Source organism: Mya arenaria, chromosome 5 (genome assembly GCF_026914265.1).
Source record: "Mya arenaria isolate MELC-2E11 chromosome 5, ASM2691426v1".
NCBI classification, from domain to species: domain Eukaryota; kingdom Metazoa; phylum Mollusca; class Bivalvia; order Myida; family Myidae; genus Mya; species Mya arenaria.
The window spans coordinates 52141738-52202685 of record NC_069126.1 but is presented as its reverse complement, the minus strand read 5'-3'; the positions used below and the strand labels follow the sequence as shown (position 1 = coordinate 52202685).

At 33.5% G+C, this 60948-nt stretch overlaps 1 protein-coding gene and 1 pseudogene across 1 annotated transcript; both read left to right on the top strand.

Moving 5' to 3' along the window:
* The first annotated feature begins 20456 nt into the window (after positions 1 to 20456).
* LOC128235782 (uncharacterized) lies at positions 20457 to 35223 on the top strand. The gene is made up of 3 exons (XM_052950579.1): positions 20457 to 20527; positions 31173 to 31520; positions 34823 to 35223. The coding sequence occupies exons 1-3, from the start codon at positions 20458 to 20460 to the stop codon at positions 35221 to 35223; spliced, it is 819 nt and encodes a 272-aa protein (XP_052806539.1). The 5' UTR covers position 20457.
* An 11950-nt stretch (positions 35224 to 47173) lies between these two features.
* On the top strand, positions 47174 to 49909 carry LOC128235781 (putative nuclease HARBI1; annotated as a pseudogene).
* The last annotated feature ends 11039 nt before the right edge of the window (positions 49910 to 60948 follow it).

The window sequence follows — 60948 nt, the reverse complement described above, 5'->3', positions numbered from 1 at the left end:
ATAAAAGGTAAACTCATCAACGTAATACCATCGATGTATTCTAAACTCCAAGCTCATGTAAAACTAGATAATTCTGGTGGTCTTTTTGATGACGTCATAACAAATGGTTACGTAAATACAAAAAACGTCTATACTACTGAGGGTTGAAAGTGTAATATTTGGACAAGGCATGCAGATTTATATTCTCCAATTTTTATTTAATCCTTTTATCAATGATCTATGTCAATATCTAAAAGATAATTGTAACCAGGGTGTTTTGATCACAGACAATATTCCTGATATACACTGTTTACTGTACGCAGATGATGTGGCAAATTGTGCTGATACTGCTTTAAACCTTCAGCGACAATTAAACGCTATTTCTGACTTCTGTAATGAATATGGGATGCAGATTAATCTGAAAAATCCCTGAAATTATTGTATTTACAAATAGAGGCCCATTACGCCAGTATGGAAATTGGACACTTAATGGAACATCGGCAGAATTACATCGATGTACAAATATATGGGTTTATTGTTTACTCCAACATTATCTTGGTCTACAGCTAAATCCAAATTAGCAGCTCAGGCAAGGAAAGTTGTCATTTGGTACGTTTAATCATAATGATTTTTTTAAAATTATTGTTACAATGGTCTCCCCGATATTGACATTTGGCTCAGAAATTTGGGGATTCAAGGAATGTAATGAGACTGAAAAAGTACAGCATTTCTTTTGTAAATATTTTCTTGGAGTTAAAAAATCCGTTAATAATTGTGTGGTTTTAGGTGAATGTGGTAGATTACCAATGTTCACTATTTATATCTCGAAATGTGTAAAATATTTGTGCAAAGTATTACAAATGCCTGAGAATAGATTCGCTAGAAATTCATATATTATTATAAAAAATCTTGATAGTTTAGGTAGGCGTACTTGGGCAACTTATATAAAAGAAATATTGTTTACATATGGCTTTGGGTATGCTTGGATTGCCCAGGATGTTGGAGCTATAAATAAATTTATGTATCATTTTGAAAAAAGAATTGCTGATTGTTGTAGACAAACTTGGCTTGGTGATGTAAATAATTCCTGATGTTGTAATACTTATAAATGCTTTACGTCTTTATTGAATGCTGAATGATACCTTGATATCAGTGTACCGATTCCTGTACGAAAATCATTGGCTAGATTTAGAACCTCTAGTCATAAACTCCATATAGAAATTGGTCAATTAGTATTGATAGAAATGATCGCTTGTTATTGAAGATGAATATCATGTGTTTTTTTTAAGTGTTCAAGATTAAATGTCATCCGGGAAAATTATTTGTTTTCTTGGTATCGTGGAAATACTGACATTGTTCATTTCTATAATATGATGGCATCGGAAAATGTTACCCGTATTAAATATCTTGCTCTTTACGTTCATGTTAGCTATAGATAACACTTAGCTTTGTTAACCAAGAGACACAACTCTTATTTAGTTACGTATATGTATTTTGTTATATTTGATTTGCATTGTAACATGTATTATAGGCTTGTTCGTTCGTTCGTTCTTGTGGTTTCTGCCATGAAAACTCATTTTTGTTTTCAAATAACTCTCTTAAAGGACTGGTAACCTCTGACAATTTTGATGCGTATCTTCAAAGATAATTACCATTCCTAAGAACGTTCGCACATCAGCTTTGTTTATCGGTGGGGGCATGTTGATTATAGCATCAATCTTGTCTGCACTTGGTTTGAGTCCATCAGAAGTGATCAAATTGACAAAGTATTGATATAAGTCATACCAACTGCAATTTCGTCATCTATATCACGCCTTTCTGTGCACATCGCACAAGGACTGCCTTAAGATGTCGCTCATGTTCTTCTTTTATGCGATCAGATACATAAAAGTCGTCAACGAATGCAACGACGTCGTTTAGACCTTCTAATCATTGGTAAATGACGCGAATAAATACGTCCCCACTTAGTCTTATTCCATAAGTTAGTATGTTATACCTATATGTACCCCATATTTTAGTGAAGGTTGTCAGATTTGATGATTCCTCACCAATGCTTATTGCCCAATAACCTTATCTTGCGTCAATCACTAAGTAATGGCAATACTTCGTCCAGTGTCCTTGTCGGATAGTGTGGTCGTAAAATTGCTACAATAACCAAGGAGAAGTCTATAGGTTCGTTGACCTTAGCTATGACACCTAGTTTTTCCATTTGATCTAATTCTGTTTTGCATCTGTCTTTCAATGCAACATGAATTTTACGTGGCGGGTGAACAAAAGGCTTTGCATTCGGATTTACCTGAAATTTGCATGCACCATGGATATTTCCTATTCCCTTAAACACTTGAGGGTACTGCTTTAAAATACTTGGCTTTGTCATACCATTTGAGTATTGGCTGTTCACAGCATATGTGAATCTGAGTAGCCCGAAATCTATTGATGCGTTTATGCTTAACAGGGTTGAATAATTTGTTTCGACTACATGCAAAATAATATTTGAGAATGACCCGTGCTTTTGCAACGACAGTGGAGGTTAATAATACCTTGTGTTTTGAATGGAGGACTATCGTATGCTTTTATATTTTGAAGTTTTGTGAACACTTTTTACACCCAGAGATTGAAATATAGAGTTAGGCAAAATGTTTACATTTGCCCCTGTGACGATTTGAATTTCACAAGCTTTTCCTTTGATCCCACACCAGTTTCTACAAATGCTTGCCCATTTGTTACTTTTGATTGAACGGTATCAACAAACACTTATTTACAATCACGTTCGTCACTTTCATTTTGCACTTCAGTGATTGATTTGTTGGCTCTGCTACACACTGCAAAAATTGTTGTATTTCTTGCAGATAATGCTTTTTCCCCCAAATGCACATTGCTCTTTTCCGTGTTGCCCGTTGCATTTTGCATCTGTTTCTCGAGGGTCCGTTTTTTGGACATGGTCCCTTTTTTGTTATCCTGTTTTTTTGCGCTTCCTGTCCATCGTCTCGATGCGAACGTACCCGTGCTGGCAATTGCCCTTTGTGATCTAGGATATACAGCATTAATTGACTTTTCTTTGCTGTCCATTGATTTGAGCAAAAAATATTTGGCAATTTTGTATTGCTTTTGTCAATGTAAGCTTTTTGCCCTCTGTCAATAACGTTTATCTTATTTTTTTAAGATTTTACACCGAAAACAATTTGATCTCTTATCATATCATCTTTTAAACCATCACCGAATGCACAGTCTATTGCCAAACTTTTTAATTTTGAAACAAACTGTTCAATTGTATGGTCTCCCTGAGATTCATATTTGAATTTGTATCTACAAAATACAGTGTTTGATTACGGCTGAACGTGAGCCTCGAAACTGTCAGCTACATACTGAAAACTCTTTCTTTGTTCTGCTGTTCACGTCAATGTGTTGCAGATTACACGGCTTTTTCCCTATCCATAAAAGCACATGTGTCACCTTTACTTCTTCACCTTTTTCTCTCAATGGTCCCGCAAGAATAAAGATCACAATGTTGACGAAACATTTTAAATGTTACCAGGAGATTGTCACTACTCCAATTCATGGACGTTAATGGAACGCCAGTTAACATTTACTTTGTGGTTTTGCATTAATTTATCAATAAAGTACTAATCATTGTCAAGTATTTCATACTTTAGACACGATGTTTTAATGTTTGGTGTTTATGGAATAACAATATAACTTAATTTTGTATTCCATTTATTCTTGACATATGTACACCAAAACCACAGCAAGACAACTGTGTGGCTAGCAGTATAACAATATGATTAAAATCTAGAGGCGGGAATATCATATTACTTAAGCTAAACATTAAATATCAGAACAGTCTACACAGTTAATAGGTGAGAATGCAACTTTATAAAAACCATTAACGAGAAGGTTTATCAAATAAAGCCTGATACTTGTATCATGAAATGTATCATGCAAGTGCGGTGATTTAAGCTGAAAATATAGGTTTGTATATTGATAAGTATTTATAATATTTATCATTCACACATTACATTTATTAATGATATAAGTATATAATAAAATGTTTGAAATGCTCCTTTTTAGGGCATCTGGGCTGCTCAACTTCATCATGTGACGGATGCGCATGAGTGGCTTCTCTCGATTCAGGATGACTATTACGAGTGTATTCGTGGACCCCTGAATCCAAAGAAGAGAAATAAACCAAGACTTAACAAGACAAATCTTTGAAGTACCCAGCCCTCACAGTCATTGTCCTTGACACGCACATTCTACAAAAGACAGCATACTATCTAGACTTAAGGTAAATAAATTTAATATTACAAGCTCCGACTCGTTCTACATCTTACATGAGTCCAAGTCTGAAGTCATACCCTAAAGTTGTTATATTCAAAATCAGGTAATTCAGGCTATTTAGACAGGACAACTTAAATAAGCGTTTCATAAAGTAGCTAAATCATTATTATACATAATCCATCATAATATTCAAATTTGGTCCCATCTTTCAGACATTAAGTCTGGGTCCTAAGCGAACTGAGTGCAGAGTGGAAATATTTGAGTTTCTATTTCATCATATGGATAAGTACGCTTAAACTATTTACTCGCAGTTGTGTTTACTCTAATCAAAGTTATTTTTGTGTGTAATTGCATGTGTATGTGTGTTATGTTTATTTGCGACTGCTTGCCATTTCCCTGCAAGGTTAGTGTTATAATTGTGTAAGTGTGTTAAATGATTCTAATTTCTAATAAAATATATATTTCTTTCAGAAGTATTTGCCTGACATGGAGGGCTTCAACCAGCACATCTTAATGTATTGTTCTGTTCGAAGCGGTTTTCCTACTCGCCACAAGTGTACCTCATGATAAACCTCATAGCAGTAATTGACCACAACAATCATTTAGAAAGGGAAATAAGCATAACAAAGATGGCCTGTCAGGTACGAATACGAGATATTTGACGTACACTATGCCCTAAAGCACCACAATGTCAGGAATTGGATTAAGATTGTTACGAATATGCATAAACATGTGACCTTGACCATAATCTACAAAGAGAAGGCGTATAAAATTGTACATCCATTGTGCTTCTGTTTTTAAGACTTCATGAAGTGTATTGATGTGATCAAATCTTTTTCGTCAGGAAAAATCATTTTTTGTTTTGTTTGTAGCTTAAACCATGTATGGAACAAAACAGTAGAGGTTGGCAATATCATCTCCCAGTATACCAAGTGAAATAGAAGAAGCCCGATCCATACATAGCATCGCTGAAGAAACAGATCTTGATGTTTCACTTGACCGACAATGTTGAAATGATTAGAACGGCTGTTATGGAAAAGCACGATCCTCGACGAATCTCTAGCCACCTTGGACCGTCATCTCAAAAACCAAGCAGGGGATTTATACAGCAAGCGAATACGAATTGTGATTTCTAGAGGCTAACTATTTGCTCCAATATTCATGAAACGTAATGACAATGGTTTCATGTATAAAATTGTTGACTGTTTTAAAATTACGTCATATGTGGTGAGAATGGAGGTCTCTTGGTTGGATTGTCAAAACACTATGGAATCAAACCTTGCTTAACGTATTCTGTGCGTTTAAATACATCCATACATTTTCTATACATTTTTCTTAAAGGTTTTAAAGCTGACCACAAAGAAAACTACTAACACCTGACCTTATAGTTGTTCTAAACCATCCGTTGTAGTTTATTTTTATAATTTCCCTTTTAAAGCTTAAACCTCAGAAGCATTTTCTGTTCATAATATCTTGTATTTAAGTAAAGCCAACTCACCTATAGCATCTTTTGTTTCCTAACATTTCTACGGAGCTTATTTAATTGGTCGTCCCGAGTACAAATCAGTTCTGTCACCTCTTGTATTCCAAATTCATTAGCCTTTACCGTTGTGTCTAAAGTACTATATTGAACATCTCACTGAGTACGATCTTAGTTTGAAATTATGTCTGAAACGCATCTTGGTTAATGAATTCGTCCATCATTTATTAAAAATGTTCCCTTATTTTTCACCTTTGATGTTATTGTTTTCTTTAAATGCTTTTAGTGGATTTGTCAGATTTTAAAGCAGCCATGTGTGCTCAACTAGCCCATCGTTTTTGTTTGCACTCTCCTGTGTTTCCTGAATAATAAATCTGTTAGACTGTTAATTTTGTTAAAGTTTTGAAATTTCATAATTTGCGTTAAAATTGCAATCATATTTGATAGCTTCCCAATGTCGTAATCGTCTATCGATTAGCGAATTTTCCTGAAAACATAGCGTTTGTTTACACAATCAGTCAGTTCCTCTGGATCCCCACGAATTTCTTTTTTTTTTATATTATGACATTTTATATAGGAGGGGACCGGGGGTATTTGCATACCCCCGGTCTGGGGGGACTGTGAAAGTATAGTTTATGTCCTAATAATAATATATCATCTTGTATTCAAATAGCATTGCATTTTTGTTCGGCTTGGAACCGTGGCGTGTCTGCATACGATTACTTTTACCAAGACAATGTATTAATACGCTCTTACATTAGACCGAAAACTATCAGGATTACTTGAAAATAACAGTTGAGACCGCTGTGGCCAGAACTTTTGATGAAAAACTGCCGGGAGGGCTTAATTAAAAAAAGCTTGAACCGCTGTAACCATCACTGTTTATGATGATGATGTTGTTGTTATTGTTGTTGATTTATGTCCCGGCATGGACCTAAGATATAATTATATAGATATATTTATATATCATAGTTAACAATTTCTGCTATTTCGTATTTTTGCCATTTCGGGTAGAAATGTACAAAGATGCAAAAATAAGAATACACGCCACGCGTGACAGAGCAAAACCAAATGATGGCGAAAAGATGCAAAACCGAAGGCGGGAACCAAAAAATAATACCGATGCAGATTTATTTTGAAGAGTTTTTTTTCGTAAGTTCTCTCTTAATGCGAGGCGAATGCCAAGTACACACACCAGAAAGAGAGAGAAGGACTCTAACACTTCGCAGAAGGGGATGCGAAGGCCAATAACGCATACATGTACGGCAAGTGATGTCTAGTAACATATCACTGCTTTAAAAGCTAGCGCCACTAAGACACAACAGTAGGGGATACGAAGGCCACTAATGAATGATGATAGAACTGACACACAACATGAAGTGAAAGAATATAAAATTCAGAATAAAAAAAACAGTTGACGCAGACATGGAACACAATTTTACATAAAAATGCACTTTTCTAAAAGTATTTCTTTGCATGCGGTTCAAACGAACGAATCTATATGTGGATGTGAATGCGATTTTTATCTTTTAAATTGTCGTAATATCCAAAAAAACAACGAAGATAAATCCTTTTATTAATTATTAAACAACTGCGTTTAAGTTAGAGTTTTTGACGGTATATACTGGTTTTAATTGTCGTAAGGTGTTTAAGGGTGAAAACCATTACAGTCGTAAAAACCGTGGAAAATTTCAAAACTTGCCATTCGATTTTTTTTTGTTTCCTATTGCAGTAAGTTTATCTGATTCATGTGTTGCATTCGATGTTGCCTATTTCTTCACAGCCACTTTAACTTTAGACCGACTTTTAGACCGATTCTCAATGGCAATAAGTAGTAAACTTATACCAATAGATTATGTAATTTAGATTACATTAAAAAGTCATGCGTCTTCCAATTAAAGAAAACAAACATATAACATGTTTCGGACTCCACACATTTTGACCAGCTTAATTGCGTTCATACCCCGATAATGACATCAATCCTGCAATTCATTCCTTAAATGAATCACGTCATACGAAACCCTCAACACTGGAAATTAAATCATACATTTAACGACAAAGACAACAATAAAAGTGTGTTGAAGAAAGGATAATTTAAATATGTTGTATCAATACCAAAGGCAAATACATATGATGGATATCAGTGACATTGAAAATTATTTGCAATTTTTCACACGTGAAAATTGCATGAAATTTAGATTGATGTGATCATTTTTACCGAGTAGTAGTTTTATTGCAATCATTGAGAATGGCATTTGAAACATCACCACTGGGAGTCTTGTTCTGCCTAATTGTTTGTCGGATGTCGTGAAATATTTATGGATGAAATATGATCCCCTTATTAGATAATCGAATGGTTAAATGAATGCATGGAGTTAATTTCTAAAAGTAGTTGCCCATGTAAGAAGGACCACCTGCAACACGGTTTAATGATACAACATTGCCACAAAAATGCATTTTAGTTTACGCTTAAACGGTGTTACGCCTAGAAGTGACGATCTTAAGCCTAACGAACTTTATTGAAGTAGGGCTTCTATACAAATATGGACTATTCCATGAATGGCATATTCATGTGACAAACCAGAACATTGTAACAAACTGAGTGTGGCTGCATGCACAATTTATGATGGATAAAAAATATATAAAATATTTTGAGGTCAGAACAGTATTTAAAATCCGCCTATAACACAGTAAAGGGAACATAACCCAGGGGAGTCATAAAGGACCGGGGAGTCAGCTACTGAATGGCTTGAGGCATAATATATGCCAAATGACCGAAAGATGTGTGTTATATTGCTTATGTTATACCGAACAGTTTGTATCGTCAACTGTTCTGCCTTTCTTACAAGTCCAGTTTTAATGCTTTATTCTTAATTATCCTAGCTCTACAGCCCAAATCAAATCTCTGAACATTCCTTGATTCATATGTTCCCGTTTAAGATTCTACCCAAAACAATATAGTCAAAAGATATGTATAGTGATTAGAAATCGAGTACACAAAACTGAGGAAAATAGTTAAAAGATTTTGTAAGTTAAAATATTTCTCTTAACTGCCATATGCCTTTCTTACTTTCCCAATATTAGTGTAAGCTTCTCCTTCAATGCTCCCAGCTCTATAGCCCATATCAATTTTCTTCACATTCAATGACGCATATGTTCCCGTTTATGATTCTGCTACAACGTTTTTATGCCCCCACAAAGTGGCGGCATATAGGGTTGCCCTTGTCCGTACGTACGTCTGTCTGTCTGTACGTACGTACGTCCCGAAGATTGTTTCCGATCTAATTCTTGAAAACCGTTTGTCCAATCCTCACCAAACTTTAAACACATGTTTGTGACCATAATATCTTGATCAAGTTCCTTAGCCATGGAAATCGCTTTTGTCATTTAGGAGTTACGGCCCTTTATTTGCAAAAAAAGACTTGAAAAAATACGTCCCGAAGATTGTTTCCGATCTAATTCTTGAAAACCGTTTGTCCAATCCTCACCAAACTTTAAACACATGTGTGTGACCATAATATCTTGATCAAGTTCGATAGTCATGGAAATCGCTTTAGTCATTTAGGAGTTACGGCCCTTTTTTGCCAAAAATACTTCAAAAATATATGTTTCCAATCTAATTCTTGAAAAGTATGTGTCCAATCCTCACCAAACTTTACATACATGATTGTGACCATAATATCTTGATCAAGTTCGATAGCCATGGAAATCGCTTTAATCATTTAGGAGTTAGGGCCCTTTATTTCCCAACAATACTTAAAAAATATCTTATCCGATTTTTATCTCGATGTAAATGAGATGTGGATCCAACAAATTTTTCCCTGCCTGAATGGCGCCATATAACCTATACAGTCTTGCGATGCCGTAAAACCCAACTCAACTCAACTTATCCTATATGTGCAGATTATCCTGAATAATCATTATGGCTTATTTTCTGTGACAAAAAATCGAAGTGGGGGCATCCGTGTCCTATGGACACATTTCTAGTTTAAAGACGGTATTTATATGGGTCAGTAGTCGAGTACCTAGAACTGACCGGTACCTAAATTCTTGAGCGGCTCTGCAACCTAAACTAATAATTTAAACAATAACATGAATACTGAATACAAACTTGGTTACATGTATATAAACACATAAACACTTGTAAGGCTATCAAAATAAATAATATACGAGTATCAAATACTACATAAATACAAAACAAATTCACGTTTTGAACAGTGTATCACATTAATATTCATGATCATAAACATAGTTCCGTACATGGGCGGTTTTAATGCAATTGGTGGTCTTTGAGAGTTTTCAGTCATGCCCAAACTAGTATGTTAACTCGCGGGAGGTGCAAGACGGTACATCTATAAGATCGCCGACAATGTATCTGTCAGGACCTGCCATATTGTCATTGGAATCCTCAATCTGGCTTGGATTGGACATATTTGCTGTTTAGCCTCAACAATGAAGGGATTGTAATGTTTGATTGCAGCACCAATACTAAGAGATTCATTTTCACAAGGCAACCACGTCAAATGGTGCTTTCTTAACTAAGCGCTGTAAGCCCTAGCTAAAGCTAGCTTATTGGCCCTTGTTACATAGCGCCAATACCATGTACAGAAACAAATCAGTCAGCAGTGACAATCCAAAGCTGGTAGCTATGTGTAGGAAGCAATATCGACTTTGACCTTATATGGCATTTTTAAAGCTAAATTTTTTTCAACTGTCCATGATATTCGGGTTTTCGAATCATTTTCAGAAACTATATTTATGCGAAAAACTACAGAAACAAGCTCAGTAGCAAAACGTTGAAACACAAACCCGGTTTAATGGCACTGGATAAACGCCAAAGAAATAGAACATATGAACAAAAAAACACAAACAAGAAACATGGAAGAACAGCTCAAAACTCCACAAACAGCACATTGCCTAAGATAATGTTAAATCTATCGTTCTCAGTCTCTGTAAAACTGGAATTTATGACAACATTGAATGTATGTGCGGGGTGACCGTTTACAGCTTCCACATGGGCACTAACAAAACTGCTGTAAATATCAATATTTATGCAGAAAAACTACAGAAACAAGCTCAGTAGCAAAACGTTTAAACATAAGCCAGGTCAATTGCACTAGGTAAACACCAAAGACGTAGAACATAAAAACAAAAAAAACACAAAAAGAAACATGTAAGAACAGCACAAAACTCCACAAACAGCACAGTGCCTAATGTCCTCAAGTGGTTATAAAGCTGTGGGAGTACCTGGAACAACACGAGTAAGAACTGTCGCATAATGCATAATGCGACTACAATGTTGAGTATTAATTGTTAAAGCAACAGGCTCTTTTCAAGTATAAAGATCAATTTATTTCATTAAACTAACATTGATTTAACAATACAAATATAGTCAATGTAACATTGAATGGTCACATTTGTACCGATGTTTATGTGTCTGTCAAAATATATACTATGGTGAAATATGTTTATGACAGTATTGATCTATATTTAGAGTAGTTATACTCATTCGTTTTGTGTATTAGCTCGTCGGGAGTCCGAAGAGTCCGGACAGTCCGGAAGAGTTAGGTTTTGGCGGAAACATAGAAAATATTATATTTTATCTAGAAATATGTTATTATGTTAAGAAGGAACATGTTAATAAGGAAATAACATTTGAACAATTTGAAGAGTTAGAGTTTATCTGGTTAGACACTTAAGAGTTCTAGAAAGTTCTGGAGAGTTCCGTGGCATTACGTCACAAGAGTGTTTTGGCGCTCGTGAATCAAGATATCAGCGACGAAATGGGTTGCACGAGAAGTTACACAACGAGCGAAAAGCTCTTACGACGATTCAGGCAACTTGACGGAAGCCTACTAACGACGATTCGAACCACAGGACGAAAGTTAGTGACGGTTTATTACTTTGTATTTCTTGCCTAAATATGTTGCTTTCTATCTTGGGAAATTTTTTATGGGGTAAAATTTTAAAGTTTCGGGTGTTAAATGCGATCTGAGCAATGCTTTGTTTTGAAGGAGACCCTAGGATTTGTTTTTGTTGACTAAACAATGTTAAAAAAATATATTTATAATTATATTATTTAAATGATGGAAAATGAAATAAAGAATAAGTGTTTTAGGTAACGAAAGTATAAAGATTGACCAATAAAATAAGATTAAATTGAAAGATTTGCGAATAAATGTGTTTAAATGTTAACAAGGTTCATGCATTCAACTTATGCATTAAAGTACATTAATTGAATAATTAACATGTATAAAAATGTAATTAAAAATAAGTCTGAGTAAACTTATTAAGCAGGTACAACGCAAATGAAAGTTGCACAAATATAAGAATAACGACTTTTATTCAGAGTGTATTGCAAACACTGAAAATTATACAAAACTGTAATATTTTTATGTCAAAAAAAGAGAAAAATTGCATGTTTTAATTTTGCAGTTGTCATGTCATTGTAAGACTTGTCAAACAAATCGCATGGAAAAATGAAGCCAATGTTTTTACCTGTACAGTAATAAACATGAAATTAATGATATAAACGCTTGTAAAAATGATTCTAAGCGAAAGAGATTATTTAAAGTCAAATAAGGTTATAGCCTTTGTAAACAATTGTAGTATTTTGTCGATATATTATTAAATATAATAATAAGTTAAACGGTATGGATTCTTATAGTTGGAATATCATATAATCATTGTTTTGATCATATTTAAGTCTGAGAGAGAAAACGAGTAATATGAAAAAGTAATTTTTAGATGTCATTGTTTAAAGTGTATAGCCTTAATACGGCGTGTAATATTCAATTTCGAAAAGGTGACTGTAGTTCATACAAATGGTATTGTATTCAAACAGGATAAGTTTGGCTGCTGAAATCACTGATGAAATTAATGATTGGGCTGTAAGTTTTCTAATTAAATTACTTAAATAACTCACAGATTAGTTTGGTAAATTTTATAAAAAAATAAAAAGTTGTAAGTTATCATATGATAAGCATGGCGTATAACCATGTTAAGCCCGTGCATTAGCTTTTTTTACAACTACTGTGTATATACATATATTGGTCTATAAGACTGGGTTTCTTCAAAGTGAATGGAGATGATTTATTCAATATAGATAATGAATTTTAACAAAATTGTTGGACTCCTGTGAAGTCACTTATGAAACTGAATATTAGGTTGTGAGTTATTTAATAAACTAACTGCATCCCTTACAGATTAGTTTTCTGAAACTAATGGTATAATTATGAGATTGTAAGTTATCAAATGATAAGCATGGCGACTCATGCTTGTTGATTCGGCCTTCTTACAAATGACATATTTTGGTCTAAATGACTGTGTTAGTTATCTGCTGATAAGCAGGACAGAAATTTATGGAATACATGCAAATATTGAATTAGAGGTTATTTTAAGTGAAATTAATGTAACATATAACCTTTGAAAAATATTTCATTAAAAAACATGTTCTGAATATTAAGATTAAAATGTAACCCCTGAAACAATACCCTATGACAAACATGGATTAAATCTTACATACAAAACCATTGGCTTGCAGACACAGTTATTAATTATGATATGAGGTCACCTTTAAATAATATGCCTGCCTGAGAACATCCACACAATATTTTATTGGTATAAGCAACACCTAGGTCAATGATAGGTGTCAGAAGTACAGGTAATATGTCACGTGATACACAAACAATCAATTTCAACATACTTTCTTCAGCAGATATCGAGATAATAAACCTTTTGGTGATATTGTGTTAAGTAGTCATCGGTGTTTTATAAAGGATCGAAGTATATTATGGTATTGCGTATGTTTGATTTGCAAATCAGTTGGTTACACTTCGTAATATCCAGAAGAGCTAAGCACACACTCTCGTATGACATGTGCTCGGCTGGACGTCACATGAATATGTCTTTAGGACCGTGATGATTCCTGTGTGATGGACAACACCAACTTGGGATCGTTTGGTACTTATCTCCAGTAACACGAACACATATCTATCTTAGTACACTCCACGACTAGCCAGTCGTATTAGGGCAGAACATTTCGAAACGAGGTCAGATGTTGTGAGAACATACCACAATCATGCAGCTAATCATTATTAACTCTGAAGCAACAAGAACAGCAACAACAACAACGATGATTCCATGTCTTGAGAATGCTGATGATGAAAAAGTAGCGCTTTATCTGTTGGTGTCAATCGATTAAGACATTGCCTAAATACAAAAATAGCAACAATACTGTCGGTGTTTATAACCTGAACTCAATTTGCAGTATTTCTTTCTAATTAATGGTTCTAAACTTAAGACGTTTAAATACAATTTCAACTCTGAAGTTCAAATTATCGATTAAAAAAGGATACGAATGTCGCATAAGGCGACTACAATGTTGAGTATAAATGGTTAAAGCAACAGAGTTTCAAGATACAAGATACAAGAATCTTTATTTAAAGTCGCGTATGTGTTAACAAGAAACATTAGCTCAATGAGCTATTTTCCGACATGAATAACAGACATAAATAACATATCAAATAAAAATAACTATGAGCTTGTGACCTTGAAATAAAAAAAAATATGTTTAAATGAACACATATTGGAGCAAGTATTTACAAAAGCCGTTCGTTATCATATTCATGCATACCAAAACAAATAAAAAAATTGGATTAGATCATCGAAAACAGTGATAACATCAACAAATTCCCCGGCTGTACGGCCAGTCCACACGCGCACGGTTCCACTAGTTGATATACAACTGTAAAGTGGTTAGTTGTTTCAAAAGTATAACTTTAAGGGTAATCATATAGATTGAAATAGCAAAAATGTAAGTAGCATCTTATACAAGGGAATAACAGCTTTGTACATCAATAAGTAGTTCGTAAAAAACTTATTATCAATCTAGCTTGATAGGAAAAATCTTTGAAAACTATTGCTTAGAGAGGTATGATAGTTATCATGTTATTTTGATATTACACGTATCACTGTAAAAGAATGATAATTGAAAAAGAAAAGTCGAAACACCTAAACAAAATACTTGTCGAAAGAAAACACAAGTAGTTGTATGTGTTCGACAGATATTATATAAATTTGAAAAAAATCATAATTAGATATTAGCCCATATAATTTAATTTAATAAGTTGTTATTTTAATCAAAAAAGTCCGCTGAAATATTTTCTGGTATTTGAATGCCATATCTTGTCCAGTGGGTTTAAGCCATCCCATTGAAAACAAAACTCCGATCCCATTAACTTAAGACAAATGATATTCAGTGAATCATCTTATAATCTCAATTTCTTCTATTTTCTTAAAAGCTATTATTTGCACAATGAACATTTACAAGAGGGACCTGTCCAGGTGCGGATCAGCTTTCTAAGTTTCAGGTAGTTTTGGGAGCACCTTATTTCTTTTGGACGGCTGTTCTATACCTGACTGACCTTTAAAGGATAAAATTAATTCATATCATTTGACTAACATTGATTTAACAATACATATATTCAATGTATTATTAAATGGTCACATTAGTACCGATGTTAATTGAGAAATAATGGGTGATAAAGTACTAATAAGCGCACATCTTGGGCATATAAATTGTCAACAGCATATGGTTGACTAATATAATGTGACTATTCAAAACAACTAATAAGAATGTAAAATGTAAGACGAAAGGACTTTTGACAGTTCATTGTAAACATCAGTATAAAGAATTACTATTTTTATACGGAATTGTCGTTTAGTAACTATAAAAGCTTTTATAAGCGTAGGTTAGTTAATGTGTCTGTCAAAAAATATAATATGGTAAATTGTGTGTTTGACAGTATTGACATATATTCAGGGTATTTATACTCATTTGTTTTGTGTATTAGAGAGTCTGGGGAGAGTCCGGGTTGAGTCTGGAAGTGTTGGACTTCTGACCATATACATACTCAAATGACTGTAAACTTAGGACTCACAACTGTCTTGGTAGGATAAATGTTATATAGTTTTTCGCTAAAGCAATTAGCACTTGTCTCGAGGTTTTAAGTACACTAACAACCAATAAAGAACAACCCTAACACAACATTGTAATTAATCGAAGACATTCGTATGTTTGTGTAACAGTCCTATATACGAGGATAAAGTTAGAAATGTACAATTTTAGAATACTTTTCCGGAAACTGTCCTGTATTGAGTATATATGAAGCAATCGTTTTGTTACGTATGAAGTATCGCAAGGTTTGTTTATCACTAGTGTCAAATTTGGTATTGAGCTGCGTAAAACAAAATTCCTTAAGATTATTTTAAGTGCACATAAACGCAGTTACTGTTTGATATGGTTATAATATTTACGTTCGCTTGTCCCATTAGCACACAACTATAACTAGACATTGCCAGAACGAGTTTCAGGTTAAGCATATGTAACATGACCATCATAAAGTATAAAGAGATGACTCGCAATTTGTAAGAAAAAAACACAAAATTTTAAAAAATAACCCACACACTGTATCATTCTTGAGGTTAACATTCAGGTATAAAACGAAGGCGCTTGGCGAGCAATTCTTCGAATTAAATGGGTCCATCTATGCTCGAAAACAATTCAAAATTGGATATGTTTGATAATCTTGTCCTAGGCTTATACCAGTAAAACTATTGACGAGCAACGATAAAAACTACCATCAATAGTAAATATAGTCGGCTTCAATAAGGAATACAATTGTGTTTAAATAGTCCATGTTATTTCTTGAACAATAATCACCCATTCCAATATAATGTCTTTACCTCACCTTTAATAGCAATGCTAGTGTACACATTTTAGACCAAAAGTTTATTTTATCAATGCATTGAGAATTCCTTTTTGTTGAATTTTGAAAATCAATGCATGCAATTGTGCTTAGTCATAAGCAAAAAATAACAAACATAATACTACAATCAAAGGTGCAGAGCAAGCCCAGCATCCATATATAACCCCTGATTAGAGGCATAAGGTAGGGGTCCCAAACGACACTGAACGAGAGACACAAACGTTCAAAGTCCACGAACAGACAACACATTTTTCCAACAGGCTTTTGCAATAAGTAATGGGATTACTGCATTGCATACGGTAAGTAAAACACTAGTTCACTTGAATACCACTTGACACTTTTAAGGGCCTCCCATGGTGTAAATATCGTTTGAAGGACCAAAACTATTTATTTTTTTTAAATTCAATTTTTATTTAGTTTTGAGGATCAACATTTAGCAACCAAAATTCATAAATCCGTTGCAACATCTGAAGCTGTAATTATTAGCTGAACAATGTTTACTAAAGAAGATTTTATCAGATTTCCAAAAAGCATTTACATTTCCAGGAAATATCCTAATACAAAATGAATATGTTCATTATCATGCGTCAAAATTGACAGAAGTACACAATCAATAATGTCTTGAGGCTTTTTGGTGATTGCAGCTATTTATAAAAAAAATATTGCACTTATCTAACCAGGAAATGAATTTTTCTACTATTTTTCATTATTTAATTGCAGAACTTTCTTATTTGATAATATATCATCAAGAACTCTCAATTTGTTTTTGATTAGGTAGTCTGGGGCATTTTGACACAAAAACAAAGCTATAATAACGACAAACCTAGTGGATTTTTTTTATCCAAAATCTTATTAAATCGTCCTTAATATACAATAGATAATATACTACCTTATAAGTTATAGGCTGACATATGTTGCAGTGCAAAATCTGACTCTGGGAATAAGTGGCAGTAGGAGGACATCTGCGACAGTTGAAATTCTTAATGACTTAGCCTTGTACTTAATGAATGCCTATCTGTCCATTGGCCTGGCTAGAAATGTAGGTTACATAATCTCAGTGGTATTAAATTTCAAGGTTAAAATCTGGTCTACTCCCTACTGCCTAAAACCATGTTGTAAGATTGTATATTTTACCCTGAAAAAAAATCATTCATCAAAACTAAATTAAACATGCACTTTTGAAACGTTTTAATTTCTAACTTTCCCACCTATGGGTGCACTGTGGAAGACCCTTTACATGATTATCAATTGTGATACATTTGATTTATATCCTTGGAGCAAGCATAAACTTACAAGAAATGAAGAAATCAGGTGAAACCAACAAATGCACTAATAAAAATAATTTCAATAGGTATTAAAACAAACGGATAAAGACATCATCTGCCAAAAAATAAATCAAGCCGGAGCAACAGTGCCAACATTTAAAAGGTACAATTCAGTCATGCAAAGACATCTGACGTAGCTCACATTAAAAAATTCAAGGTTTAAGACTATGTCCTCATATAGTATAATTATAATAGCAACATTGAACAACCCAGGAGGAAAAAGAAATTGAAAACGTAACAACAAAATCCCATCCAGATGCCTAGATCCGTTTTGTAGCTGATCGTTTGCTTAACTCAAATTACAGCAAACGATAGTATCAAAAGATACTATCCACAGTCTGCTGACTCATGCGAACATCAACCAGATTAGTCCCAAGATCAGTTTATCTTTCTGGCAATCATGTTTGTTTTGAGGCCACTAGCTTTGTATTGTGGATTAAGCTGGACTGAGCCGACTGATTCACAATATCCAGTGAAAACCATAGTTTATGACAATTACATTATTACAACGACAAAATATCTTAAAATCTTTGAACATAATAATATTTCTTTGCAAAGAGTTTGCACCTATTTGTATACCGTTTTTAAAAGCAAATTAAGTAATAAGTATGAAGATTTATGCTTTGTTCAGGGTTTTGTAAAAAAATACTTTGAAAGGTTAAGTTCGAATGAGTTTTCATACGTGTGCCCAATTCGTTTTCGACATTGTTATACCAAACCATGTGGCTGATGAATGATACAATGTTGACAAATATACACCTGGAGTCAGGTTTTAACAGAATCATTATAAATCATATTCAGGTTCGTATCCATTATATGGTTGCACAAAATATCATTATGGATAAGTTAATAGGTTACCATACAAAACAGCCAACGGCAGCGAAAACAAAGTCGTGTCGGGAGAAAAAGTATGTGAAATATATTTGCATACTTCATATAGTAATGGTTTTAGTTTTATGATTATTGAAACATGAGATCAATAACAAAAAATAATGTTATTCAAAAGTATTATATTTTGCTAATAAAGAGGATGCTTCTATTACATAAAACCAATTTTATTTTGTCCTTGTTTTGTTATTCCTTCGTAACAATAGCTATGGTCTCGGCACAGCATTGGTTTGAATTATCTTTGACTCAGCTCTGTTGTTGAACCGGCATACATGATATACTGTAAATGAAGTTCCGCCTTCATGTCATTATACACCTTAGTGAAACGTAGCGAGAACGTTACCGTTACATTGATGATATAATTAGATTTTATTACATATATATTTATAATACATGTTTTCATACTCAACACTTTTTAATTGTTGTAGGGCATATTTGATTGATAAGTTAGTGTTCACTTATGCGTATGTGGTTGACAATTGATTGTGTAAAAATGCACATTGATGAATAAGCTGTCATGTTAATTACGAGTGAGTATAGTAGTTTAGATGTCACGATTGGCCTATATTAAGAGAAAATATACTCATTAATTTTGTGTATAAGACAGTCAAGAAGTTGAGATTAAAGTCTTAAGCACGAACTTAAATTATCATTAAGCTCCACTATGTAAATACCTGTATGTTTAAGTAGTTGAATAAAATAAGCTTGAAGAAGTTGTTGAGTTCTAAGTTTTAGTTGAACACTTGGTGGGGTCCGTAGCGTGACGCATCACGAGGCCATTTGAAAAGTGAATAGGACCATAGAAAAATGAATAAATAACAGATGGGCTTAACATGTTTAAGTGTGAAATCGAAAATAAATTAAAACCAAAAAGAATGAGAAAACTTGTAGATCGACCGTATAGATATGATGATAAAGATGAAATAATGTTCTCCAATGTTTTATATTTAGACAGGATGTTCAATCTCGGATTTTAAATGTGATGTGAGCAACACTTTACTATATATATATATAAATCATTCACCATTTACTATTTATTACAATAATGCGTCCAGGTATTTACATTCCTATATCTTAATATAAAATAAAAAAGACAAAATTGGACATGATTTTTATCATCCGAACAATACTTACTTACAATGCGAAAATTTAAATTAAACAAACAAAGAAAACAGCAATGAATCATATTATTGTTCGATCTAAATGATGACATATATATATATATATAAACACACACGCACACACGCACACACACACACACGCACACGCACACACACACACACGCACACGCACACGCACACGCATACGCACACACACACACACACACACACACACACACACACACACACACAAACACACACACACACATAAGTATGGAGTGATATTGTTAATGCAAAAGGCCACCCCCCCCCCACACACACGTACACACACACACACACACACACGCGAACACATTACACACACATATAATTATGTGTGTGTGTGTGTTTGTGTGTGTATGGGGGGGGGTGGCCTTTTGCATTAACAATATCACTCCATGTAAGGATACCTTAAGTTCCCAAACGGGATAATAATCATGATGATGCATAGCAATACCCAGCATAAGATATTTCTTAGTATGTGAGTAGTCTAGTATGTGCAGTTGAATGATAAATATCATCTAGGACATTATTCAACTTCCTTATTATTAACGAAACCATTTGAGAACATGTATGTTTACCTGTTATAGCGTTTCAATATGCAGTCATGTCAAGTTTTATACTTAAGAATTTCCTTTGTGATAATTGTAGCTTGCGGGATATACAAAGGTAAGCTCAAATGTGTTCTTATTTAGATTTAATCCAATTTTTATGCGACATACTATCACTGTCGCTTTGCCTCCTAAATCAGGTCTTACGAATATTGTTAATTAAACTGTTTGTTTTTAAGCATTGAGTAACCTACCTATATGCATACAGATTCCATCACCAACAGTAGTCTGCGGTGAGGTTACTTTGTTGAGAAATAATGAATACTAAACTTACTTGTTTGGTTGGGAATGAGCCTGCTATGTAAGAATCTATATATTTGACTAGTTTTACTTACAAGATAATGCTATTATGATTCAATAATGAGCTGTGACATATTGCTCTTATCAATGCTAATGCATTACTGTTCGAATTTCATTCTTAAACAACAATAGTGTGTTTACAGTATTAAAATATGTAAATATGCACATGTCTGTTCGAAAAGCCTTAGTTTAACGCGGCATTCGCAAAATGAGGTACAAACACTTGTCAGTGTAAACACATGACGATTTAAGTGGTGTATAAATGCTGATAAGGCCACACCAAATTAATATTTTTCCACGGAATTTTCATAAAATCCAAAGCGATATTTCTTTTGAAAACACTCTTGAACTGTTTCTTTATTGAACAATGGAATCATATTTGAACACATACTATTCATTTAACCGCTTTTAGTAGGCCCGATCTATGGATTAACCACTTTTTTAAGATAATCATAACATTGTTTTAAAGTATGATGATCATTGATAATAAAAACTAACTCTGCTCTTTTTACATGACACACTTAAACATTTGCAACTGTATTCATTTTGACTGATTTTGGATGTTTAGAAACAGATGGTTTACACTGGCAGCATAAAATAACTAAGGAATAAATAAATATTTTATCTTCTTGAATTAATTGCGTTTCGAATATCACAGTTTATGCAATGACATGTGATAACCTATATTAAAGGTATTAGGTTATGTTCAGAAAACTATAAGGGTTGTTTTATTTATACAATATTATAAAAAAGAAAGAAAACAGATAATAAGGTAGTTTACTTAGACTAGGCTAACCGGTTTGGTATATCCAGACCAGTGTTTCGTTCTATACTGGTCGCTTTTTGTGATTAGATACTTGTTCGCATTGTTCTCTTGCCAATACTTGGTCAACAATGACTCTGAAACATCATTTTGAACTGAACAATTCAGTGTATTCGTGGTGATTAAATCTGTCTCCTACAGCATCAACACCGTACTCCAAATTCTATTCACGAGGAGCATGGCTTAAATCATATAACAGATGTTCATCATTCTAAATTTTATCCACAAAAAATCACTCACAACGCAATATTATATCTACATATATCAGGTACACATTTTATATTTCATAATTCATGGTTCCGATTTGCAGAAAATGATAGTAAATTTGTCCGAGAATGGCTGCAATACATTAACGATAAAAAAGAACCACTTCAAATTACTGCAATTCGAGTCACAGTGTTTTTACCGAAAACCGCCAATTTAATTGAACTTATTGACACCAGCAGTCGGTGTACATTATGCACATCATCGATTACTTCCCTTTACAAAGAAAAACACAATAACTGCGAAGGAAATTATAATTGATTTATCTTTCCTGTTAGCTAAATACCACGAAAAATCCCATCGGTGATACAAATAGATATAGGTGCGGGTTTTTATATAATATATTTTTTTACATTTTCAAAAGACTTGGCGCGCTAAATCCGCGGAACGAAACATCTTGACTAAGAAGAAAATTGTTTTTGCTCCCGCCCGTGGGCAATTTTATAGGCCAGTAGTTACGGATTGTGTTTCATCTTTTAAACATTTGAGACATGTTTACACCTCGGGCTTTTGGAAACATCTGCATATTAGAAGTTATAACCAAATAATTTTCAACATTCTTACATAATTTCCACTTGTAAAATACTACCATTAAATAAAGGTACAGAAAAATGAATTAATTATATTATATATTATTTAATTAAACGCAACAATACTTTTCAGCTAAAGAAGATGGTAAATGTCTTACAATACTGTCATTTACGTTACTTCAAATCTTGCAATATTTTTAGATGAACAAATAGCATCTGCATCTATTCGTGGCAATACACGTTAATAAACACAAAACTTCCGACAAAACTGATAAATTCGACAAACTGTGAAGTATGATTTCACTGTTAAACATTCACACGTATATAACGTCACATTATAAGAATTGTATATTCCCTGATCATACATATTAAACAAAAAATGCTTAAGTGAGCAGTTTTGGTCATAGTGCATCCCTGTCTTAACAATGATTCTTGTCTTCGGCGCAAAAGCAAAGAACACACACAATTTAAAAGAACAAGTACACAGATGAATGTGCGTGTAGAAAACATTTCTTTATAAAACGTAAGTTACAAACACCATTAACGTAAAAAGGGTTCTATGTTGACTAAACACTGTTCCCATCACCACTATACTTTGTTATGCAAGTGCTGATTTCAAAAAATAAGCAACTCTAAAACTTCAACATATAAAACAAAACAACCCATCTCCATACATAATACGTTACTTCAAATTTCAATAACATGACTTGACATTTTGACTAGATGACAAAACTGTCATTATCTTGCATCTTTAAATTGTATGCATAACTGATACATATTTCGAATTTATCATTTACTTGTTAAATATGTCTAAACGTGTGAAAGATTAAACATTATGGTAAACATTTGGAAAAAAAAACACGAACACCCGTCTTCGAATGAAGTTATTAATATCAGTTAAATCTCGTAAGTTAAACACTTTCAAACCGATATGCTCGTACAGTAGCACTGTTTGACTATGAGATTCGTCTTAAAACACGATGTAAATCATATAATCAAGCTACACTTCGTCATTGTCATTTTCCGAGTCACTGAAATTTACATCTTCGCAAATACACAATTATTCAATAATTAATTAAAAAAAAGTAAAACTTGTCCACTCGTATTCGATACCACTTGGACTTTTGTACAAATCATAACATTCTATATTTCGAAGTCGTATTGGGTAATATTCGTGGGATTGAAGCCAAACGTATACTTTAAAGTTTACCCGGTTTGCATGCATTTCAATGGATGCACTATATTGCGGCTAAAAACTCATGTTGATCCTGTTATATGATTTTAGATTGTTACACCGACATTATTGTATTTGCATATTGTGTTATATCTCAAGTTGATAACCTGTGTATCTTTTGGTTTTCAATACATCAGACAATCGTTTTATTCCTTCAAGAACGTAACCAATTTAAGACAGTGTAGCAATATTGTTTTGGTATTGATTTTTTTCTATGATTTGAAGAGCGCCTATTTCCCTTTCATAACAAACGGACTTGTTAAATCACACCTTGTCAAACTATGAATGGTATGTACTACTGAACACATATTTCCTCTTTTGTTTTGATCCATCTCATTAACATTGACCAGTTGTCGCTTGTTACCTACAACAGTATGAAATTAAACGGGAATGCTTAGTTAGCATCACTAGTACATCTGCGCCTTGAGATATTACAATGGCCATTTTGTTTGTGTCCGTTATTTGTTAAGGTGAAAACAAATCCTCCTCAACAGTGGCACAGGCTTGTGCGACTGTAACACATTTATCTAAGAACAGTGGTTTCAACGTCGAAACGATGACGTATCAGTTTGGTTAAGGCATTGTTGCCAATAAAAAGCTTCCAGTCTGTAGTCCTTCATTTCGGACATATATATTAATAATGTTGGAGTTGACTTTCTGTTGCATTCAAATGACTAAAGACTAACATAAATCGGGGTTAAAATCCAGCTCTTCGATGGTATCAAGTACTCATGGTTGGCTTTAAAGTGTGCATTGCCGTCATATAGGACCATTTAACTGGACCAAGAAAAAGCCATTTTACCATTGTGTTGAACACTAAATATATGTTTCATGCAATTTTGTTTTAACATTTACTTGTTCTACCTATATATGATCGAACAATATTTAACAGTTTTAATTTGCAACATTCAAACCTACTGTCTAAGTAACGAATTTATGCTAAAATGAGTTATATTACTGGTTTCAAATACGAATAAAATCAGAATATAAAGTGTGTATAACTAGAGGCTTTTATTTCTAAAAAATATAAATCATTTACTAAAATTGATCGTTATTCCTGCAAAAAATATCTGTAAGCAAAGTAAATAACACACTCGTTACACGCTCAATCATTATAAAATTATGAAATCGTCTAATACGTATTTAAAGAATATTTTGTGAAAGTAACGGAGAAGACACCAATTAGTGCAGCTATTAAAAACTTTCCGTATTAATAAGCACGATATTTGACCAACTCTTTACCCCATTAACGATTATTATAGATGGGAAATATAGTAGCATAACACTATTAAGAGATTTCTTAGGGTAACGGAGTTAAAATGTCCGTTTTTAAGTTGAACCCTACCAAAAAGTGTATAAACGTCTCATTTTGTTGCGTTTCGCTTAAGCGTTCGGAAAATCATATCCTTCAAAATTGCCCCTGGGAAGGAGCAGGGTTGATAAGGAGTTAAATTATATTAATTTATGGTTGCTAAAATTCAGATTATAGTTTTCTTGTATACTTAATATTTTATTAATAAATTGAAATGTGCATGAATACGCAGTTTCTTGTTACTAACAAGTTGTATGCTTTGAATTAGAACGCCCAAAAACCAAAATTCAACGACGTAAATGTGACATTCATTTCGAAAAAAGTCTCTTGAAGACCTAATTTGTATTCAACAGCTAGAAGGAATCAAAACAATTTTATTACTTAAAATGATATGGAACTCTTGGATGAGGAAAATAACGGAAAAAATCGATTTGTTATAAGAACGTGCGTATAATTGGCGTGTGTTATCGTTACATAATCATTATTGTGTTATTTTGTTGCTAAATATATGTGTGAATCATCAGAATAAGTATCTTAAAATTTATAAAAAAAAAGTTTATTAACACAGTACACAACACAGATAACAGTCTGAATGTTTATTTTACTGACCAAAGTTCAATTAATTAGTTTAACTGTCAATAATAGTTAGTTATATAATAGTTATACCAATGCATAGTTCCTGTTGCCAAAGCATAGGTTGTGATGCCAATGCATAGGATGTGGTGCTAATGCATTTGATGTGATGCCAATGCATTTGTTGTAAGACCTTTGTAAAGAATGTGGTGCCAATACATAGGTTGTGAGACTAATGCATAAGATGTAAAGACAGTACATAGGATGTTATACCAATGCTTAAAATGTGGTGACAATGCATACAATGTGGTGCCAATGAATAGGATGTGCGGCCAATGCATAAGATGCTAATACATAGGTTGTGATGGAAATGAATGGGTTGTGATGTCAATGCATTGGCACTTTTATTAATTATTGGCTTATGTCTCTGTTTAGAATATACATTTTTTGAAGTGTTTACGCAGCATATTTATGATAGTGTTCCTTCTGTAATCGCATTGTAAAAGTCTGGCAGTTTTGATTGATATAATGCATCATTGTTGTTAATGAAATTTGTATTATATGAAATAAGCTCTCTACTTGCACAATTATGATATATCGCTGTCGCGAGTCTGTTGTTCTGTTTTATAAATGCTGTCGCTTACCAAAGGACATATTCAATTTTAAAAATATGCATGGATTCTAAAAAAAAGCTTCCGAATGGTTTAACAGCAAGCAAGCATACTTGTTAGCATCCAATCAGTATATAAGTCAGCAAGCATGTATACTTGTCAGCATCCAATCAGTATGCAGGTTGTAGCGCATCAGTCTCTGTACCAGTTGCTAAGTTCAATAACCGCGACATTTTGAATCAACATATCCATATCATAATGAGCTTTTTTTCTTTAGCCAAACTTCCTCCTGGCAGCCGTATACTGAAAGGTCATTAATTTTTTTAGCTCAATTGCTTTTATATCGCCGATAATGACATCAAGCCCGCAATTCATTACTTATATTTACACCAATAGTTCCTTTCTTTCATTCAAGAATTATTAAAAAAACATAATTCATTTTATTTAAGAAAACATTTCAGTAATCCTTTCTTACCCATTTTGTAAATACAACGACCCGACTGTAACCGGAAACAGTTTTCCAAATGACTTCACAAAGAGAAGATCAACCACTTGAAAACACTTCGAAACGTAAATTTAAAACACTTATGACACCAATACATTTAAAAAATAATAAATTAACACTTTCTAAAATGTTGATTTTTATTTTACGGGACCTTCTAACACAATACAAACAATAACAATATCAATAGTGTTCATGTATATTGTTATGCGATGAATTGCGATCCAAACATATCCGAAGATGTGTCGAAAGGCAATTAATTTAAGGAATGGAAGTTGAGGTGTAAACATGTTTCCATAGGATGCATGTTAATCGACACAAGATGTTTGTAAGCATACTGCAGAATAACTAGTGTTAAACTCGGAGCTTAATGACGGGTTGTACATCTAGGGCCTAGAAGCCCATAACCATCAACACCAACTTTTGAACAAATGAAGTCTGGACCTGGGGTATATAAGCCTGAATATCTAATTGTCAACCTTTCGAACGCAAAACGGCATACCTGACATATGTGCTAGACCGACCTCGGATACTTGATACGTGATGCATAGGAAATAATGCCAATGCATAGGTTGGGTAGCCAATGCATGTATTGTTATGCAAATGTATATGTTGTGATACCAATGCCTAGGATGTCATGCCAATGCAAAGGTTGTGATGCGTGTGTATATTTTCTGAAGACAATGCATAGATTGATATGCTAATGCTTATGTTGTGTTGTCAATGCATATGTTGTGACGCTTACGTCAAGATTGGGATGCGTATGCAAAGGTTGTGGTGCAAGTGTATAGTATGTGATGCCAATGCAATGGTTGTTGGTCCATTGCATAGGTTTTTATTCCAATGCATAACCTTTGGTGCAAATGCATAGTTTACGATACTAATAGAAATATTTTAAAGCCAATGCATATGTTGTGAAACCAATGCATATCGTGTGATGTCAATGCATAGGTTGTGAAACCAATGCATACGTCGTGGTGCCAATGCATAAGTTGTGATACCAATGCTTCGGATGTGTTGCCAATGCATATGCTCTAATGTTAATGCATGTGTTTTGGTGCCAATGCATTGGGTGTGATGCCAATTCATATGATTTTATGTCAATGCATAGGTTGAGGAGCTAATGCACATGTTGTGGTGCCAATGCGTAAGTTGTGGTGCCAATGCATAGGATGTTCCACCAATGTATATGTTGAGATGCTAATGAATAGATTGGGATGCAAATGCATAGGTTAGGATGCCAATGCATAGATTTGAATGTCAATGCATAGGTTGTGTTGCCAGTGCATAGGATGTGACGCTAATTCATAGGATGTGATGCAAATTTATAGAATTCAGTGCGTATGCATACGATGTGGTGCCAATGCATATAATGTGATAGCGATACATAGGTTGTGGTGCCAAAGCATAGGTTGTGGTGCCAAAGCATAGGTTGTGTGCCAATGTTTAGGATGTGTAATCAGGGCATTGATTTACAATGACATAAAATGTGTTGCTTAAGCATATGCCGTGATGCTAAAGTGCAAAAGTTGTGATGTAAATGCAAAATATTTGAAACCAAAGCATAAGTTGTGATTCAAATGCATTAGATGTGAAATCAATGCATAGGTTGTAATACCAATGTAATGAATCTGATAACAATTCATTAGGTGTGGTGCATATGCATAAGTCGAGTGCTAAAATGCAAAAGCTGTGATGTCTATGCAAATAATGTGATACCAAGGCATAGGAAGGTTGTGATACCAATGCATTGGATGTGGTATAAATGCATGGGTTATGAAGCCAATACATATCTCTTAATACCTATACATAGGTTGAGATACCAATGCATATGATGTGTTGCCAAAGCATACGCTGTGATATAAATGCAAAGGCTGTGATGCCACTTCGTAGTCTGTGATTCCAATGTATTGTCTGCGATGCCAATGTATAGGTCGTGATGCCAACGCATAGGTTGTGATGTCAATGCATAAATTGAGATGCCAATTCAAATTCGTGTTGCCATTGCAAAGGCAGTGATGGCAATGCATTGGTTGTGATGTCAATGCATAGTTTGTGATGGTAATGTATAGCCTGTATTGCCTATGCATTGATTGTGTTGGCAATCCATATCTTATGATGCCAATGGATTGGTTTGGATACTAATGCATTCAGTGTTAATGCAAAGGTTGTAATGCAAATGCATAGGGGTGATGTCAATGTTTATAGTGTGATTCCAATGCAAAGGTTGTAATGCATTTGGATGTTAATGCATAGGTTGTTATGTCAATGTATAGGTTAGGATGCCAATGTCTACGCTGTGGTAACATGCATAGGTTGTAATACCTATGCATAAGTTGTGATGGAAGTACAACGGTTGTGATAACAATGCATATATCGTGGTGTCAATGTATAGGTTGTGATGTCATTGCATAAAATACTGTAGGAATGCCAATGCATTGATGTGTATGTTATTGCCGATGCAAAGGTTTTGATGATTATGTAAAAGTTGAGATACTTATTCGTAGGTTGTGATCAAACTGCAAATGTTTTTTGAGCCAATGCATTGTTTGTGATAACAATGCTTATCATTTAATGCTAATACTTAGGTTATAATGCCAATGTTTAGGTTTTAATGCAAATGCATAGTCGATGATATCAATGCCAAGAACGTGGTGCCAATTCGTAGTTTGAGATGCCTTTGCAAAGATTGGGATATTAATATAGGTTTTAACACTAATTATTAGGTTTTAGTGCCAATGCATAGTCTGCGAAGCCAATGCCAAGAACGTGGTGCCAATTCGTAGTTTGAGATGCCTTTGCAAGGAATGTGATATTATTATAGGTTTTAACACCAATTAATAGGTTTTAGTGCCAATGCATAGTCTGTGATACCAATGCATTAGTTGCAGTACCAATGCATAGGTTGTAATACCAATAGATAGGTTGTGATAACAATGCAAATGGTTTGATACCAATGCATAACGAGTGATGCCAACGCAAAGGTTGAGATATCAATAGAAAGGTTGTGATAACTATGCATAGGTTGTGATGAAAATGCATAGGTTGCGATACCAATTCATAGGATGTGATGCAAAAGCAATGTCTGTGATGCCAATGCGTAGGTTGTGATGACATATATAGGTTGAAGTGCCAATGCATCAAACGTGTTGCAATGCATATAGTAGGATGCCAATGCATATATGGTTTTGCAATGCATAAAGTGGGATTACAATGCATATGTTGTGATGCCAATGCACAGGATATGATTCCAATTTATAATGTTTAATCCCAATGCAAAGGTTGTTATGCTAATGCATTGGTTATGATACGGATACATATAGTATGATGCCAATGTGATTGCTGTTATACAAATGCAAATGTCATTGCATACGTTTTGATGCCAACGCATGGTCCAGAATGGCAATGCATATCTTGTGATGCCAATGCATAAATTGTGATGCCAATGCATAAACAGGAACTCATTGCATATTTGTTGATGCTAATTCAAAGGTTGTGATGTCAGTGCAAAAGTGATAATGCTAATTCATAGGTTGTGATGCAAATGCATATATAGGAATGCCAATGCTAAAATTGTGGTGCCAATGCAAAGGTTGCAATGCCAATACATAGGTTGTGATGCCAATGTTGAGGTTGTGATGCAATTGCATAGGTTGTGATGCAAATGCATAGGTAGGAATGCCAATGCTAAAATTGTGGTGCCAATGCAAAGGTTGTGATGCCAATGCATAGGTTGTGATGACAATGCGTAGGTTGTGATACCAATACATATATTGAAATGGCAATGCCTAGTTTGTGATAATAATTGATAGGTTGTGATACTAATGCTAACGTTGTGGTGTCAATGCATAGATTATGATACCAATGAATAAGTGTTGGGCTTATGCATATGTGTTGTGCCAATGCATGGGTTTTATGCCAATGCATGTGTTGTTTTGCCAATGTATAGTTTGCTATGACAATGCATATGTTGTTATGCAAATGTATAGGTTGTGGTGTCGATGCATAGGTTGTGATAGCAATGCATAGGTTGTTATTCCTTTGCATGTGTTGTGATAGCAATGCGTATGTTTTATGCCATTCTATGGGTATAGATCTAGGTCGTGTTGCCAATGGATAGGTTGTGATGCCCATGCTTAGGATTCGGTGTAAATTCCTAGCATAGATCATGTTTTGGTATTGTATTCTATAAAATTTGAAGAAAGGTTATTGGCAATGTTAAGCTCATAATTCATGATAATTGTTTTTGAAATAAACTATTTAACCGTCTTACAAAACATTATAGCAAAATAGGAAAGCTTTATAAATAACTCAATGTTTATTTTTCGTTTGGTCGTCTACGTACAAATAAGAGCTTCAGTAACGAATGTTTCAATATGTTTTTTTAATCTTTTAAAAAAAAAAATATTCCAACAATCTAGTTTTGTATTGGTTGCATAAACTAGGTGCAAATATTAGTTAAACGTATGCTTACCGCCAATGTCACATCAGCAAATCGTTAACTCCTAAACATTCAATTCATTCTTCATCTTAAATATTACATTACAATTTCAGCAGTGGCAGGTATCCCTGATATAACCCCTTCCGGCGTAGTTCTTGTTGTACGAGGAAGCAACTTGACTCTCACCTGCTCAAATGCCGCGTCCGGAACTGCTTCATCTTGCAAGTGGTATGCTAAGATTGATGCAGATGACTATCAACTCAAACTATGGATAAACCAAGAAAATTGTTCAAAACCTTTCGGCAACGAAGCATTATACGGATTCGAATGTCTTGGCAACAATGTGTTCAGGTTAATTATCTACAACGTTCAGAACGGAAGAGACGAAATATATTGGAAGTGCATTCAGCTCTTCGGAAGTACACAATCTGTTAGCGATCCTATCCGGTTAGATGTTAAAGGTATACTTAGCATATTCCTAGTTCAAACTAGATCAAAGCATTCTCCTGATATTGCACGGAAATATTTTTTTACATTAGAGGTCAGAGCGACGTTGACCTTTGACCTTGTGACCCCCCAAAATATAGGAGTTTTCTAAACCTCATGATCAACCTCCCTACCAAGTTTGGTGAACCTAGGTCAAACCATTGTCAAGATATTGAGCGGAAATGTTTTTTACATTGGGGTCGCCGCGACCTTGACCTTTGACCTAGTGACCCCAAAAACAATAGGGATCTTCTACACCTCATGACCAACCTCCCTACCAAGTTTGGTGAACCTAGGTCAAACCGTTCTCAAGATTTTGAGCAGAAATGTTTTTTATATTGGGGGTCGCCGCGACCTTGACCTTTGACCTAGTGACCCCAAAAACAATAGGGATCCTCTACACCTCACGACCAACCTCCCTACCAAGTTTGGTGATCCTAGGTCATGCGGTTTTCCAGTTATCGATCGGAAACGAAGTGTGACGTACGGACGGACTGACGGACTGACGGACTACCGGACTACCGGACTGACGGACAGGGCAAAAACAATATGTCTCCCCCAGAGAGGGGGAGACATAACTATGATCTATGAACAACTTCATTTTCCTGGGGTTAAAAATGATTGTTCAAATTATTTTATTTGAATAAAGCGATGAAATATACAGCCAACAAATGAAAACAGTAATTTATTTGAATTATCAACGTTACTACCAATAACTTCGTCAAATAACTTTATCTTATACCTAAAGTTTAAAATAAATACAACCAGTGTTATTGTTCAAAATCTGAAATTGCTAAACAATTTTAATGTAAATTATCAAAGAGGCTGGTTGATCTTAATCTTGATATTAAGGACCTTCCTCACTATCACGGTGAATGTTTTTTACTCTTCATCCGATCAACTATTATACACGTCCACATAACTCATCAAACTATATGGGTCGATCTTAACGGAATTTTATTAAACTTTCTACCATTTCAAATTACTGGCTTTTAAACGCACTTCGATTGACCATCAATATTCCTGTACCAAACAGTAACACAACATTTACACAGTACGGTGCATCATTAATACTACGACTACCACAATGCATGCTTTGGCAACCTGGCAGTAGTATTCGGGTACCCGACCTTAAGTTCAATGTTTTCACTTCAGTTAGTAGTTACATCGTAGAATCCAATGCTCTATTGCAATGTTTAAAATAAAAACCCTGAATACCATAAGTTTCTTCTACCACATCTATGTTGACCGCCACGAGTAAACCACACACACACCAAACTTACAGACTTGAGCAGGCTTCTTTGACATTAAAAGATCTGAGTCCAAATTCAGGTTAATTATTACAAACAAATCGCCTAATATACATTCGGACGGGCTCATTTAAGCACTTACTTACACTTCCTAAGTGTCCTCATACAGATAATTTTATCAAATTGTGCTCCATAATTTAAATTTACTCTTCCCCGACACCTTTTTTATTAGTATGCCAAAATTATTACGATATCAATCAATGATTTTTTTCATTTCAATGCAACGCCATCTTATTGCTGTTATAGCATTTTATTCGTAGTTGGTCTTTAAAATGTAACCGAAAGGGACTAACAGAAGCATTTGTAGTACACGCAACGCATTTTAAATTCGCGACTTTTGAAATGAGTCAACGTTATCAAAACGACGGGGGTTACACAAAACTTAAAATTAATCGCTAAACAAATAAAAAGACGTTAACATGCTTAGAGTAAAAATTCTGCCTAACGGTAGGCTATTACATTGTAAGGAACCGCAAACAATTAACATAATTTGGTATACCTAACTGAAATATTCAATCAAAGGTAAAAAGATGAAGACACTTAAGGCAATAGAAACAGCCAACTTGCATGTCATCTCGATATAATTGATATTTTTCGGAAAGCTCCTTTTAAAGTTTTAAGGGACCAAAACAATATCTCAACAACTCAAATATGTTAAAAGAAATTGTATTTTTTTTTTTTATTATTATTATTTACTAACCTGAATTTAGAGACGTAATAAAAGGAAACTAGTTGTAAGATTTTAAGATGGTAAGATGTATCCAAATCAAAGTGCGTGTTCTTTTATTGAACCGAGGTTAACATACTTTAGGGTAATTATCCGAAACAAGGGATGGATACATTCCATACAATTAGTCCTCTGAGTTGGTCAACGTTCTCCTTTTCAATTGTCAAGAAATAGAAAAGGTTAAAGTTTTTCCTACGGTCATTTGAGCACGTGCTTTGTAAACATAAAACAAATATTAAAGGAAGAGCTGCGATAGTTTAAGGTGCCAAAGATCTAAAGAGCGTTATGCTTTTGAAATAATTAAAAACATATTTTTTTATTCTTTAACGGATGTCGGTGTATGTCAGTTTTGTTTTCATTTAGATGCAATCTTTAAGAATAAAAAATAATCATTAAATCATTCGAATAATAGGATATATTGGACATAATCAGCAAATAACCATTATTTCGATTGAAAACAATATATGTTATGTTTATGTTCTCAACGGTAATACACAGTCGTGAACATGAGCAATAGGGAACATGTTGATAAACCAGAGAACATTACCTAACAAGATAACAACAAAAATACAAACTATAAAGTGATGCATATATTCAAAACGTTGAACACCCGTAGTTGAAGTTATCGAAAAACCAAATCACGGCTGGTATTACCAACAAGGCCCCTTTTCGAAAATGTATTATCAGATGTCAGATTTATAGTGCGACATCACAGTGTAATATGACATTGGTTTCGCTTGCACTTGTCGTACGATTCTAAGTTTGATAAATGCATGATCTTCTTTTTATTTCATCTTTAACAACTACTTAAGGTTTTTGTATATACTAATATTACACACCTGATCCATTATTATACGTTACATCAGTTGTTTGTTCCCACCATCTGATTAACCAAGTTATCCAATGTTCAATCCACACGATATGTTTTACTTCTGTAATAGGTATGCTTACATAGTCAGCCTCCTTCGCTTCTGTTCGTACAAGTGCTAATCATAGCGATTGAAACATTCCGTATCTCGAAGCAAACCAACACAATGTACAAATAATGTAATAACAAAATGTTGTCATACTAGGTTTACGAATCAGTGGATACATATACTAAAGCATATATTATAAACGGAGCATAAATTGATAATTTGTGTATTGTAAAACGCTGAAGAAGTTGCCTGGTGATGCCTTTTCTTTGACAACTCTGCAAATAATTGTTATTCAAAATAGTCGTTTGTGTTTGCATTTTTAGGTTTTAGAAATTCCTGCCCTGTCGAAGCACCAATGTATTTCCAACGACCAGGAAGCGAAGTGCAATTGCAGTTGACAACCTCCATACACAACTTTGGACTCCGTAGTTATCAAATTGTAAAAGGAGGGACGTTTTACGTTTCAATATCCACCTATAATGGGGATATTGTAGATCCCACAGAAGAAGTATGCGCGCCAAACAATTGTATCTTCGCCGGAAAAACATCTACCGGAAACTTTTCTATATCACTCGAAGCCGTCAATGTTAAAGATAATGACATTTACCAATTAATAGAAAATGTTGCCAACGATATAAAAGCCTGCGTAACACTATACGTTTTAGGTATGTACATAAGAATATACCTTGTACACGACCTACCTTCTCAGGTCTGCATCGTTTAATTCTAAATGCGAGTGTCATTCTATTTAATAGGTGTTCCAGAAAAAAACATCCATTTCCGGTACCAAAAGCGTTTTAGCTGGTGATAATGGCACTGCTTTCTGTCACAGCGTATCAACTACGGTACCGAGCATCCATGAGCTTTCCTTACGTTTCAAATGGTATATCATTGGTCAAACAAATCCCAACGACACACGATTAGTGTCTTCATTATCAAAAGAGGAACTTGTAGTTGTTGATATTTGAAAGGAAGATGCTGATCTAACATTTCAATGTTTTGCTACAGAATACATTACCGATGGTTTTGAATCATCTGGAAGTCTGACCTTCCGGTTCAATGTTATACGTAAGTTAATAGTGTATTGCACTGAACAATAACAGAGATGTATTCCAATTAACTCGACTAATTACAATGTAGTAAGAGGTTTTAATATAACTTCATAGTAAATTTTATACTCATGTTATAACATTATGTTCCGTAGATGGGCCGCAAATTCCGGAAATCAGCTTTCCATCTGAATTTTCTGTAATAGAAGGACAGGAATTTATTCACACAGAATGCAAGTCAAAATGCTGGCCTGAGTGTACATACAAATGGATAAATAGCTCTAGCAATACTATTATAGCTGCAAATAGTACATTGTCATTCCATACGATAACCAGATATTTAACTGGAAATTACACATGCGTGTCGACAAACATTGCATCAGAATATCAGAAAGGATCTACAGTTCACATCCTTGTTCAATGTAAGTATGTATGATATCGATAAATGCATTACTCTGGGGGTAAAACAATGTTAACAAGTTTAGAGAAGTCATTTAGATATACATACGAAAATACATTTACTTCAGTATCTATTAAATATCTCTGGATTCCAAGAACTTGTGGGGGCCATGGTCAGGGTCATATCGGGTGTGGGTGTAATATGCAGATACGCACGAACTCAAGTCGTTGCGCAGAAGCTTCAATTGTCAAGATCAATTGTAAAACAATAGGTTAATCCGCTGAGATTTAAAATACCTACAAATATACCATAACTACATTTAAATTATTGTCATGCATTTTTGGCTAAAATATGGCAATACCTATTGAACCTAGATCAAATGCATTTGATCGACTTTGGAAAAACGAATACGGTTGTTCCTTTGAACGTTCGCATTGAGGTTAAATAGGAAGTCACTTTTGATCAATAATTCGATGTTAAGTAAACAATTTTCATTTTCACAATAAGAACCAGTTTTTGGACAATGGATACACTTGTATGTTTTAACAATTTTCTTGTAAGAACAAATAATTAAAGGTAAAGAGATAATATGACTGCTTATTTCATTTTAAATCATAGATGCGCCTGATGTCGAAGTGATTGCAAGCAATGCAACATCGAAGGAAATTCAAACACAACTTCGATGCTCAGCACATGGGAATCCAGATATATATACTTACAAATGGCAGCAAAAGTGGCCCAATTCAATACTTACCAGGAACTGGAGATTACGCGCTTACTCCGTACTAAATCTTAGTGATCTGAGCTACGAGCATAGCGGAGTTTATACATGTTTTGTCAGCAATGGAGTACCTCATTTTCCAGACATGAATACATATCGTTCGTCATCCACGTTTATTTTCGTTAAAGGTTGTAATTCTGTCTGAAATACGAGAACGTGACGTTTATTTGTTATGTATGCGGAGTTTTAACCATCAATTCATCAGCTTAATGGAATCGATATGTTTCGTGTAGCATTTACAAGTTGCTGCACATAACCTTAAATAAAGATCAATTGACTGAGTGCTTGTTTTGGTGCATTTTTCCGTATGGTGAGATAACCATGTTTTATTTCAGATGCTCCAGTGGTCGTTCTTCCAAAAATACCTAACGAGGGGCGATATGTTTTATTTTCAAATTTAAAACAGTCAGTGGTGTTAAACATTTCAGTGTTTTCCAACAATGGTTTGATTTCAACGAACATTTCCCGAACTTCTGACGATATTAAAAACAAAAAACTTTCTTTTGGGCCATCGACGTTATCATTCAGCTACCTGTTTTCGGAGCAACGGTTCCAGCAAAAGGATGGTTGATATTCATAACCTTTTCTCTAGAAGATACCAGTGATTTTACAGCATACAACGTGATGTTCTCAAACGAGATTGGATCCGTTTCCTTAGCTGTCGAGATAAAACAAAAAGGTCGAAAAATTGTCATAGCATGTCGCCGACGTCATTGTCTTATTTCAAGTATTCCAAAAAATATTTGGGCCGCCATGGATCATGAACCATGGTGCATATGTTATACATGGTTTTGCGTTTGAGTAAATGAATATGAAAAATGTTTATGGTATTCTGATGAGTGGCGAGTAATATATGCGCGTTGTACTTGTAGTTTTGAATGAATATATGATCTTATATGCACATTTGACACAAAACCGCTATTGCGTATACTTGTCATATCCATCCGTGCATTTACTTGTACGAATGGCTTAGCGTACGAATCAATTGCACTGTTTACTTTAAAGAACTGCTTGCATGCATTGCAAATCAGTCCTCGCACAATAGTAAACGCCACCACAAACATGTCAACTATAAAAATGCATTAATGACTTATCGCATATAAGGTAGTCCGCAGGTACGTGCAACCCTTTAAGCTATGTTTTACAAATTATTCAATATGCTCATCATAAACAAAATGTAGTCGAAAGCTTGAAATATTACTATTACTATTTGGTCTAACTATACGTGCTTGATTAATACGATAACAGCATTTTCGGGAAACAAAATGTGCCTTTAATTAGCTGTCGTTGCAAATGAGCCATTTATAAATAAAAATATTATTAATAAAATACAATAATAAATATAAACAAACCTAATAGTTTATAAAGTTGAATCAAAAAACCAATTTGTGTATACTCTTTTGTCACTCGGTATTGATAAGTAAAATGAGTCCGTGTTACACTTACAAGCCACTGGTGTTAATGAATATTGAGCAAGTCTTAAAAATTTTATAACAACGAAGCCTGGACAACAGTCCTAAACCTTTGTAATAACCTTACAGAAACCACAGAGTCAGGAATTGGCTTACTTATCATATGGCATATGGCTTAGATAAATTGCTAAATGAGTATTTTATTGAAGCATGTGATATCTTAGGTGGATATATTACAGAGATTTTCAATAGCATTTTAAACTGCGGAAATTTTCCGATAGCTTGGACTAAGGGAATTATCATACCATTACACGAAAAGGCGATAAGACTGACGTTAAAAATTATAGAGGAATAACTCTGTTAAGCAATTTTTCGAAACTGTTTACATGTGTACTTAACCAGCGAATATCAAATTGGTGTGACGAAAATAATGTTATTTCTGACGCCCAGTTTGGTTTTAGAAGAGGTCGGTCTACAGTTGATGCAGTTTTTATTCTTCACTCAATTGTTCAAAAATATGTAAACTTGAACAAACGATTATATTGCTGTTTTATTGATATGAAACGTTGTTTTGATTCCATATATTTGAATGCGTTATGGTTGAAGTTGTATAAATCCAATTTAGATGGTAAAATGTTACGTATTATACGCAGTATGTACCAGTCAGTTAAGTCCTGTGTAAAACACTGTAATAGTTATTCAGATTACTTTGATATCGCAGTAGGCTTAAGGCAAGGGGAGATAATGTCCCCAATAATGTTTTCTCTATTCGTTGAAGACTTGAAATTATATTTACAAAATAGAAATGATTGTGGGTTAGCTTTGCAGGATATATGTTTATTTTTATTACTATTTGCCGATGATATGGTCGTACTTGGTGAAACCCCAGAAGATTTACAAATGTCACTAGATAGATTACATAATTACTGTACTACTTGGGGTTTAGAGGTAAACATTGCTAAGACAAAAATTGTCGTATTTCGCAAAAGGGGTGGTACAAAACGAAATGAGACTTGGATATATGGAAATGAAAACGTGGAGATTGTTAACGATTTTAACTATTTAGGCGTTACGTTGAATTATACTGGTAATTTTAATCTTAATACCCAAACACTATACGGTAAAGGTTTAAAAGCAATGAACACGTTGTTGTCTAATTTAAAAAGGTATGAATGTAAACCAAGGCTAGCACTGCAGTTATTTGATGCCTTCGTTTCATCTATTATTACATATGGTTGTGAAATATGGGGATTTATAAAATCTGCACAGTTAGAGAGGATACATTTGGAGTTTTGCAAAACTATACTTGGGGTTAGACAAACAACATCCAACGCTGCTATATATGGTGAATTGGGTAGATACCCGTTACATATTAATAGATATATACGGATTTTAAAATACTGGTTTAAACTTAAGAAAAGTGATAATATAGTTATTCAATCGGTCATTGAAGATGCTATGTTAGATATTTATAATGATTAGTCAAACTGGTTTAGTAATGTGAAGAACCTTCTTACACGATATGGATTTTATTATGTATGGTGTGATGATTCACAGATAAACGAAAACCATTTCATTTGTATTTTTAAACAACGTCTTATAGACGAATATTTACAGCAATGGCAACGAAATGTCAACGAAAATGGTATTTTAACTTTGTATAGAGAACTAAAAACCTCATTTGAATTTGAATATTATTTAGAAAATATCGCGTCAAGAAGCCTGAGAATTGCTATTACAAAATTACGTTTCTGTTCCCATAATCTAAGAATACATACTGGTAGATATGATAGATTGGAAAGAAACTTGCGTCATTGTCCATTATGTGATTCTAATGAATTAGAAGATGAGTATCACTTTATGTTTAAGTATTCATTATATGTTATGTTAAGACAAAATTATATTAAACGTTATTACAGAGTTAGACCTAGTATGTTTAAACTTGTTCAGCTGTTAAATACACAAAATAAATCTGAAGCATTTATGCTAGGTAAATATATATCGGAAGCATTTAAGATTCGTAATACATTTTTAATGAATATATAAACCATATCATTAATTGTTCATCGTATTAAGTAGTTTTTTTGATTTTTTACTTTATCATTTAGAATATTTAAATCACGTTTTACCTTTAAGTTATGATATTTAATTTTATTGTCGTCATGTATTCAATTATATATTGAAAATGACTGTTCCAACATGTATTCATATACAAATGTCAAATAAAAACCTTGTACTAACTTTGATGATTGCAATAACACTTTTTTCAGTTCATCCTTTGTATGTCAATAATACCAGTCGCTATCAGCTTAGTTTAGTTGTAATGCTGATATGTTTATATGTAACCATAACACACATACTGTTAAATTTACGTGTTATAGAATATGTTCTGTTCTGTATACTTTTTAGTTTGGTAGATTTGTGATTGACAATTTCAGTTCATCCTTCAAAAAATTGATTATAATATTTACTTAATATTTCACACTACACTGTATAATTGTAATTGTAATATATTTATTATGTATATGAGGCACAAAAAACTGTATAGTTTACGTGTAATAAATTCTGTTCTGTTCTGTTCTTTTCGGAGGAGTAACCACAGGGCGTTTTGCTGTTGTTGTTCTTGTTGCAAGCATCATTGCTACTAGACGCAAACATTGGATAAACTGTCTTCGCAAGATGCAGTTCAATACGAGAAGTATGTCGCTACATAATTATAGAAGTTCATAGACATGTTTAAAACATTTCAGTAGAACTGTCATATGTTTCAAATAATGCGTTCAAACAAAAACAATGATATCCAAAATACATTCAATACAAGTTTTATATCACGGTAAAAGCTTTAATAATCCATTTGTTTCAGTCTGCAAGCATATTGCTTTTTAATTGTTACGAAAACGTGGTATCACATTTTGCATTGTGTGTAATATAATTAATATGGTTTTGTTTTTAGATTAACAGTTATTGTAAAATAACAAGATTGCTGATTGACGTTCAGTTTAAGTCATATAATATTATAATTGTATTGTACAAACCGACTTGCCTTGACTTTCAACATTATTTCTTTCTAAATTTTCACTTTCAGATGTCGCTGAAGACAATTCGTTTACAACAAGGTATGAATCGTAAGTATTGCAAGCCTTATTTGTTCATTTCTATATAATATAAAAATGTTCAATCACTGCAGATTGTAAAACGATGTATTCGTATCTTTTAGTTAAACATAACACGTTCTAGCAGATTGATGAAGATTAAATGTACTTAACCAATTAAGATATGTTAAGCTGCCTTTATTAGCATGCATATTTCGCCGCATGACATGTTACGTATTTGATACCAAAGGTCTTCTGTGGAAACAAATCATATTTACGACCAAATTGGGTCAGCAACGGAAAGACCGGAATACACAGAACTAGGTGAGTATCTGAGAAAGCTATAATATAAGTTGTCAATTAATACTATGATTGGGTATGTATTCAGCTTTTAATTAATTGTATTCTCTGTATTTAGATTATGAGGTGACCATCATGAAATATATGTTATTTTATTATGATGTGTAAGAAGTAAAACAACTTTTGCAGTGACGTAATAAATGGATATTGTTGCCATGCGGGCTTTGTAACAATGTTTTATATATCAAACGCGATAAAACATCAACGATATTTTCTTACATAATTAAATATTTTATTTCTGGTCATTCCATACAACATGTGTTTAACTCGTTGAATCAATCGCGTATTTATTGATCACTATTTTAGCACAGTTTAAATTGCACATTTTTTAACTGAAATTGTCCTCTGCGATTAGAATATTTCTACATCATTTGCTATAATTCAGCTTGATAGTGCGTAAAGCATATAAACCTACTCTGACCATTTTATAGTGATTTCAAAACATTGATCTTTATTTCATTTTCTTTTTTCAGAGAAGGATAATGTTGGGTAAGAAGAACCGTGTTGTATAAAATTGCATACAGAGAATTTATATTTAAAATATCTTAACTGAGGTAAACAATTGCAGATATGCTGATATTAATTGACGGCATTTTTTTTATTTACAGACAAGCAAACGCGTATGATGATTTGAAACCAATAGAAGTGAACGGGGAATACGAAAATACTGTAAACGTAACGCAAACTGGTCTGTATTTATTTAATCCAATATGTGTCTTTAAACTCTCAGTTCAGTTTCATTAAGCACACTTAGTCAGACTACATGTCTACTCAATATTTCTTAGTTGCGGTAAAATACATGATGAACATATTTGAGTAAATACACGTACATCCATAACAACAATAGGATGCATAATTATACAATTATAAAACATTCTGATTATGACAATCAAAGTTTTAACAATACTGACATAAATTCCATATTCGTCTTTCAGGTTTTCATTTCTATAACAACTGAACTTATTCCAAATTTGTCTTTCAGGCGTCGATTTCTAATACAATTGAACTTCACACAACTGTAATGTTGGTCCATGGGCAACAGGTGAAGATCGTTTCACAGTACTATGACATTTTTAAAGGCATTAGACTAGGTTTCCAGCATTGTAGTGTACGCTTTAAAAATAGTGTTCAAGTTAGTGGCAAAATTTGATCACCACAAACTCTACATTTAAAGCTCAATGGCCAATTAACCTGTGGAACAAGCGCAAGTGAACTAAACAATGGTCAAATATTGTTAATACCAACGAAAACGATGCTAATTGTGCTAATTGTGTAAAAAAAAACAATTCTTATGATTTGCTTTAAGGTGTTCATACATTGTAAATAGGAACAGGTTGAAAGTCTATTGTAAATACGACTGAACAGTTGTGTATTAATATGTGAAAAAAACAAACTAACACGGTTATCAAAACATGTAGCTTATCAAACAAACTTTAAATACTATCGTGTATGCATTTTTACACCTGTTCACAAGTAGATGGAACACTTACCATGTAATTAATCAATTAATGTGTTTCTATAAGCCAGTGTATGTCTAATTAGCACATGCATGTGTATTTGGGTTACAACAAAAATATCAGGTTACATGCTAAAATTAACCGACGCTGATACGAGACCACGATAAAATTTCGAATCTCCTTTAGCGACCAAGTCAAAGGAATTACGTAAAAGCAATTTCATGAACGCTGGTCAAATGCAGTTTATAAATTTCTGCTTATGTTGGTGTACAATATTAAACCTTGACATTTTATTTGAAATCCTTAAAATATTGGGTCAATTAAATTATAAATTGAGGACACGTTTCGTGATAAATTTGTGTTTTTTGATTGTCAAAAAACTTCATCATCATCATCATCATCATCATCATCATCATCATCATCATCATTATCATCATCATCATCGCCATTGCCATCATCATCATCATCATCATCATCATCATCATCATCATCATCATCATCATCATCATCATCATCATCATCGCCATCGCCATTGCCATCATGCTGGTACATATAAAATCCCCAGTTTGAATTATCTTTTTACATAAATTGTTAATAACAAAGTTTGACAGTTTGTGTCGACATAATTTATCAGGTTAAATGGTTTTGCATAGCGCTTATTCTTAACCGGCGGATACAGATAGGGATCGCATACGTTTGATGGGTATGCACAATGATAAACTTTTTACGGAAATTTTCCAGCGTGAAATTCCAAAATACAAATTAAGTAAATTACAAAATAAGTGTTCAAAGGGAATCGACAAAATTCATAGCAATATGGAAAACATATTGCTCGGACATCAAATGCTTACTGATTTAAAAAAAATGCTTTTCTTCAGTTTTTTTTGTTAAAATTTGCCATTATTATATTATTATAACAAACATATTTAGTTTAAAATGCAAATCATGTCGATAATTTTAAGAAAGTTGTGGTTTGGATAAGATTGTTTTTTAAAACCTGAACGAAATAAATGTAATGCTCACAAGTTTTTCCAAATATCTGCCCATAACAATCACTTTAATCGTTATAGTAAAACAAAGTTCAACAAAGCCATTTAAACATCATATCGAAAACGACGCATTTGGGCATAAATGTTGCAGCCGTAAATCAATCGTTCTTTAGCTTATACTTGAAGGCTGCCTTCAAAACATATGGTTTGCTGCAACTGTAATTACTAACATAGAGTTTTGGAAGAGTAAGCATTTGCTGCGATCATTCAGATAAAAAACTTCAAAATTAAACCTGACCCACAAACTAAGCTATAAATATTTGCCCGATTTTCAATAAGTTTACAAAAGCGAGTCAGATAATAATTGTTTAATTCAGCAGTCATTGCTGATGTCTGTTAGATCTAAATTTAGTTTCAAATGGTTTTGCAAAAATGGTTTTAATTCAATGACATTATATTTAACTAAAAATTCCTTCCTATAATGTTTATATTGTTATTCATAACATTGCTCTTTTAGCTATTTCACGACCCATGCGTTGTATATTTCAACCGCGAAGGGGTAACATGGTCATTGTATATTATATTTCGGTGTGACTGGATTACGCGACATTACTGTCTAATAGTATACAACGTAAAAAGAACAGGTTCTTCTCTAAAACAAAAATATGATGTCGATAGCCTTTTTTAAACGGAACATGTGTTACCCCACTAGATGTTTTAATGTGTTGAGAAAAAGAAGCTATGGTAACGAACATTAACATAAAAAACTATATTGAAATAACGCACACTCGTTTATTCATTTTTTTTTTACTTTCGGATAAATTGATGGAGGCCATCAGTTCAGTATACACAGTCTTCTTTGTTTGATTTCGGTGGCTGCAGATATAGTGATAAAAGTGAAAATACGACTTTCTGACTGTAATTCAAAATGTATAAACGGTTACTTCATGAAACATAATATGTGGAAAGTGGACACTAAGAATACCTGAAATTGCTTTGTCAGGTATTCATATGGCTTCTATGGCAACGAAAATAGTTAAATATCAAGATTGACTTGATCTTGGCATAACCTGAAACGTTTAAAATCTTAATTCATGAAACAAGGTACATGGACATTGGTTTATTCAGAAAGTTGCACGTTTGCTTGTTTACACGAAAAAGTGGTTGCTATGGCTACTTTTAATCACAAGGTTTACGGGTTCGTTTACGGATAACGAAATCGGATCAGAGTATTTTTTCTATGACATTTTAATTAATTATAATCGTTATTTATACACGCAGTAATTTGATCGAAAGGTTACGCCTATTCTACTGAGCCCCGTTTTACTAACGGACTTACGTAAGCGTAACTCCAATATTTCCGTAAGTTTTTGCGTACGCACTTATCGTTTCTATAGCTCGTTTCAATCATATGGCCAGTTGTCAAGCTACAGTGCATTAGAATGGGTCCTAATACTATGGACACCTGTATAGAGATATATGGCCAGTTTTCAAACTACAGTGCTTTAGAACAGGTCCTAATACTATGAACACCAGTATAGAGATATATGGTCAACCGTCAAACAACAGTGCTTTAGAACGGGTCCCTTAACTATGAACACCTGTATAGAGATATATGGCCAGTTGTCAAACTACTGTGCTCTAGAACGGGTCCCAATACTATAAAAACCAGTATAGAGATATATGGTCACTTGTCAAACTACAGTGCTTTATAACAGGTCCCTCAACTATGAACACCAGTATAGAGATATATGGCCAGTTGTCAAACTACAGTGCTTTAGAACGGGTCCTAATACTATAAACACCAGTATTGAGATTTATGGCCAGTTGTCAAACTACAGTGCATTAGAACGGGCCCTTATACTATGGACACCAGTATAGAGATATATGGCCAGTTGTCAAACTACAGTGCTTTAGGACAGGTCCTTATACTATGAACACCAGTATAGAGATATATGGTCAACTGTCAAACTACAGTGCTTTAGAACGGGTCCCTTAACTATGAAATGAACACCAGTATAGAGATATATGGCTAGTTGTCAAACTACTGTGCTCTAGAACGGGTCCCAATACTATAAACACCAGTATAAAGATATATGGCCAGTTGTTAAACTACAGTGCTTTAGAACAGGTTCTAATACCATTTACACCATTAAAGAGTTAAATGGCAAGTTGTCAAACTACAGTGCTCTAGAACGGGTCCCTCAACTATGAACACCAGTATAAAGATATAAGGCTAGTTTTCAAACTACAGTGCTCTAGAACGGGTCCCTCAACTATGAACGCCAGTATAAAGATATAAGGCTAGGTGTCAAACTACAGTGCTCTAGAACGGGTACCAATACTATAAACACCAGTATAGAGATATATGGCCAGTTGTCAAACTACAGTGCTTTAGAACGGATCCAAATACTATGAACACCAGTATAGAGATATATGTCTAGTTGTCTAACAACAGTGCTTTAGAACGGGTCCCAATAATATGAACAACAGTATAGAGATATATGGCTAGTTGTCAAACTACAGTGCTCAAGAACGGGTCTCATAACTATGGACACTAGTATAGAGATATATGGCTAGTTGTCAAACTACAGTGCTCAAGAACGGGTCTCATAACTATGGACACTAGTATAGAGATATATGGCTAGTTGTCAAACTACAGTGCTCAAGAACGGGTCTCATAACTATGGACACTAGTATAGAGATATATGGCTAGTTGTCAAACTACAGTGCTCTAGAACGGGTCTCATAACTATGGACACAAGTATAGAGATATACGGTTACTTGTCAAACTACAGTGCTCTATAACGGGACCCTCAACTGTGAATACCAGTATAAAGATATATGGCCAGTTGTCAAACTACAGTGCTTTAGAACCGGCCTCCAAAATTTGAACAAGAGTGAAGAGGTAAATGGTGAGTTGTTCAGTTAAAAAGCTTTAAATCGTGGGTTTCATTCCTTAAAATCTACACCCACTTTGAAAAATATCACTAGAGGAACAAACTACGGTATGGTTTACTTTTTGATTTTAGTAACCCTTTTAAACAAATGTCATTTTCATTAAGACTAACCCATGTATGGCAAATTGTTACAAACTACTTTTTTTTCTGATTTATACACCACATTAAGCACAAATGATAGTAGGTTTTTTATTAAAACGACTTTTGTCAATCTAAATACAACGTTAGAATAAACATTTCCCTTTATTTACACAAATATCTATGACGTAATAACCACTACAAGCACTTGCTGAAATCCGCACTGCCTTTCGTCTGGCAAACCCATAATCAGCACTGTATACTGTGCTAACCACTCAGGTATGGTTCTTGCTTATAATTGCGCTATTCTTCCGACAACTTTGTTGCTACTCAACCGTTGGTGCCTTGAATACTTCCAACATCTTCTATAATCAACATCATATTTTCCTTTCATTCCAAAATTTACCGTTATAACTTATACAATATCATATCAAATTGTTTGGTTCTTTGTTGTACCGGTAGCTCCTCATAACACTACAGATCTTGGCGAAAGGGGAATTCTATAATGAGGCTGGACTAGTACATGGCGTCTCCAGAAGCACTGTATGTGTATCTGTTTGGCAAGTAAGTAAAACTTCATTTTGATCATTTATTGATTTAAATTAATTTATTTGGTGTTGCATAAAATTGTGATTTTAAGATCGTTCAAATTTTTTTTAACAGACATTTGCAGTATATAAATTAATTTAATGTGTGATTTGTAACTTCAGTTTTACAATATGATATGAGGTCTTTAAAAATCCTGAACATTTTCCTTCTAATTATGTTTTTCTCATGAATGTTAATCATTAATATGTCATCGAAAAAATAAAAATGTGTTCAAACAGAGGCTCAACCATCAAACACTTCTTTAATTAGAGGGATACCGATAGTTATAGTACTAACAGAATAATGTATATCCTTCATATTTTAGCTTCATGTAAATTTAAATAAACAATTTAATAAATTTACTTAATTTTTAATGTCAGGTTGTAGACGCATTTAACCAGCGTGTCAACAACATCAAGTTCCCTACCGCCCAGGCTGACCTTGCTTCTATTAAACAAAATTTTTACCAGGAAGCAAGAATGCCAAATTGCATCAGAGCTGTAGATGGAACATTAATCCCCATCATCGCGCCAAGAGTGAGGGAATATATATATGTGTATAGAAAAGGATACCATGCAATAAACGTGCAGGCAGTAGTGACACCCGATATGAGGTATTATAAAATTTAGAACTATCCGGTAGTATAAGTGACGTTGATAAGTAAAAAAATATTTTTAAATACATACATGTATGATGAAATAAATGATTTATCTTTATGTACCTAATGAACAAACTACACTGCAATAAAAATTGTATTGAATCATTCAGTACATTAAAACTGTAACTCGCATTCATATCTGTATGCATAGGGAATCCAAATCATGTATCTGTCTGCATATGTCTATATTGCAGATTCACTGATGTGGTCGCTCAGTGGCCGGGGTCTACACACGACAACACCATATTTGAGAACTGTGGCCTGAAGGCATGGGTCGAGGCAAATAATGTTGGTTGGCTGATTGGTGACGCGGGTTATGCCCTGAAACCTTACATGCTTACACCAAAGGCAAGTATAAACATTATAATTGTGTACAATAGTTTAATGTAATAGTGTTCAATACAATTACAGAAAGGGTTCATGTAATTGTCTGTATTTAATTAACACCATCGTGTAGAATGTGTTTATAGCATATTAGGTGACATATTTGCTAGATTATGATCAGGTGATGGTAAGGTCCTCGGATCGATCCCAGATAGAATGCAAGTTATAAATATAAATGCAATAGCTTTCAACACTCACTTCATGCAATTGCTGATAGATCCGGCCTACGACCCAACAGGAAAATGCCTTCAACTTGGCACACAGCCGTACCAGAATGGTAGTGGAAAGAACGTTTGGTTACAGTTTTACTTTCTTGTTACCATCTACTGGTATTCATAAGTAAGCAACTTAACTTAAAGAAGTGTAAGGCAACTAATTATGAAGTGTTTCTATTAAGAAAGCCCAATTGATACAACTTTTGAAATGGAAGATGTAAATAAATAATGAATAAAATATAACAACCATAGGAGACCAAAAATTATTCTTTCATTAAAATATAACAAATTAATTTGTTTTCATTTGCAACCTTAAATTCAAATTATTATCCCTGAGCTGCTATTTTTGTTGTTTATTCATCAATATTATCAAAAAAACTTATATTTTATGCAATTGTTAGATATGTCACTTTAAAATAAGCAATAGTAGTAGCTTATTATATAGGCATACCGTTTTGGTAAAACAAATCACATTCCACTGGATGTGATGTATAACTTAGAGGTGCACCTCTATATTAAGAGGTGTATATTTGTCTTTGTGCTTTTATGTTTTCAAACAATAACGTAACCGAGATCTCTATCTCAAACTTATAAATGCACCTCTAAATATAGGCGGAACTCTATTTTGTTTACTCCTAGTACAATAATTTTGACCCTATAGGTACATCATAGAAAAATGCTGTTAATTGGTATTATGTTGCACTCACATTCATTTCATCCATATGTCTTCATAAGACTGGAGGATTTCTCCAAATCACACATGAGAAGGCAACCAAAGTCTTTGTTGTTTGTGCTTAACTGCACAACATGTGTATAGATGATGATGTCGTGTTTGATGGACAAGCCCATGTTGCCCCTGACAATGCACCACCTTACATTGGAGCACTTGACCCAAATGCGCAGAGGGACAGAAGAGCTATATTGCAAGATTTTGAAATGAACACTCGCATTGTTTTAATTGTGTGCAAATCTTGTTATTTGGACTAGTGAATGAAATATTATTAACTTGTGATAGATTCACATTTTTATGTATAATAGAGTTAAGAACTTTCTGTATCAAATTTCATAAACTGTCACAATTGGTACATTTTTTCTCAAAACATCTTAAGTCTCTTAAAACAGAATTTATCTTTTATCCACTAATTTGGTCTCGGTTTAACTTGTATAGTATAAACATTTGGAAGACTTTTTATACATGTACTTTCAATAGAAAATATTTTCCTTATATTACTGACAAACAATCTTTAACTTTATAGAGTTTTATTAGTAATCTTGATTTATGAAAATAGATGCCAAAGCTTGTTATGCTTTAGATGTTTCGAGAAATTGGGTCTGAAAGATTAATACCTGTATGAACTAAAATACAATATTGATACAACTGATGACAAACTGTGCTTGTACTGTGCTTAAAACCTATTATGACTCAGTATATGTGTCAATCTTCTTTTTAAATGAAGTTGCCGCAAACTCCAAACATTAGTAAAACAACCTTGAATTTGAATGAAGCTTTCAATTGTATAGATTACTTAAAAATCTCAGTAAAGTGTAAACAGTGAACACAAACTTGTTAATGATATAATGAATCTGAATGAATTCATGAAAAAAGAAGACAATGCATTACTATTATCATAACCATTGTTAATTTGTTGCACAAACATATTTGAGATGTAATGATTACCATCTTAATTTTCATATTTTATTTCATTTTGACATGAAGAAAGTAATTACTTATTACAAAATACAGTATAGCCATGACTCATAATATGATGAAACAGTAGCTATTCTATTTCTTATGCTGTTTAAGAGGGGGTATATACTCCTAATTATATCAGTTGAAGAACTTGAGGTAACAAAACAAATGCTGTTTCATGGTGATTTTAATCATCCTTTATCTGATATATAAAGAAATCTTATAACACAGTAAAAATGAAGTTTTATATTTTGTTGAAATGCCAATATAGTGTACCTGACCATTCTTCTAAATATGACATGTTTTGCAAATTGAATCTTTTCAAATAACTCAAAAATGTACTAGCTAATGCATTTCCGCTGATGATATAATACATGCAGGTTTAGGTAAATGCCATATTTGGATGATAACAAATGTACAAGAATGATGGAAGTGTCTTGTATGCTTAACTAGATTCAATTTGCTTTTAGCCAATGTTCCGAAATTAATAAACTGGCATCACTTAAAATGAAAATGTATGAATTGATGAAGCTGTTACTGAATAACACTTCTTGTTATTAGAACAGTTAAACTACATACAGGACTTAATGAAAGTAATTTATAATGTAACTAACAACATATTTGTGAAGCTATCACATGGTAATAGTTTTCTTATAACTTTTCACTAGCTGATGTAAATATCATGGAGAGTTGTAATACATACATGGATCTGTACACATATTTCTGGATAAACCAGTTTACAATTATCAACAATACATCTACTACATTGAAACAGAAAACTTTACATGAACATATATCAGACATGAAATAACATTGTTTTGTAATGTTATCTGTAACAAGTATATGTTATATGTGACTAACATTAACTGTTTTGCTCACCCTCAAATTTGATTTACATAAGTTAATACATTAAACATTGTACAACATAAGAACAGATAACTCTGATAAGTGTCAATTGTAAATGTTAATTTTCATTAAAAGTTTATATATATATCCAAAGTCAATTTTATGAATATATACACCATTCACAGTAAATTAAGATGTAGGCATGATTTATATTATTTGGAAAAACAATTGTTAAGTCAGACATTTTATGAATCAGTATTAGTGTAATTGTCACAGCAGATGAGAACAAATTCTTACAACATATTATACACAAATAATTAAATTGTCAGAGACAAATGTGACTGAAAATAAAGTTGGAATTTAAATTTCTTCTACTTCTAACATTTGCTGCACTACATCTATGGATATTATCGTGATGATTTGGTGAACACTATTTGGTGAAAATTATTTATAATAAAACCTTAACTTTCAAATAGCAGGGATGATAACAGAGCCAAGTTGCCAATCCTGAAAATGTCTGCGTGGGGTTCAGGGGGTCGCTTAAGGCTCCCGATGGGTCCAGGGCAAAGCCCTGGTGGGGCTACAAGGGGGGCGAAGCCCCCCGAAGCTTTCCATATTTCAGGGATTCTAATACCCTTTTTTGCATTAGAATAGTGTTCAAGGAGTACACCTTTCGGTTTGGTAGATATACTTATGTTCAACACGAGACATCCACAATCAGAACAATTATCAGGAATCTTAGCAGTGAAGTTTAACAACTTTGTCTTTAAACAAAGTTAAATTTACTTTTTTTACCTGAAGTCACAGGCATTAGACATGTACCTGACATTTTGGTTCAGTTGTCCACTTCCCATAAAACTCAACTGGCTATGATCAAATGCCTGTGTATGAACAGTCAACACTGTGTGATGTTAGATTTATAATAATGAACAATATATCGATTATCATGCTTGCATATGTTTATTGTAAAAGTGTTAATTATTCAATTTTTATGTATCATATAAAGAGTATTTATTCCATTTTCTGCACATTTGATGAGAATATAATGTTATTAATTATTATATATATTATTCCAAGTAAAATCCAAACGGGACTTAAATGCTTTGGCAGCGTAGCCGTTGTGGACATGGTGGACTTTGACGTATTCTGGTCCCTAAGCCTGGTTTTTTCCCCTCATGGTGTTACATGAGTCCAGTAGCACACAAACTGGATTGTCCCACGGCAGTTCAAGTCTCTCAAACAGGCTTTCAAATTCTATGAAAATTGATTCTGAATCAGTCCTTGTGATTTTTAAGGAGGCCAAATGTCTCAACACTATTTCTTTCTCTATAGCAGAAAAATAACTGCAACAGTTTTCTCATTGTGTTTGTTGACTTGTCTTAGTTGAAACAAAACCGAGATCCATTAACTCCTCCACATGTCCATCATTGAAATGGCTAGCCACTCCGTAAGTTATCTTGTATGATGCTGTACACCTTGGAAGTTTTAATTCGCTGAGAGCTTTTGTGTCTTAAGTAAAACACACTACTGTGGTGCCAGGGAGCATGTTCAGCCATAAATCCAAGTATCATGGCCTCTGGATGAATTGTCAGTCATTGACAGGAACAACTGGATGCACTGGCTGAGGTGTTTGTTCATCCCTGACTTTTGTAACCATCAACATACCTGGAAATACAAATCACAACTATAGAATTTAAATCTCACTCAAACTGGGTCCTCAAGAAGTGTTTTTGAATTGTCTCAAATAGAAAATAAAATGACTGCCTCTACGTAATATGTATTACTACTACAAAATATGTATTCATTTTCTTTTTAAATTTAAATTTTGTACCCATATTGTTCGAAATGAGCTCGATTCGCTCCCTGTACCCCTCCCCCCTAGAAAAAAACTCAACGGATTAACATTAATCTCAAAATCGATCCGTGAGGCCTTAAGTCCGGAATTCCGGATTAATCTGGAATTGTATCATCCCTGAAATAGGCAATCATTAAGCAATTGGCATAATATTTAAGAATTTCATATTTCAGGTAGTTTTAAGGTCTGCCTACTGCCACTCATCTGATATACACTCCCTGTGTTTTTCGTGTTGATAATGAGTCAGTAAATGAGTTGTATTTTAAGTAAGTTAGGGCTCTTTGCCTTTGCTCAATCTGTCCGTTCTTAATCATTAAGAATTTAGTTCATGTCAACTATTAACTATTACACAGACTACTTAAAATAATATCAGTGTAACAAGACTATCATTTCTAGAAATTACTGCCTGTATCAGGTCATGTTAACAATTAGCCTAACACCATCATAAGCAAATTATTGAGTTCTAAATCAATTGAGTAAATAAATGATATCACTGGATGTGATCAATACCCCCACTACACCGCCTTATTGTAACAAAATTGCGATACAACAGGGAGTGATGTACACTTATTGAATGCCCTGTGACCGTGAGAAGGTATAAGTTAAGTTATAAATGATCAATACCTAAAATACTTTAAACACTTCAAGTAAATGTTTTGTTTGGGCAAAACAAATATGTACATTAACAAAGCAATAACCCAAAGAAATTGCACCCAGAGGTGTGGTTCTTGTGCAATGCAATTGGCCTTAACAAGATATATCTCAATAAAAAGTTTAAAAGCAATATCTCAAAGACTTTAAATATTTGCTCCGTACAAGACTCAAAAACATGAGTAATGGAGAAAAGTATACTTGTCCCAATGGACGGACAGACGGGACAAGGTGATTTCAATATAGCTCACAACGCTATATGGTGGGAGTAAGATAAAGTATTCATGTCATATATTTATGCCTTCAAAGTATAGAAATTTATCATTAACTCATTGGTATTTTTTTGTTGTTGGAGTATTTCACTGAGGAGCTGATTCTGTTGAACTAGAAGATTTTCAATGTTATTTGCACCTGAAAAGTAATGTAATTTCATTTTTCAAGCAGCTGCAATAAATGAAAAGAATATCTTTATCAAAATGATTATGTTATTATTCGTTTTACAGTTATTTTAAAGAAGTTGTAAATAGCGTTAGAAATATTCATAGACTATTGATATAACTCAAAAAGTTAGTAAAAAATGATACTGCATATCATACTGATTTATTTCTGATTGAGAATATTTGATTAAGAAATACTACAATACCTCTGCCTTTGTCTATTTGACCGCTGTCTTCTGTCACTGCCATTGTTGCACTAAATGTGAATAAACTGTTATGTAATTTGTTGTATTTTTCTTAATTTGTTTTTAATGTAAATGTAATTTCTTGACTAGTTGTAATTGAAATATGGAATAAATAAATATTATACTAACAAATGATTAAAATTGAATGCTGATTATAATTTAATAATGTTGATGTTGCTTCATTGATTGCATCAATTGAATAATTAATGCAATATCCAAAGAATAAAAGTACATTCAATGATAACCTTATTAAAATTACCTTTCTTGAAGAGTGGCACCTATGGGTATTGATGGTACTGATATGATGTACGGCAATGGTTTCTCAGAGGCTGCCAGTGCTTCAAACGGCTCAGTGGCTGCTGGTTTAATGGATGATGTATCATTGGTGTAGGTTGATTCACCTTTAATAAATAAAGTAGTGATAAAACATAATATTACTGAAGCTTGCATTAATGACACTAATGCTGACAGGAATAACACTTTAACAGTTAACCAATTACATGCTGAGGTCACATACCTTTTTGGATCAGAAAGTATGTGGTAAATAAAATAACAGTAAGTGGTGATACAAATTTAAAAAAGGCCACTTACTCTTCATCAAGAAGGTATCAACACCAGCAAAGCCTCCAATCGCTGAGTCACCAATCAATGCAAATAAGGCCAAAATTAAAGTAATGTTTCCTGTACATGTACACAAAAAACATGTTCATGTCTGACAGTAAAATTCATTTTTGTTTCAAATATTTATATAACAATAGATTGAAAAATATGTGATTTGTTTTGGAATTATTTTTATCGCCTGTGCCTTTTGAATTGGGAAAAAGGTTGACTTTGGGAAAAACACAAATCAGGCCAAAATAGGCGTTTATCAAATTTGGGAAAAATATCATTAAGAGCCACCCAGAAACATAACCTATAATCCATTTTAATTACATTTGATTGTGTCCAACAAATGAGATGGCATTATAGTGGGCCAACTCATTAGCACCCCATTTATTGTATTTACTTAAAAAGAAAACAGTTTAAATGAATATTTTACCTTATCTTCCAAATCCTCCAATTTCGGAGCTGGCCCACCCCCTGTCACATTTGAAAGCTGACGCCCCCTCCTTTCTCGTCTCTTCACATCAGTTTTTATGTCACTGATTTTTTTCTTGCACTCATCAAGTGTCCTCTCACAAACGCCTTGCGCATTCACTCTGAAATTCAAGTTTTCTATATGTATTTTTATATCATATTTAATTATTTTACTCATAATTCGGGGGGGGGGGGTACATCCCACAGTATGGCAGTCAAAATTATTGTGGCAATATATATTTATTGGTTTAACTAAACAAAAGATGTTTATCATTCAAATACAAACCGATGTTTTGTTGTTTATGACTTAAAAATACCATACCGCTCCACTATTTCCTTCCAGGCCCGATCTTTATCAACATGAGCTAGTCCAGGGCAGAACTTATTGTCTAATGTTGAGGTTAGCTCAAAGTAACTTTCCTTTAAAACATCCTGTTCCGCCCTGGACCAATTCACCTTACGTCGCTGCTTTGCGGTCGGCTCCATTGTTGCAGACGATTGTTTACTTTTTTGACAGGTGCGCGCGTGCTACCTCCTATCGGAGAGTTACGCATTATTTAACCCTACGCAAATATTTACACTTAGGGAAATTTAGTAAAACGCACGTACGCATTTCGTATTATTTACGTAATTTGAAAATGTACGGGAAACTTTCGTAAAACTTACGAACTGTAAGTAAAACGGGGCCCAGGTTACTGAGTGTGAAACCTTTAGTTTTCATAGAGATGCACGAGTAAAACTATAGAGAAGTTATGCAGTGGTTATTTTTCAAGTATTCAGTTATCATGAAGGTTTATATGGACATATATATGATGCTAAATTGGACTACGTCTAATTTTAATAAATCAACGTCTTGTCCAATAGAAGTAAACTTGATATCAAATATATGTTCATTACTGCTTTATCTTGTTTACATCAGAATGTAAAACCCAAAACAAAAATCATGGTTAATACGTTATTGCGTACATTTGCATTTGACCTGTTTGAAACGACCAAGTTTACTTCGTTTTAAACTGAAACAAAATCGGGTGTATTACTTAGTACTGTCCTACAAGAGCTCGTCAAAGGTAGTGCCCTATATTGAATAATTACTATAGGACAGTATTTCGCGTGTATATTATAGATGTTGTCGATGAAGTTTTGCGTTTCATATGACCATTTAACACATAAAATGCATATCTACTCAATATGGATGTTCAGAGTCGATCTTAACATTGACCGGAGTATCCGCTTCTAGAAGATGATAAAACAAAGGCCCGAGAGAAACCGTGCATTAACATAGACAGTTGTTGTATTTGAAATGCAGGCTGCTTACGTTAGCTCTGGCGATCAGGGGTTGTTGTGATTGAGCTACGTACATCCAAAATTACTTCACGCTTAGGTGTATGCATAGAGCTGTAAATATTGTTTCATCTCAATGAGAAGTGTGAACTACCCTTATCCTTGAGGCAAACCTGTTTAAAACCAGCAATGGCTTTACGGCATAGACCAACCCACAGACTACTGAAAATGTGGTTGTACCAAGTTAGTTTCGTTGTCAGCCAATTTGGTTTAAAAAACACGGGCTGTAAACTTTCTGGTTACAATAGACCCGGACTAATCAAGACATAAAAATAACCCCATAGAGCCTTATACAAATGTCTTACATTTTAAAGATGCATGTGTAATAATAACAGATGTTAAATGTCCCTTCTTAAATTGCAATTAGCTGGAGATATTGACCAATTACAGCTGACTGTTTCTAAAATGTACAAACATCACACATTATAAATTAAAAGCATCAATTCGTATGTCACTATAAGAGCAAACAACATTTAGCTCCTGTTTGTATTTTGTACTTTGAAATAAACAGAAAAAAATGTCTTAAATGTGCTTGTTTTGTCAAGCGTTTTCCAGTTAAACATTGGTGAAAATACCAAGTTACCCAACTTTATTATCCTTACTATTTACAAAACTCAAGCTCAACCCTTGCTGTCCTGTGATCTATGCAAGCATTATTATACATGACTTTAATACTAACCTTTCCCAATCGATCGGTTGTCAATTGACAAGGGTAAAATTCGATGCATTTGCCATACATTTTATAAAGTGTGTTGACCTGCCACGATAATTTTGAAATATATTTTAAATTCAGAATTTCAGTGATTCTCGGTTTAACACAAAATAGAGAACCGCACTATTAACCTAAATGCCGACTGGGTTTCGTCGAAACTAGCTTAAGACACAGTTTGTGTATTTTATTAAGTATCAAATCAAGCAGTAGCGCAAACGGGACTATGACCAAATCGCAACGACGTCAATTCCAGCATGACGATATGTGCACAATTCCGATTGTTATCTTGACACTTACAATTACCTGTCATTTTATATCTGTTTAGGCATATAAGGAACTGAAACAAAAAACGTTCAGTGTAAAATTTCAAGATATTTCACCTCGTTTACACTTAAAGCAGTTCACGTCTTTTAAAAGTGAAATATTTATTTAATATTTATTTTGATTGAAACACGCAGTTAATTTCTATATGTGATTCAATATGGAAAGGATGTATATGTGTAGTGTATTTCAGATGTTCATAATAAGCGATATGTGCATTGTGATAATTTATATTTAGGTTGATTAAATATTTTTAAATCAAGGAAAGTTGTGTATTATAGATTATATTCTGCCTTAAAACTTATGTATACGATAAGTGTATCACAGTAACTTAATAGACGTTTATAGTCATAATACTTACTATAACCTAATATAATACATACAGACATGTTTATTTCACACAATGGGCAGCATAGAAAAATTAATATAATTTATAAATAAATTGCAAACAACATGATGCAGACATGATATAAAATAATATATAATGATTATAATAAAAAATAATCATTTTCTCTCTTGTTTTAGGTTTCTTTTAAACATATTCCCTCCGTTTATTTTAATTTTGCTGTATAACCCATGGAGATATGGATTTTCACCGGCAATGCCATTATGATTCGCTAGTTATTCCTATTCACTAACCCCATTCTTTAATGGCACCACAGACTTGCGAATGTCCTGTAGGCACTTTCGAAAATTCCCTAAAATCACCATCTGTAACGTGTTAGTGTTAATAAGGTCCTCTGCAAACATACCATCATTAAATGAAAATAAAAGGGACTGCATATTTCAACTAAATCAAATATAACGACGACAAAAGTTGTATTTTAAGTATTTAACCAACATGAACAAACATACCAAATTCACGCTGTTGTAATAGATATGAGGTCGTGTGGTTTTCCACCATAAAGACATGTCAAACATAACATGTTTATGATATAACAGTTAGTTCATGTATCTGAGCATTTTAATTATTTGAGTATGCTAATATGGCGAAAATTATTTCAATGTTTCTAGTTCACCCGATTTGTTTAGGAGAAAACAAAGTTATAGTTATACTTTATGAGTCATTTTACTGTAAGTTTATCTACATTTATACATTTTCATATAATACATTAGGTTTTAAACTTGACTCATCCAATGGTGTATACATATCCAAGTTGTCGTGCCTTGCTTTTTTCAGTGTTATTGGCTTAGCACCGTTGTTTGGAATAAAACAAATCAAGTATAGCCTTATTTCACGCCTTCAACAAATTGCTGTTCGATCACGTGATTGCATGATATTTTACCATATGGGATCAGATAAGAGCGCTTTGAAAGTTTGCACAAGCACCAAACATGATTTTATTTTTTAAAATTGTGTCCACAGAGAATACAAATCGGATAAAAAATATTGAGGTGCCCGAAACTGTCATTGCAATAGAAAATGTAGTGTTGTGTATATTTAATACAATTAGCTAGTTTCATAACAGTAACGTACACACCTACATATACTAGGATATGTATACATAGCTTTTATATCGCAAGTGTATTGCTAGTATAAAGGTTATTAAATGAAACCAAATAGTGGCTGAAGATGTTTTGACTATTTGTAGTAGTGAATGTAAGACAGGGTCATTTAATCATCAAATTCTCATTTCCTGCAGAAAAGTATTTATGTATTAGGAATGTCCAGGAGCAGTTCTGAAATTTGATATTTTCACTCCTTATTTTGCAATGTGAATATAAAATTGATATGTTTACTGTTGTTATTTCACTGATAAAACTCTATATTTCATCGAAAAGCATGAAAGAAAACAAATTATTTATTTTTATCAGATCGAACAAAGAAGCGAAACAGTTATAAAATAATGTTTTTACTATAAATGGCAAACTTCGTTGCACATGACGTACCCGCTTTGTCATAACCTTGTCGATGGTTTATTTCTTCCCCTCTAAAATAACAACATGGGAGGGGTAATACAATACACAGTTCCTGCACATCGATTTTCAATTATATTTACATAAATGATCAAAGAGGTTCAAAATATATGTTTAAAGTCATTTTTCGAAAAGTGCATTTGAATGAAAAGAAAATTCAGCATCGTTATTTATTTATCGTAATTTTAGCTCCTTCTTAATTCAATGTAATTTTTGATGACTAACAAAACTCTAAAAAATGAGGAAAATGTAAAAAATCATGAAATTAAAAAACTACAACAACTTCTTAAAGGGTAATGATTGTCCTTATATATATGAAGGATGTTTGACCTTGATATTTGTGCCTTTAGATAGAATATTTGCGAATGTTCTTGATTCCCCATGTAGTTTCCATGGTTTAACTATATTTAGGCAACAAGAGTTTCATCATTAGTTAGACGGGTTTTGCCACAAATGTATGAGCGAGCGAGCGAACAAATAATAATTTGAGGAAAATCAGAGGCGAGCTTATGTGACAAAAAACAACAAAAAATGTGTAATTCATAAAGTTGTGTAAAGAAATATTTTTGAAACGTAAAAAGGCTCGATTGTTCGCAAATGGCAATAAGATCCAGTGCTTAACTACTTAATTTCATTGCCACAGTAATTCAAACATGGACACGTAGTAGTGACAGCAATCATAACGGAAACGTGCAGTCACATTTAAGACCAGAAAAACAACGGTTGCATTCATGCAATTCTTATCCAACATTCTTACACATAAACATTTTAAAACCAGTAATAGAGTCATTCATCATATGAGCTCTTCGAGATATTGGGACAGATATATACTTGAACCACTAGAAACCCATAATCAAATTGTTGTGATTTCATCATAACAGAAGATAGAATGCGGTAACAACACATTTGAAAAAAATGACACTTTGAGTTTAAT

Coding starts and splice junctions, on each gene's coding strand:
- LOC128235782 (XM_052950579.1), top strand. CDS start 20,458: ATGCAGTCATGTCAAGTTTTATACTTAAGAATTTCCTTTGTGATAATT. Junction 20,528..31,172: donor AGCTTGCGGGATATACAAAG/GTAAGCTCAAAT, acceptor TTACAATTTCAG/CAGTGGCAGGTATCCCTGAT. Junction 31,521..34,822: donor TATCCGGTTAGATGTTAAAG/GTATACTTAGCA, acceptor TTGCATTTTTAG/GTTTTAGAAATTCCTGCCCT.